The sequence below is a fragment of the Ixodes scapularis genome, unplaced genomic scaffold, assembly GCF_016920785.2.
Source record: "Ixodes scapularis isolate PalLabHiFi unplaced genomic scaffold, ASM1692078v2 PGA_scaffold2__306_contigs__length_199485367, whole genome shotgun sequence".
Taxonomy (NCBI): domain Eukaryota; kingdom Metazoa; phylum Arthropoda; class Arachnida; order Ixodida; family Ixodidae; genus Ixodes; species Ixodes scapularis.
Window position 1 is genome coordinate 95,330,843 of NW_024609857.1, and position 72,089 is coordinate 95,402,931.

General features: G+C 46.8%; 1 protein-coding gene across 1 annotated transcript; it reads right to left on the bottom strand.

The window, feature by feature from the left end:
* Window positions 1–5,347: 5,347 nt before the first annotated feature.
* LOC120837289 (ankyrin repeat domain-containing protein 6) lies at window positions 5,348–39,977 on the bottom strand. Its single transcript, XM_042291278.1, has 9 exons — window positions 39,918–39,977; window positions 19,518–19,619; window positions 17,450–17,548; window positions 17,108–17,206; window positions 13,808–13,906; window positions 13,193–13,291; window positions 11,230–11,439; window positions 8,220–8,411; window positions 5,348–7,744 (listed from the first exon to the last, which is right to left on the bottom strand). Exons 2-9 carry the CDS (start codon window positions 19,518–19,520, stop codon window positions 6,506–6,508), a joined length of 2,040 nt encoding a protein of 679 aa, XP_042147212.1. The 5' UTR covers window positions 19,521–19,619; window positions 39,918–39,977; the 3' UTR covers window positions 5,348–6,505.
* Window positions 39,978–72,089: the final 32,112 nt, after the last annotated feature.

Here is a 72,089-nt window from a genome sequence, read left to right on the forward strand (position 1 = left end):
AACCTCTACAACAGCGGAAACGGTTGCGATTCTTCTGGCACTTACGGTACTGCAGGAACGTCCTGCAATCGGTAAGGCTGTGATACTAACCGATTCCCGAAGTGCGCTAGTTCACATCGCCAACCCCGAGCATGCTCCCTTGATCGCCCAGGAGGCTGCACACATAGCAACAAAGCTAGAGGACAACGGTTGAAGACTGGTATTTCAGTGGGTGCCATCCCACAGCGGAATTCTTGGAAATGAACGTGCAGATACCCTAGCAACAAGGGCACACAGCATCTCGACTATTACTCACAACCTGTGATGCTTCCACGAGGCGCGCCTTCTCATCGCACGCGATCTCAGGAAAAGACACCCCGATCCCGGGACAGCCAATGGAGAAGGTCCTGTACCAGTCCCAACCTCTAAACTGACGCGGAAAGACGCTACGCTTTTGCATCGTCTCCGAACTAATAGCGCGTTCACGAGGAAGACATTGCATCGCTTTGGAAGGACGTCTCAGAGAAGCAGTGCTGACTGCACTGCGTGCGGGGACGTTGAAGACATCGATCACATACTATGGCACTGCCCGGAATACGAGAAAGCACGGAAAACATTACTAGCTTCGGTAAGGGCGACAGGGGCACAGGTGTCCACAACAAAGGAACTGCTATTTCCTACTGGTGGCAAGCAACGGGCGCGGGTCATATTCCGTGCAGTGCTTGAGTTTGCGCATGTGACTTGAGATTTCAGACCGCCTCTAACTGCCGCGCGCAATTCGGAAACCGGTAAAGATCTCGTCACACGTTTGCGACATGACAATGATGCAAAACTCCAGTGAACATAACTGTGTTGTGGCAGAACTGCGGAACTTCGGCTGTGAAACGTTACGCAGGTTCAGCTCGTCGCCGCGGAGCTGTACTTGTGCAATTGACCGAATGTTGGGAGCGATTGAGCGACTGTTGGCACTTGCGCGTTTTATCGAACGTTTACTTAGAACCATGTTTTAGCCGTGTGTTAGCAACGCTTTGCCCTCCCCCCCCCCTCCCTTCCCTCTACCCTACAAGTGATTTGATTGGCGCTTTCCCCTAGTAACTGCTAAAATATTTTATTCAACCCATCTCAATCCACATCTTTCCCTCCCTCTCCCCTTTGGCTATGCGAGTCTTTTCCCTGCCTGGAGAATAACATTTCGCATAGCCATTCAACCCCCTTTCCCGTTTTATACACCACATCCCCCCCCCCTTCCCCCCCCCCCCCTTGGCGCGCGTATTGATAGATGGCGTCGGAAGCAGCGTCCGAAGATGGAGCCGACCAGCGAAAGAAAGCGGACGACACGCAGACGAAATCCGTTGGCAGCAAAAGCGCCGTTGTTATGCAAACGCGTTTTTTTTTGTTCCTTTATGTTTTGCTTTTATTGTCCGCATTTATTTTTTAACCGAAGGTGCATTACAAAAAGATAACGTTTATTTTAATAAACCACGGTGGTCGCCAGCAGTCTCGGTTAGTCTCGATAATGAGGTATAGCGCCACCTATCAATACGAGCGCCAAAACCGCCACGCTACTTGACTTTGTCGTCTGCGTCACCGCCCGCCGTTAACCCTGGCAAGTTTCTTGGCCCTATTTTTTTTTTTTTTTTTACAGAAAGGGAGCTACGCTCTGTAATTTTACAAGGAAAAACCGATCTGTGAAATACACCTTTGACGAAAAGTTCAGATTGCATCGTGCAGGCGTCGACTTTTACGGTCCATTTTATATCGAGCCTGCAGTGACTTGGGACCAACGTTACTAAACAGCTCAGTTACGAAACTGCCGTAGAGACTGCTCTGAAAAAGTGTCCCCGATCTGTCCACGAGCACCGACCTAATGGCGATCACGACGCCGCCATTTACCCACAGCGGCCGCTCGAGGAACTGCACGTTACGTCTATTTTGGCTTTAATTGGCCATTTTGGCGCCGAAACAGATACAGCGGAAGAGGTTACAGGGGTGCCACCCCCGCCTCCCCAGCGGACGGGCCGCATCTTGCTACCCATAGAGTTATTACAATAAACGCTAGAGGCACAGCTGGCGCTAGTGTGCTGTTGCATTTTGAAGCAGACAGCATGCAGTCAGGAATTGACTTCCGGTAATGCATTTCTATGGGAAAAAGCGAGCGCATTTTCTCTCTGCGCTCGATTATAAGAGCAAATATCACGAATAATTTGTACGTACTAGGCACATTGGAACAGTTCTCAGTCACGCAGATGAAATAATTGGTCAGTTACAGCATTTTTATTTGAAATTCGCGGCATTAAAAACTGTTAAAACCGCTTCGTACGTGTATTTATGTGCACTGTCGGACACTGTTAGCGCGAACACGGCGTCGACGCTTTCCAGCATGGGGGATATACGTGCCAAACGAACGAAGGACATGTGGAAAACCAAGAGACGGCAAGAACTACGCAGTAACACTGGTTAAGTAACTCCTTGTGCTTGCAGACGACCAAAATAAATTGAAAGTCGCGTAATATAGTCCGATTTGCAATAAATAAGTACTGCTTTATTCTTTCTGCTCATGAATATGTGCGAAAATTCTTGTTGTGTTCAAATCATTACCCGCACGCTCCAAATCTTTGCAATTAGGGGGAAGCCAGAGGACAGGTGCACGATAAAAACTGCCCAACATAGGAAATAACAAGAAAACAAACCTTTCGCATCCTACGTACTTTATTCTTTCCGTTTCGAACGTTTTCTTTTAACCACTCGTAAAGATGCACGCCGACGGGGTCATTTTCACATAGTGAGAGAAGAGGCATATTAGCAATTTATAAGCACCAACGGAATGCTGGCAAACTTTGAACACACTCTACATTATTTTCGATCTGTATTTTGCTTTGAATCGTCGCTCGTTTCTACATACCTGCCATGGAACAGAGGTTTGGGCCTGAAATATAGCGAAGTTTAGCATCGCTCAGTGGTAAAGGAAAAATGCTGTAACTAAAGCAATTACACTTTCACAATATTAATAAAGGTACATACTACCCGGTACAACCAAAATAACAAAAGTTATTCATGTTAATTCCGGCGACGAGACAAAATTCACGCGTTTTCCCATACGAATATAAAGGAAGACCGGAAAAGTAGACTGCATGCTGTCTGCTTCAATTTGCAACCGGAAGTCCCGTAGACACTGGCGCCAGCTGTGCCTCTAGCGTTTATTGTAATAACTCTATGTTGCTACCGAAGTTAAAATGCACCTAGGTCGGGACGCACTACCTGAAAGCACCGCTGAGGCATGGTTGTATAAAAACAATATTAATTGTGCCGCAAATCCTTGCAAACTAAAGATTTTAAAAACATTACCCGCCCTTCATTTTGTACTAAACTCCAATAAATTTCATACAAAGAGAGTCTTTTCCGTTTGTCTTTACGCAAAAACATGCTTTCTAAAAGCATGTTTTTGCGTGCTTTTAGACAAATGGTAAAGAGTGGCGCTGTTGTCGCATTTAGCTCGGTCTCGGTGGACGCCAGCGGCCCAGGTTTCGACGGCGACTTTCCCAACTGTGTGTCTTAGTAACGTTGCTTGGGACCAACGTTGCTTGGGACGCATCTGCAACGCGAGTTCTGACGTCATCGAGTAAGCGCGAGTAAGTTTTGAAACGCCACGGTACGAAACCTTTACTCCGGCGTCGGATCGAATAAATGCTGGAACACAGCCAAACGCATACACATCGAGGGGCTTCTCTAGACGAGCTAGTGTTTGTGAACTCGTTGTAAAACACTGTGCTAGAGCAACAGATTGTAAGCGCGTTGCCTCCCACCCTCGTTGTCTGAGGGAGCAAAGAGAGAATAACCGCCGAATTCAGAAACCTCCCTCAAACTACACTCAAACTGAAGGGCCCCTCCACTTCCTCGAGGAAGGCGCGAGGGCCGGCGCTGGCCAATCGCGAGGACGGATCCGCCGTGGCCATTGGCCAGCGCCGGCCCTCGCGGCTTTCTCGAGGAAGTGGGGGGGCTCTTCAGTCTGAGTGTAGTTTGAGTGAGGTTTCTGAATTCGGCGGTAAACGTCTTCGAGCGTGCACGCGGAGTCAAAGCACGAAGGAAGGCAACGAGCGCGTGCAGGAGGCCGGGCGCCCGAAAAAGGTGCCCCGACGTTTTCATCGTCCTTGACTATACTTTTAACTATATTTTCCCGACGCCACTACGCGCCGTTGCACTATCAAGAAAAAGTAGAAAAAAAATTTGCGCATAATTTATGCGTTGCGCGAAGTATAGTTCCTACAAGATTCGGTTGTCGAAGGAAGAAACAATGCTTTCGGCGTTTGAATCGAGTACGTCTGTATTAAATTAACAAGAATCTAAACGAAAGACGGAATTGTTTAGCGTCACGCGAGCAGCCGGATTTTTTTACTACGGTTCTTGAGATCCGCGTGTGTTCGCAGCGCAAGTTCGTCTGCTTCTTGAACAGGGGTTGGGATGATGTCAGAACGCCGAACTCTTGTTGGTTGATTAAAAAACAAAATAGTGGGTAGACCTCAAGGCATTGAGGTCTACGCACCATCCTTTCAATCGAAGCCAGTCAGAGCTCGGCGTCGTTGTGACGTCACTGCAACTCCTGCGCAAAAAGCAGACGACTTGCTCTCCGCATAGGCAAGGGAGTGACCGCACCCATTAAAATACACGTTAGTGTGGGAGGGAGAGAGAGATAGGGGGCATAAATTGTTATTGTATAGATATGGTAGCTTTAAAAACGGCGCCGGCCTTACACTTTCATGGTATCGTGACTATATGTGGTTACTGACAGCCTAGCAAACGCCAGGGCGTGGCCTATTATAATAATCACGCTTCTTGCGTCATGATTGGCTCTCCGGCGTTCTTATCGGCTGATGCGGCGATCTCATTGGCTGCCGAACGATAATCAGATGCTCAGGATTCGCCACGCCCTGCCTTTCTTCTGCTTTCGGCGACTAGAGATTCTTCCATTTCGTCGTGTGAGTCTTCCCCCCCTCCCCCCCCCCCCCCCCCTATTAGCGGCGAGATGTTTTAGTGGCGCTCTCCTGCGGTTCCCCTTTGTGACGTCATTACCTTGCAAACAACAAGTTCGATTGTGTTTGTAAATAGCATGGTGGAAGCTTGAAATCATTGCGCTCTCAAAGGAACACTGCCAACACCGTCAAAATTAAAGTTCTTTCATTCCTCTTATTTCCGTCGATGATAAATCCTTTTCTGACGTCATAGTCAGCGTTCGGCCAATCGTGGAAGGCCGACCACAGCGACGCTTTCAGTCGCGCACGTCGCCAATAAGGATGGATAATAATTCACCCGCTTTTCAGTACCCTCTTTATCGCGCAACTAAAAAAAAAAAAAAAAAAAAAGACTTGTACAATTTGACAGCTGTTGGACATATTTCTTTATTGACGATATTCACTTCAATACATTTTCAGTTTCTAAAAAGAAAAAGCAGTATTTTGGATATTTTTGTACACTTTTATAAACATTACTTAACGTCGTCGCCGCGTCTTGTGAATGTTCCGTACATCACGCCAAGTTTGCCTGGCCAGTATCGGGTTACACTGCCAGGCATTACATTTGTATATACTGTACCGTGTTAATTATTTTAAGGTTTCCTTTCTGCGTTGTTCATCTGTTTACCCTCGCATAGATTTCGAATCTACAGGTGCATAACCGCGAATACGTTCGATAACGCGAAAAGCTGCCGACGCCTTGTTTCCCGGGCATTTCCCGTTTTCGAACGCGCTGTGGCATGGTTATTCATCCGTACATTTGGACTGCGTGACTTCGGAAACCTCATTATGAGGAACATATATTCTTGCGCTGTACAACCAGTCATGATATGGAGGTAACCTTTGAACCTTCCTCGACTTCCTAAACATCGAAAAATCTATGTGGGACGTGCCAGTTTGTCTGACAGAGGGTTGTAATTGGTGCGTCGAGAATTTAGGCGCAGCGACAGACAGGAAACGAACACAGCTAGCAAAGCGGTGTCCCGCGTGGGACTCCGCCAGAGCTCTACTGTCACTCGCTTGGAACTACAGAACGAAACTTTCCAAAAGAAAAGTTGTACTGTAGCCTATCATCATGTAAACATGTAAGCTCTCTTCCGCCACGCGAAAAAAAAAAAAAAAATCATCGGATATCTGCATTTCCTTGATTTCCAATTATCAGCGCACTATTTTTCTTCATGAAATGAAACTTCCTGCAAACATCACTGTACAGCATAAGGCACTTTGATGACGAACGGCATGATGACAGGATTCAAGAAAGACATGTGCCAGTTCGAATGTGTGCAGACATCTTAAAAAAAAAAAAAAAAAAAAAAAAACTATGGCAAAAAAAATATGTCACGTTTGTATTCACTTTATGTCAGTTTCGAATGCTGAATGTTGTTCGCGAGCGAATCACAAGCACAGCACCGGACTCGATTGTCACTTTGGAGTCCACAAATAAGGCACATGTAAACACAGTGAAACTCTGCGTGTCTCTGTGTTGAGGGGTGCGTGACGCCGCCGATGGCTGGCACTTTTCACACCTCACTGGAGGGACATCCGTTCTCGGCGTCCAGCGTCAAGCCCTCGTTGAGTTTGCAGAGTTGGTCCTCGACAGCACCGTTGCCGTTCTCGAACCCGCCCTGGTACGTCGGCTGCAGCCCGTCGGCCACATCGTTAGGAGAGGCGTAGCTGACACGGAGCGGTCTCGCTTGACTGCTCGGCGGCACGAAGCGGTGCACGTGGCTCGAGTACGGAGGCGGATGAAGAGGTCGCGGCAGCAGCGCCGGTTTCGTGGGCTTCGGTTGTCCCGGCGTCGGCGCCAAGTCGCCACCGTTCTCTATCGGAGACTTGCGAAGCCCGCCAGTGCCGTTGGCGATGGGAGACTGCGAGGACGTCGAGTTGAGCTCCTCTTTTTCCTTTTCCTCGTCCTGAAAGTCTTCCTTGTTGTAAGAGGTCAGGTCTCCGTCGCTCTTGAAGCCCCTGGCTATCCTGGGCGACGAACCCTGCGCAGCTGGACTCCACCGGGCGGGGTCTTTGTTGGCACGCTGGCCGTCGGGATCGGTCGCCTGTTCCCAGAGCGGGTACTTTGGCTTGGCACCGAGCTTCTCGAAGTCCGGCCTGTTTCCCGCCCTGTTTGCGAGGTGCGGCGGCGGCGGAGGCAGCCCGACCTCGTTGCCGAACAGCCCCGGCGGTGGAGGACCATTTGTCGCCGTCATTGGCAGAATCCGCGCTGCCCGACGATTCGACTCGAACACTTCTTCATCAAAACCGTCCATCCCGTTCATGTCGTGGAGCACCTCTTCGGATTTGGCCTTAGTGACCCCGTACACACCATTGGGCCGTGGTCTCCTGAGCACCTGGGACCAGTGGGGTGCCTCGGTGAACTTGGTCTTAGAATTCGAGTCGGAGCTCTGGCCCTGAGGGCTGCACCGGTAGTCTGCCACCCTTTCGCGGACGTAGGTCTCGAGCTCGGTCTTGAGGGCGTCTTGCTGGGCGGCTTGCCGTCGCTCTCGGTCTACGCGCTCCCGGAGTGCGGCCCTCTCCACGCGGTCCAGGCACTCGGTCTTCTCTGCAGCCAGCTTCTCCCGCACAGACTGGTTCAGGTTAAACAGCTGGTTGCGGGTCTTGCGCTCCAAGTGCGCGATCTTCGCATTGAGGTCTTCGTGCGCGTGGTCGATGTGGTCGATGAGTTCCTGTTTGTCGGCCTCCAGTTTTTTCTCCACGTTGTGGAAAAATGGAGCACAGTAGCAGGTGTAGCCCTTGCCCACAGGACCCTGGGCAAGAGACATCTGGTTCAACGAATAAAATTCCCGCTCTAGAAGACGCTCTTATCTGGGTGATGGTTAGGTGGAGGAAAGTATATCGCACGAGGGGAACTGTCTTCACAGACTTTCAGTATGATTTCATTTTGTAAGCATTTAGTAAATTTAGATAAAGCTTAACTAGTTCTGCGATCAGCACTGGAACGTGGTTTAACGGATGAAATTTTCCCTGTAGAAAGCACCGTTATCTGGACGATGGTTAGGTAGATGAAAGTATATCGTATGATGTTAACTTTCCTTCGAGGACTTCTTGTCTGATTTAGCTGTAACTTATTATTAACCGGCTCTACGCACGATCGGAACCGAGGCGTGGCGAACGTTCAGCTCATGTTCGAGTACTTAAAAAATCAAATTAATATCTTCTCGAATATACGTGTCATATGCCGTGTTCCGTAATGACGGGGAATAAGGGAAAAACGAGACCTACCTTTCGAATGTTTCCGGCCAGGTCGAGGAAGTACTGCTCCCCTTTTCCCAGCGGTTCCGGGGGAAGCGTGTCCAACTTCGGCGGCGGAAACGCGTTGAGGTTTGGCGTCAGGTGACACCCGTAGGGACTCCACTTCTTGCCTTTCTTGTCCGGTTTCTCATCATCGAAATGTACCTTGTGGCCGTGTTTCGACTGCGCAAAGACAGTAGAGTCGTGATCAGCGTCTCGGAATTCGAGCTTTTTTTTAGTATGGCGGTTTAAAGGGGTACAGAAACGAAATGGTTGCTAATATTTCATTCTTTAGATATGGTCTATGTTGTGGCAGAAGCCCAGAAACACTAGTCTAGACTATTGTTTCTAGGCTTCCGGCAAAAAAGTCAAAGGAACTAATTTTAAAACGAATAAACATATTTCAAGATTGTTTCTGGTGGCGGTCTGTGAAGCTCTGTTGAAATGCCACCACGTCATCGGCTTCTAAGAAGCAGAGCCGATTCGCGGCAGTATGGCTCTCTCGTGGAGTTACTTTGTCCTGAATGTGACTTGGCGGAAAACGCTGACGCGTTTACTACGTTGTATGTGTTACCTGCCACAGTGCTTCCGCAACATGCATTCCACACCATCAAGATAGCCGTTCTTTGCGGACGTTACGTAGAGCTTTATCCGAGGATGCGAGAACCTCGCCTGTTACATTTAGCCTCCTCCACCTACCCTTCCCATAATCCCCTTCCCCCGTCACGATTGGTTGACTTTATCAAGAAATCGTGATGTATCCCATTCCTTTAATAAATACGTTTTCTCACTCACTCTGCCAGACCAATCGTACCCCCCTCCCCCCTGCCCCACCGTGCACCCCCGGGTATGCGCTGTGAACAACGCGCTCAAACATGACACCCTGTGAATACCTTAATATACGTAGATTGCAGGTGTCCCCATTGCTGGGTACTGACGGTTCTTTCTAGTAACTGTTTCCCTCGAAAGCCGGTGTGAAACTAACACGGTGAACCGAACGCTCGCGGCACATAAAATACCGGCATGGCCGCGAATGACGTTAGGGGCAAGCTATGTATAGGTCATAGGGCGTGCAGCCCTCAGATATTACCAGGGTTGTAAAAGTTACTTCAAAAATGTACCTAAGATACAGTTACAGTTACTCATACGAAAATGTACCTAGGTGCATATCTAGCTACTCGCTTAAAAATGTACCTAGGTACAGGTACAGTTACTTCAAAGATACTTTTTATTTTTACGTCAAGTATTTTTCTCAAATTTGTCACATTATTATTGGAAGTAAATCCTTTGTATGCTGGGATGTACACAAAAACAAGTTTGATAAACGTGCTTTATTGATGTCAATGTTTTAAGGAAGGAAGAGAATATTTTAACGCGAGCACGTTTAGGAGCTTGTGTCACAGAAAATCCGTCGTATGCCGGTGGCGTCGGTGGCGTGACGGGAAATTCCTGAATGGTCGATAGGGTTTTGACGTCACAGCCACTTGACTTCGCGCGGGAATTTCAAACAACCCACAACGCTCATGTGAAACGTGACGTCATGCGTGGAATGAAGGTGGTTAAAGACGCGCGAATTAATAGTCGCCGCATGTTCCAAATGATCCCACTTCATAAACTAATCCATTTGCCTTAAAGAAAAATTTTAAGAATTTACGCAGGATCGCACCCACGACCCTTCGGTTGCGAGCCAGACATGCTAACGACTAGGCAACGGAGGGCTTGGGAATGGCACTGCGATCCTGCCGTCATTGGAGTGCCTCGATGTCTGTCTGTGTCAGGGTAAAGGCATTATGGCATCGAGTGTTGTCTGTGCGTACCGAGCAAACACATAAATATACCTTGCGGGGTAAATTGGCACCAAAGCACTGGCAAAAGCTCCTCGATCGCACCGGGAGTGTTGTATCATAAGAACTAGGTCGTTGTGTGACTCAAGAGCATGAGAAGCGATTGAGAAGGCCATGCGAACGGGGCCCGACAACTCTATCGCGTTCAACTCTTAAAGGCGAAGATTAATCGTCCTCCCAGTTTTTTTTCTTCACAAACATTTTCAGTTTTGTAAAGTGCAAAATTTGAGTTCGATTTATTGCATGGAAAAACTACATGATGTTAAATTGCTTTACGACTGTAATTATAATTTATTTTCAGTTACATGTTATATTGTATTTCTATGATTTTGACGAAGTGAATAGAAAAGTACCTGTAAAAAGTAACTTCACCTAGTTTCAAGTTACTGGAAAATGTACCTAAGATACAGATACAGATACTGAGAAATGAAAGTACCTAGGTTTGTACCTCAGGTACAACAAAAGTACCTAGATACCGATTTACAGTTACTTGTACCTAGGTACTTTACAACCCTGGATATTACTACCACATTATTACTAGGCGAGATAGTTACGTGTTGACGCCACCAAGCGGCAACGCTTGAAACTACAGTACCCTTGCTCGTGCAGGAGCCATTGACGTCGCGAGCGCGATATGCATTGCGCTTCTGGCTAGTCGATTTTGAACCGAGAGGTAGATAGCTCGCGGCCACGTCATATCCTTTCCGTACCTCTTTGATGAAAACATGATAAGCATTTGCCGTCAGGACCTGCAAAAATTTACGGTGAGCTGGCTTGTTTTACCGGCGCAATCTGCCTGATATCTGGTGGCCAATGGTTTATGAGACGACACGACTTTGAAGTCAAACGAAGCCTTATATTGGTTCTGATCGAAGTCCATTCCGTCACACCTGATGTTTTTTCTGATGAACCCTTGGACACAGGTTTTGTCGGTTAATGTCTCAGAGCCCTGACAGTGGTTAGAGGTTTCCATGGTAGGGTCTACTCTGAGTGACGATGTTGTTGAGAAAAAGCTGGCCTACGTAATGGCGACGAGCGCAGCAGCGTGAAGTCGCAGTTACTTATGGCATGAACACAAAGAAGCATATTGACTGATCTTGTTAACGAACATATTTTCTGCATGGTTATATTGCTTTGCACATTTGTTGCGCATTTACCTTTTTGTGCTTATCCTTCTTGTGCTTCTGTGAGCTTTCCTTGCTGCCCTGTGACGTGCCGCTCTCTTTCTCTCGCTTCTTGCTCTTGCACTTGTTCTCGGGCGTGGGAGTGTCTTGTACCTCGATCACGCGAGGCGGCGGATTTTCGATGAGCTCGACCACTTCGTTGAACTCTTTCCGTCGGGCGATGTCCAGCGCCGTCTCACCTTGCTGCAGGGACGAAGTATTTGTATATCCAATGTAGAATGGATAATAAGCCCCTTTCGAAAGTGTGCCCTCTATTGGAAGCTGTTGAGTCCCTGCACAATGGAAGCACAAGCGCGAGCTTCTTGCGTTCGCTTGCGCCCGGCAGCCGCACGAGCCCTCGTACAGCGGGAGCACAGGTCGAAGCCACCCACTCGCGCTACTGGCACGTTCTGATGTATCGGTTGTTCCACCATTGTGCAGTCATAGCCTTTTCTATAATGACAAAGCCTGGCAGATCGCCACGAGAAGTGGCCGCCGAAATTGAAAAGTAGAGCGGCAGACAACGGATGAGAGGATGGATGGATGGATGGATGAATCTGGCTGAGCCCTTTGGATTGGGCGGTAGCTTACACCACCTAGCCATTTTGATTTACCATTTAAGCTTAAAATATTTAAATGTGAAAACTATAGTCACTCCGCACTGCAAAGAAAGTGAGGCTGTAAAACCCCCTTGCCATTTGTTAATAAGAAAATACCTAGTTTTCTCTTGCTTTCTGCCACCATTCACTTAATCTTTGCTTGGTAATCTCTACTGTCTTGAAATACACTTTTCCTTCGCTGTCTCTAAAACCCAATGACTTTATTAAAACTATGTTGTCTTCGGTAGACATAGGGTGAAGCCTGTGCTCAGCCGTCTCGTCCTCCTTTCCACAAGCAGTGCACACTCTATCTATTTCCTGGTACTTCGCTCTGTATGTTCTAATTCGCAAAACACCTGTCCTTGCCTCAAACAACAATGAGCTTCCCCTAGAATTGTCATAAATGCTTTCTTTGGCAATAACTGTTTTGTTTAATCTATAGCTTTCCAGAGCCGTGTTTGTCTGCATTCCCTCTAGCCACTGATCTCATTCTGTGGCCTTGACTTTCTTCTTAACTGAGACCTGCTCTTCCGTAACTCCACTATAACCTAAAAACTTTCCTCTTAATTTCTTTGTGTCTATACTCCTCATGTATAAATCGCTGAAAACCTTTCGTGCCCGTTGCTCCACATCCATTTGCCTCAACCGATCCTCAAATTCTATCTTGCTCACACCTTCCCTGCCTTGTACTCCCTGGTTTGGCGTTTTGCAATGTGCCCCCAAAGCCAGCCTACCTACTCCGCGCTGTTTTATTTCTAGTCTTGCATGCACTTCGGATTTCATGCATAGCACTGCGTTTCCAAAAGTCAAGCCAGGCACCATGATCCCTTTCCAAATCTCTCTCACCATCTCATACCTGTTGTAATTCCAAAGTGCTCTATTTTTCATTACAGCTGCCTTTCTGTTGCCCTTACGTATTATATACTTTGCATGCTCACTGAAATATTCTGCACCACGTGACAAGCGCCCCGCTGCGGCGAGACGCCGAAACACACTTCTCCCAAGCGATGGAATGTCCGCTCGTGCTCCTCGCGTTCCTCGCGTTACCGCTTCTTTTCTCGTCGGGTTAGAAAACCATGTTTCGGGTCCTCGCCGCTGCAAAGGTTGTGCACTGACGTCCAGGTTCCCCGAGAAATCCTCTGTGCTACCAGATCCTCGCGCTCCAAATCTGCGACCGGGCACTCATGGCTCCGTCGTCGAACTGCCAGGCTTTGTAAGTAGAGGCTACGATGCAGTGGATGAGATTTTTTTCTTTCAGTGGGTACGTGATTTTTGGAAGGGGTCTATTAAAATAGCATTTTTTTTCCTGCCGTACACTGTCAGTACTACAGAGTAGCGTGATTGTTAGGATTGAGTACCTTGTTGGCGACATTGGCATCGCATCCGGCTTCCAGGAGGATTCGGGTCAGCTTTCGTCGGCCCATCGCCGCCGTAATGTGCAGACCGCTGTCTCCATTCTGCACGAGTGAGAACAGCCATATCGTCACCAACATCATCGCCGCTATTTTAAACGTTGACAATGTACCACACGATTGCGGTCTGATGTAGCGAGGAAAACGAGTTGAAAGCGTGATGTATGGTTTGAGCGCAGGGACGATCGCCCGATAATTATGCACGAATATCCGTAATAGGCTGTGGAAAACCTAGTCACAAATAGAGCATAGTATGGAGGTATACAAGCTCAATCTCAATTTGCCTGCGCTCTGTTAGCTTAAGACGAATTCAAGTGGATGGTTCGGGCCCTTCGATTCGAATGAAGCTCGCGATAGAACGTTCCCTGAACAGAACGCCTCAGAGACGTCAAACTCAAATATCGGTTGTTTTTGAAGGCAGGAGAAATGAAAAGAACCAAGTATAGAAAAATACACAGCACCTTGCAATATAATCCCGGGAGGGTTTCCGATCCAAACAAGTAGGACAGAATAAACTGAGAATCCTATATATATGCCCTCGGTTTCGAGGCGTTGTCGTACCTTGTTGACTTCACTGGCGTTGCAGTAGGCGCTGATCAGTATCCGAAGCACCCCTGCGTGACCGTAGCGGGATGCCGTGTGCAACGGCGTATCTCCGTACTGCAACGTAGAAAGAAACCGAAGCAGCACTCTGTGAGACCACTGTCGCGAACTGCCGACGTTAAGTCGACGAGCGTTACTTAGTTTTTATCGAGTATGGTAATCAATATCTGCTATATAAGCTAAGCCCATGCTTTTTGCCTCATCCCCTTCAAAGAACGAGCATGGAACACTGCTCTCGAACACATCCGTTATGCATTGTTATCATCTTGGAATACATTTTAGCGCTCAAAACACAAGGACACGAAGGCGAGAATCAGACACCACAGAGCGCTGTGGTGTCTGATTCTCGTCTTCGTGTCCTTGTGTTTTGAGCGCTAAAATGTATTCCAAGTTCCAAAACCAACTAGCCCAACAATCTACTCTATTGTTATTGTCAACATGGTTTACTCTCGAAAAGATATTCAACTCCCTAAGAACATTTTTTTAAGTAACTGGATGGAATGCCACAAAATACCCCCCCCCCCCCCCCCTCTTTCCTTCCCAACTCAAAAAAAAAGAAAAAAAAAAGCTTGCCATATATGTTTCGAGGCTCATTTGAGCGAATCCGAAACATTATTTTATTAACGGACGGGCGGATTAGAAACTGAAGCGTTTCGGGAACCCCCTGACCAGTGTTATAGGCGTTACCGAAGAAAAGTTGCGAAATGCGTTATTTGAAAATTAAAGGGAACGCGTTTCCGACTTACATTGCCTCAAACTTGAAGGGAAGGGAATGTGTTACTGTTACAGATAAAAAGTAACACTCTACTTTTGCGTTCCTTTTTATTTAGGAAATAAAACGCTTTACTGCTTTGATGTCACAGGTATGCATAAACGCCATATTAAAAAAAAAAACAAAAAACATTACGTTTTTTTTTTTTTTAAATTTTGAAGGTATATAGGGATGAGTGCAAGAATTCACATGACTTTCCGCATAGAGACAAAAAAAAGTAAACTGCAGTTTTTTGTTTTAAGTACTGGGAAAAAAAAGATGTAACGAGTAACGTAACTACATTACCCATTACTCGAAATAATAACGTAAGTACGCTCTAAAAAACTGAAAAGCGAAAAAAAAAAAAAAAAACACGGACGTCGGAGAGGAGGCACATACAACACGGACTGGCGCTACCTTTCAACTGATTTAATCGAGGTAAACCACCCAACACACGCGTGAACACTCTTTCTTATCACGCCAACCACATACGCTTTCCGCTACTGTTGTGAACTTGTGACGAGTACGTTACTACGTCATCGAAAAAAAAAAAGTGAGGCATTGCCGGAGACGCCGTTACCTGTCACTCTTTATCGCCACCACTGCCCCTAACTCAAAATCAGTATCGGGAAAGGCACCCCGTTTGAACCTTCGCTTCATAAAACTTACAAATTAAAAATAATAATAATAAATAATAAGAGTGCATTAGTTGGACACGCATTCGCGCGAATGAAGCACCAGCGAATGTCAGACTCGTGCCTGCTCGCACTTGTATTTCATTATTGTTGCCTCCCATCGGTAAAGCATAATTTTTTAATGAACCGGAAGTCGCCAAACTCTGATCGGGTATCCGCAACTTCAACACCCTCAACACTTTTTCCACAAGCGCGCAGCGATCTTGAATATCGTGAGTTCTGGTATGCGTTAAAACAACGTTTTGATCTCTCCACGCCGCTTGAAGGTGTTCACAAAAAATGCCTGATTGTCACACATTCCTGTTTTGTCTCACCTATATTTTCTCGCATATTCCATGTTGAAATATGTTATTATTATTTTTTTTTGTCCCGCATACCAGATACAAAACCCACGTAACTGAGGACGAAATAGAAACGAAAAACGCCTATAGATGGCGGTGCGGTACACTTCTAAGAGGGCGGAAGAGACGAGAATACATTCTCCAGGATTTCCCGTGCTCCTGCTCGCTGACGCTGGTAGGCGAAGCGGTCGGGCCAGGAGCGTATCACGGGTGACGGAGATGTTGACGGCCGTTAGGAAAACGATCCAGCTATATTTAGAAGTTGCTGAAACCTCACAGAACTTGCGAAGCTTTTGTTGAAGGCGAACGGGAGTTGGGCACCGGTCACGTCACTGTACGTGGCAAAAGATTTTCGAGGGTGACGAAGATATCGTGGTGTTTGCGTCGTGCCATGGCCACAAGGGCTCTAATATGTGCAGGGTTATACCGTCAAGCTTCGAAAGAGAAGCGTTCACAGTATATATTAACGTGTCTGTGTAAGGGGCTCACAACTCACTGCACACCGTCGCGGTTTTACTGCATTGCAACACGTGATCAACCTGCGCCATGATTATTAATAGGCAGTTTTGGCATAACGTGAACGCAGGCTGTCGTACGGTGCGGCGTTGCAACCGAAGGCTCGCGTTGCACATTTGAAACCTTATTTTCAGCGCGCGTCGATCAGGAGCGTCGTTGTACGTAGCCTGGCGGCAATTCTATGTTAAAACTGTTTGTTAACGACATAAGCGTTTTTTTTTTAAACTAGTTGCTTAATCAAACATAGATATTCGAATACAGTATACCACACATCTATGTTATTTTGCAGCGTTGCAACCCGTCTCGCCAAAAACAGTCCGTTCTAAGCACTCGTACGGATGGCTAACGCAGAAGCGCTTAAAAATGCTGCGAGCATTGTTTTATTTGTCTTTGAATTACCTGAAAGCGAGTGTGCGCAAGTGCGTACTTGGTTTAAAAGTGCTTGGAGCAAAAGCGGCAATGTTCCTTGTCACGGCCTTTCAGTACGTAGAACGCGAACCAATTCCCGGTGTCTATCGCTCGACAGACCGTTGCGCCAGTTTTCTCCTACTTTCAGGAAAGATGTAGACTTTCGTACAACGTGCGCAAGAGCTTTGCACTGCTAGCGAGAACACCTGCCGTCACGTTGAGCACAGATTGAGCTAGTGACCGCAGCACCCGATATCCGAAGCGTATGCGATCTACGAAAAGTTCCCAATGAAATTAAACGTCCCGGCTCCTTCTTGCGATGCTGTTGTGAAGAACACAGCAATTCATATTTTGACGCACTCGCTTTTTCTGTTAAAACTTCATGACGGACGAACACGCCGACCAGACAAGCGGTAGCAGCAGTATACGATGGCCGACAGTTCCTGCCATCGTCTCCGCCGCCGTCCCCGCTCCTCTGGTTCTTCGTTTGTCCGCGAGAGGGCGAGCGGCGGGCTGGAGCTGCGAATAGTATTTTGCGCGGTCTTACGTTGTTTTTAATGTCGGGCTTGCATCCGGCCAACAGAAGAATCCTCGTGCTCTGGTTGTGGCCGTTCTGGCAGGCTAGGTGCAGGGGAGAGAATCCGCCCTGAAATAAGAAAGTTCAACGTGAACGTACGAAAGAAACACGAAATAACAGCTTTCACGTTGAGGTAGGCGAACGGTAACAACTTAGAGCATCATCGCTCCAGGTTACTTTCGAGGTCTGAATTAAAGAGTTTGTCTAGCACACCCTGGGACGTCGAGACGCCCACACACGACACAAAAAGGGTGCGTAAACAAACTTTTCAAAACGCCCCAGCGAAAAAAAAAAGCAACAAAAACAACTCACCTTATTTTTAATATATACATTAGCCTTGTGTTTGCACAGAATCTCGATGGTCCGGCTGTAGCCTTTCCAAGCCGCCTCGTGCAGTGCCGTGTTGGCGTGCTGTTGCGAAGACACAAAGATCGCGCTTTAGTTCATTTACATTACAGACGGGGGGAAGACCTAGCCCACAGCGACGAGGGAGCTTATACCGAGGGGGCGTTCTCATCAAGGCGTTCATACGAAACCCGGAGTGCAGAGATCAGCCAAGCTCTGCGGCTTCACATTGTCGGCAAGATGATCTCATCGAGCATTTTTGAGCAGAAACTCGCTCGCCAGCGTGCCTCCTAGTCCTTGCCTACCTCAGTGGGCGCATGCAACGTTACCATATCCGGGTGCACGATCCTCGAGGCGACTCTGTTAACCTTTCGAGTTCTTCTTAATTCGCCGTAAACGAAGGAGCGGAAAGAAGCAAGACGTGGCTACGCTCGGTCTTCTTTTGCGGAGACGTAGGCGTTCTCGAGCAGAGTCCAAATGACCTACGCTTCATATGTTTATTTCTTCTCGCTTTTTTTGGCTGCAGCTGTTTCGTGCTTGGCGCACCGAAACGACAAGTCGGACCTCCGTCCGCGTTTCTACCCCCGCCGAAGTCGACGTGGCAATGGATGCAGCTTATCCAGAGGTCTCCCCACTGCGATCTGACCTCGGTAACTTAACCTTTCGTGATGCATCGGCTAGGGGCTCGGTTCGACTCTATAGCTTCGCCCACCCGGAGATTCGCCCATCAACGCGAGACACCATGTGCGAGGCTTCGTGGTTCTTGTTGTTTATGGCTGCGGCGGTGTTGTCTCGTAGCGCGCGTGTGTAAAAACGTTGAATCTAAAACGTCAATAGGGGCCAAGAGAAAAAGAAAAGATCCATTGTGCGGGTGCAGGAACTGTCCCCCCTTACCCACTCACGTTTATAAAGCATACTTGGGCGGTTCACACAGTCGAGTGAAGTCGGGTTCGGGGAACGCGCCACGCTGATTGTTTTTTGTCGGGTGCGCTCCTCTGCGTTGGCGTTTCTTTAACGCGGTTAACGAACTTCCTCAATTTGTTTTGCGGGGTCTTAACGGGTTGTGGGTGTGTGCTTCTGGCTGGCAGGAAAGGCTTGGCTCTTCGAAGTCGCTTCCTTTTCTTACGGTGTGCATGGTAATACATATGCGCATAACGAAATCTCCAGAGTGGGGGAGGGCAGTCCTTTTTTCTTAGGGCCGGGGGAGGGGGTGTGGGGGGGGGGGGGTAGGGAAGGAGGGAGGGAGGGGAGCAAACAAACAGGTTTCTTTTGGGAGACTCATCAGAATTGTCTTTTGTTTCTATAGGCGGCAGGATGCGCTCGTAACCAGAGCGGTCGCTTCTGAAAGGAGCTTGGAGCTTCGGGGAGTCGAAGAGTTACGGTCAACTCCTCCGGGACAACTTTTTCGGCTGACAGCTCGTTTGTTTCTCGAAACAAATTGTCACTGATGAAGCCGAATGCTATGCACTGTAACGCATATGCTTGGCCTCACCCGATGAAAATCAAAGGCCGTTTGTCACGAACCACTTAACTGAAATCGCTTGAGTGTAGTTCCATCTTCAGAGCATGCGTGCATAGACACCCTAACATGTCCGCACATAGACCCGTAAGTGTAAGATGACCCAGATGTGACCGTGGGCCATTTCAGAGCGCCTCTCTCAAGTGATTAATGGTGTCGGGTTACAAGCGACCTCCCAAAGGTGTAGCCACAACGCCCTTTTGCAAAATTCAAGCTCGGCGTTGGTTACCCTACTATTCTTGCAATATGGGAAGCCCACCTTTAAAGACAAGCGAGTGTCCTACAAGATGGGAAGCGGCTAGACCGTATAACCCTATGTACGAACAGTTGAAGACGAAGGAAAAAAAATGGTGGAAGGGGATTCTTTTTTTACATATGTAAACCTAAGTGCGGCTCGTCCTGTTTTCAAAGAGGGTCACTCGATTAGGAGGCGTGCCGGTGTTTATAAACGCTAGGGCACGCCTCATCTTGCCTGCTGTTGTACGCGACAGAGAGTGTGCAGCAACGAATGCGTACCATTTCGTCCTGGATGTCGACGAGGACGTTGTGCTTGACCAGAAGCCTCACCACCTCCTCATGTCCTTCCGTCGCGGCTTGGTGCAGTGGCGAGTAGCCGCACTGTAACACAGAATACAGTGTCGGTAAGAGACAGGTGGCGTGACGTCATGAGATCAGTGACAGATTTTTGTTTTTATCTCACGCAGCTCTGCAGAATACTTCACACCTAAGGACGTTAACAGAACTGCGCAGTGGTTCTTTCAAATTTTCTTCAAATTAAGTTGAATTTACAGGGAGAGATCGCTGAAAAAAGAGTGTCATGGAACTTCTCAAGTTCTTCCTTATCGTCGTCGATAATGTTTGTAGTTTGTTTGATGTATAAATTACTCCACGTTAATTTCACGCCATTGGCTCTTCCGTACGTGTGTTCTTCTAACACCTTGAATATATCGTGAAAACCCAAGTTTGATTAATGCAAAAGGGGACAACGCTCACAAAGGTCTCAGACATTTGTTGTTGTTGTTTTTTTCCCTCGGTTTGGGGTTACACACAAAGATGCACCCATGAAGCGCGTATCTTTTTTGTTATTTTTATTCTTGAAACACTTTATATCAGATAAAAGTTAAGTCAGTTAAATAAAAACGAATATTCTTTTTATTAACAAAATGTTTAATATTTTGACTACCAGTGCCTCAAGCAAAATAGAAGTGCGACGGTTGATTCCTAACGCTTTGCTAGGAATCAACTTCGTCTGCTACTTGCACAGGAATTGCGATGATGTCAGAACGCCTATCTCTTATTGAGTGATTAAAAAACAAAATACTGGGTAGACCTCAAGGCATCTAGCATTGAGCTTTACCCACTATCCTTTCAATCATAACCAATCAGAGTTCGACATCGTTCTGACGTCACCGCCACTCTTGCGCAAGAAGCAGACGACTTGCTCTCCGTATTGTTCGGCTGTGGTCCGCGCTCCTGCTCTGAAAACAGTAATTAAGATCGTTCTAAAATTGAACGATTGTTTATTAAACGACTCGTGGTCTTGCCATACCACAAAACTTTTTTTTCTCAGGTGGTCAGACCACCAGGTGGTCTTGCCTGACGACGAATGCAGAGAAGGAATATCCGCTTTGCCCAGCACTCGTCAAATGGACAACACCACCTCCGTTCGACAGCAAATCACACGCTGAAGCTGTTCCTGATGTGAACGCCATCAATTGGTTTCGAAATCAAAGCACGCGGTGCTTCGCTCTCGTACATCCGGAAATCAGGAAGTTTCTGACCGCACTTCTCCCGTGTACGAGACCATGAGTGGTGTGCACGTATTATCAGACTTCCCCGTAAAACGCAATGCCGGAATCGGACGTACTTCAGTCGGACATTAAACGCGCTGTAAATCAATCAGCTTCTACTATACACGGTCGAATTTATTTGCTTTTAGAACGCGACAGGTTCGTGCAGCATGGAACACGACGCGAAGTACTACTTAAAGTCAGCTGTTTTAGAATTCAATACGCGCGTCAGCGTATACTGTGCTAGCGACGGCAATGGCGTTTGCTGAGACGCCGCTTTCAAAGGGATTTGACGCCAGCTTGGAGGAAGAGATCACTGGTAGATTGGGTCACCGCGATAACGGTACGAGACCTTAAAACCAGCGAAGCGCGACTGGGGTGTAATGAACGCGTACGTTTTACGATAGCCGCTTGCACTGCACACGAACCGACAGAGCAGCGAGCGAAGGGCAGGTTGCGGATGCAATAAGAGAGCCGGGAGGGAGATGTTAGTCGGTGTACCCGAAGAGCGAGTTTAGATGCATCAGGCACGGCTTAGTAACGAGCACATATGTGCCCGAATTAAAATGAAACTTCAAAGAGCGTGCTCGCCTTGTGTGGGCCATTCTAATTTCGAACTCAAAGATTATAAAACCCGGATGAGAAAGAAAGAAAAAAAAAGGCGAAAGCTGGGGATTCATGTTTACCGTAAACTATGCGAAGGTGTGATGAACCACCTGTTCAAAAGTCGGAGAAAAAGAAGCACGGACTTGTACGCGTATTAAATAAGAACAGCAGCACCTAGAAACAGAATAAATAAAATAATGTTTTGGTTCAAATATTTATTGTTTTTTCTCTGACTAGGGTTTTAGAGCTGACCATCTGCTCGCGACGCCGGTCTTCCCCTGCTCCTCTCGACCTAAACACGCAGACACACAGACACACGCACGCACGCACGCACGCACACGCACACACACGCACACATACACACAGAAGAAAAAGATGTGTCTTTGTGTACGACGTGTCGATAGAAGACCAGTCGTGCGTTCGATAAATCTCATGTCGCTGTGCGTGCATAGCAATCCGCACGTCATAAATATATCAGGGGCCGGGTTCATATACTCCCTCGCAGCGAATTCTCTTCCGGTGGGACGGCAGGCTCCAGCGACGGTAAGATTCGGGGCCCCTCCCAAAGCCCGCTCTCAGCTCTCGGAATGGAACGAGAGCGACTGTAGGATGAGATACAGCTCAGGGGCCTCCGGAACATTCGTCTGGGCTGGCGGCAGGTGTAAGAGAAGCGAATACGTGTAACGTCGGCAAGACATACGCGCAGGGATTTATATACTGGTACGGCGAGCCGCAGGCGGGTGTCTATCGAACGATCCATTGTTGCACTGTGGGCCTCAGTCGCTCCGACCTGCAGGTGGGCGACAGAGAGCACTCGCAGGGAGTGGCCAGTGCCGGCTCTTCACCAGCGGCCTCACACTCTCGCGTCGTGCCCCGAGAATAGTGCTAGGTCCTGTATTTTCCCCATGGTACCACTGTGCCGCATTTGATGCCTTTGCCGAGGCTGTTCATTAGGGCAAAGCGATTAATTGTAGCTGGGACATTGTTAAGATTTCTAACGATGTTTGAGTAAGGTGAGTGATGGGTTTAAAGCAACTGCGGCCTAGCAGCAGTTAGATTTTGTTTGACCGAGTTTGTGACATTGGGAAGTGCCGTCCGGTCTAAGATGGCGTCTAAAAGCACTGTAGAGATGCAATATCGCCAGTGCAGTACGACTGCTAACGTGTGAGATCTTTAACGTGCGTCATGCAGAAATGGCTCTCGACCGCACACGGGTATCATGCGTGTGGGGATTCGAGCCCGTAAGGGAGGGCAGGAGCTTGCTCCCCGTATTTCAAGCGGTGGCGCACTTACACAGTCGGCCACCGTGGCTAATGTTGGCCAGCGCTGGCTACTCCTAAACAGGAGAGTAATTTCGTTTGTCTCGCCTTGTTTTCTGAGTGATCTGGTATTAGGTAAGCACCTAGCGTCCACGTGCGGTCAAGAAGGCACAAAAAGACAGCGAGCACGTGCTGGAGGAAGGCAAGAAAACTTTAAGTCATCCTTGTGATTCTCCTGCTATTCCGGTCAAGCGAATGTCATCGGTCGCACGGCATACACAGATTCCCACTGCAGAGAAACGAGATAGTTGGCCCTTCTGAAACTAAATCTTTTGTTGCTTTGCTAATAAAACACGAAGGTGTCAGGTGAGAACTTGAAAACGTGTGGCTCCGAGTCGTTGGGCATGGGAAGTGTTAGCGTGCGGGTGTGCTTTCGTGCAGGCATGTTCGAACGCGCGCCAGAGGGACTGGGATGGCAGACGTTGGCCTTAAGGCGCACCTAAGCTGGAATCTCTTCCGTGACACTTCCGCACGCTCAGGCACATTTGGTTGTGGTCACTGCTGTTTTCCATTTTTATTGCTTCTCCCGCTCGTTGCGTGAAGTGACTCTGGGGTGCCCCGCCTATCCTTGCGGGCGGCACGACGATTTTAATAGCGGAAGCAGAAGAAGGCGATACACGGTATCATTTTTCATGCCAATTGCCCGTCGCTCTGGCACTAATCGACACGTGAAAGCGGAGACGCAGTTGGGGGGTCTGGTACCGAAGCGAACATGGCACGAACGGAGATACACGCTAATGGTGATCCCCCCTCGAAACTCTCCGAGCCGGAAGACTCCGAGGGCTTACGGAAGCCTCTCATTAGAATCTGCCCGTTTATTGCCGGCTCCTATAATGATAGATGACTTACAGATGAGGGGCCCCCCCACTGCTCGGGCACGGAGAAATTAAAGTGACACGGCTGCCATTTTCGTAATCAATGATACTGGCTAAGCGTGGACGATTGCCGAAGCTACTGTGTGCGGTCATCGTTCGGGACTGACTCGTCGGTGACCGTGAAAAACGTTTATGAGAGTGCCTTTGGAACCTTTAACGAGCGAAATGGTACCGGAGGTCGGCGGTGTACGTGGTTAACCATTCCCGTTAATGGGTATAAACGGTCGGTTAGCAGAAACCTGTATGTATACCGGATTATTTCTTGCAAACAAGTATACGAGAAGAAAATCGACGCCAAGGTCCAGACGCAAGATTATGCGCAAGTTCCCCGGCACTTTTTTTGAAGCTCCCAGTTTCTGAAACGTTCGGGTTCGCGTTCATGAATATACTTTCCTTGTATTCGATCTAGTTCTTGTACGGAGAACAGCGGTGTTTGGTTGGTTAAGTGACTTGGTCCTTTGTATACCCGAACCGCGGGGGGGGGGGGGGGGGGGGGGGGTCACATGACAGATAGTTTATAACCATATTTGCGACGATGAAACGCTGTCATGTTCGAAAAAATGCTTAGATGCCGGTTCACACATACAGCGCACCGCGAAGATGTCGAAAAGTCAGCGTTGCATCAGCATATAGGGCATCTTCGAGTTAGCGCCGCATTGTCTACGTAAACTGGGAAAACGTTTGATGAATGATGTAGGGGAGCGGCTGATATACAGCATGGTGTTGCGCGAAGTCAGCGCTGTGTTTGTATCGATATGTTAGCGCTGCGCTGTATATGTGAAAAGGTCTTTAGGAATTAGCCTCTTCCAAATTACGAATTATTTTAATGGATATAATACTATAGACGCTTTGCGGGAGCTGTGCATGGGCGCCGCCTTAACCGACCTTCAGTTTTTGTTTCCTCATACTACATTTACTTCACTTCATCATTACAATAGCAGGGCAGGTTATTGCCATTTTAGATTCTATGGTACTGTGTCCTTTTCCACAGGATTGGCCTTTGTAGAGGCTCCTCAACGCCCGCTTTAGTGGCTCGGCATCTGGGAAGGACAAGAGAGGGTCAGCAATGGCGGCTGTAATTTGACGTGTGCGTAAAGCGTGTATAGTGTCATCGCAGGAAATAAAGAGATCTTAAGGTAAACGTAAGAGAGGTTGCAATTTTATCCTAATGTCTAAAAATACCTGGCATGTTACAATTTACAAAGTTAATTTCACAATCGGCGCCAACATCAATGGAGGGTTAAATGCGCATGCGAAGCAATATCATAATATGCGGGAACAGGACTCGCAAAGGCCAAAGGGAAGTCAACGTGTGAATGAAAGAAACATGGAGCAGGCATTTACCCTCCGCAGCCGCGGGTGCGGGAAAGTCCCATCCGCAAAGAGAGCACCCGGGCAGTTTTCTGCGCTACTCTACGAGCTCAAATCAGCGCCGCGGCCGCTAGTTTATATATTTCGCGTAGGCATCTGGAAGGTGTTTCTTGAAAACAGGGCACTTGGTGGGAAGGATTCTACGTATTTATCCAGCATATAGCCGTGGGCGAGTCCTCGAGGTGTCAAGACCCCAAAGCTGCCGTCTCGAAATATTCACGTGAGAAGGCTACGGATAAGTGCGTGGTTCTGCAGTAGAGGGCACTCTTTGCCGACCCGTAGTCGCACTAGTAGCGCTTTTTTTTTTTTATATGTATATGTATAAGGAACTGCCAGAGGCACGATTTTGTGGTTCGTAACGTTCCGAGCGGGCATACGTTGGCGTCAAAATTTATCGCCATATACAATAGTATAATGGAGGGCAACGGTTCCCTCTAGGCTACGCAATTATCCATCATTTCCTCAACTAACAAATAACAAAAATGAATTAATTGAATAGTTAATTAGGACGCTCTCGACGGTGCCATAGAAAACGCGCCACCGGCTAGCTGTCTCGCTTCGCCCTCCCCGAATATTCAATAAGTGGTGCAGACTTCCCCCTCGTGCAAATCGAGGTGTTGCTGCTCCAGTTACATGAGAGGCCCGAAGAGACGATTTACGTGGTTAAGACGTCTCAGTTAATGCGCACGTTAGCTATAACTCGTCTTCTCCGTTCGGAAAATACGGCAGTAACAAGACGGGTAGGAATCACAAACGGCAAATGAATGCGGCAATGAGGTGCTTCGAGCTCGGTTTGGAATCAGTGCCGATTGCAGGGTTCGAGGGAAGACGTCAAAGTACGGGGAAAAAAAAAAAAAGAAAAGAGGATTTAGGTGTTGGTGAGCTTTCGTGGTCCGATATAATGGCGTCGTAATTGCTCGCGAAACGACTACTTCTCTCGGGCTGACTCGCCGTGCAGCGCTTATTGGCGACTGCGAATCGGGCAGCGCCACCCAGCGGAAACAACGCGAAGAGAAACAGGGAGCTGCCGCCTGTCCAGGTGAGCGCCAAAAACTGGTGTACGGCCTGGCGGCGGAAATGTGAGACAGGGGATAGAGGATGAAAGGCAAGTTCCTAGTTTCCTAAGTTGTCAGGGTCCCTAATTTGCTGTAAAAAGAAACACACGCAGATGGAGGGTAGATTGGAAAGGGGTAAATACCTGCGATCAGCAACAAAGAACCTTAATATCGCGCTTATTACCGTCACGTGAGGCGGCTGGCAATTTGGCCGCTTTAATGTTACCAACGGAAAGAATCGGTCTTCGGAGCGACGCGACCGGTGCGAATGACCCCATCCCCAGCCTTTTCTGCCCGGGAGCCACGGAGCAGAAATGTACGCTGCGAGAAACCCTTTTCGCACGGACAGGACATCGACGCTTTCTCGCATTTTGCTTCGAAGGGGTGCTGGCGGGCACAAAAATTTGCCACTTATGTCACGGACAACTTAAGAAACAAAGGGCGTGGCTTTATCGATTAATCGGTTTCGTTCTTTACCACGCGCAGCATTTTTAAAGGGTCAAAATGAAAAATTTCGTCTTCGCTAAAGAATGTTATAAACGGCGCAATGTAACAATTTCGAATGTAAAATCAGCCTTAATGTGTAGTTGAGAACAGACAAAAGATACCAACGGTCCCAAATTATTGCTTCAGCCCAGCTGCAGAGGCAAAGAGGTTCGTTCGTTGATACCGTCCGGCAATATCGAACTCCTCTGATTGTTCACAACAGCCTCTGCTGCGCTAAACGGTCGCTCGCACGGCGTTAAGGTGGCTGGGACACGTATAACGTTCTCGGATCGTTTGGAGTTACAAATCTCGCCCTTACAGTTTACTTTAGGTTAATATTTCACCTAAAGTTTGTTTTCACAGAAGTGTACTCGGCCACGTCTGCGATGGGAAAGCGTTGGATTTTCAGTTTTTCGTTTGTTTTGTTTGACAAAATGTAACCGCGATTAACCTGTTAAAAAAATGTATCGCAATGAAAGCATACATAAAATTGAGAGAATAAAACGCAGAGGACAAGCACAGGACAACCACTTTCTGAAAGAAAGTGGTTGTCTTGTGCTTGTCCTCTGAACCACTTTCTGAAAGAAAGTGGTTGTCCTGTGCTTGTCCCTCTGTGTTTTACTCTTTCAATTTTATGTATTCATGATCAACCCGCTCGCCTTCACCAGATGAAAGCATTAATTGATTAATTGGTAGGTTAATCGATAAAGTGCCCAGCCCTACTTTTCATTACATTGGTAATTTGATGACAGTTGAGTATAGAAGAGTACAGGCCGGTAGACGGCCTGCTCGCGCTAACAGTGCCGCGTCGCGTGCGTCTCAAGCTTGTTGCTGCTGAGAAAAACGAGCTAGTAGCGCCGAAACGTTTCGGTGGCGCCCCCTTATGGTTTCCGTTCGTGACGTCAGAAACAAAATTTTCCTCGCCGTGACGTCAGCAGTTGTACTCTTTGACTACTTATCATCAGTTGCGAACTACAAGTGTGGTGGGTTATGCCTAAATAACAATGCAAAGTTTGGAGTCATCGTAATCTTAAACCAACATCGTCACAGTTGACACTGACATTGCACTGATTTCCGTCAATGAACGAAACATCAAGTCAGATAAAGACGTCACAGTGAGCATTTGGCCAATCGCGAGTTGCGACCACAGCGACCCTTTTGGTCGCGGTTAAAAATACCAGGACAAGCGCCTCTCACAAATCTCTCTGTACGGAAGAATTGGTGGTTTCCTTCTCTACACTCCCCTTCTCTCCAGGGTTCGCTCTGGTGCGAGAGAGTGGAAGGCTTTGTGGGAGCATCATGGTCCTGCTATCCGTAACCTGCAACAATCTGTACAGATACGGCAAGAATACATCCCCTACGTGAGGGGTCGTGCATGTGGCGTGTATTTATCAACTTTTTTGCTTATAAAAGAAGGCGTTTTTTCAGATAAACTGTGGCCAAATTTTTCGTGAGCCGGAGCCAATTTAGGAATAGTCAGACATTTCACCCTCATATTCATGCAGTACAACGGGCGAAGAGGTTTTTAACCCCGTTTGCGACCGTGACTGCGTGACCACTGGTAGGCTGCATGTCCTCAACACGGGCTTAGCTGATTAGAGGAAGGTCAATGACTGGTGACGAGCACATCGCGGAGCAGTATGTTTTGCAGGCACTTCTGGCAGTGTAAAATGTCGGCTGCCAGGAGCCGTATGTTATGGTGTGACCGGTATAGCCTGAGCTATGGCTATGCGGAGAGCAAGTCGTCTGCTTCTTGTGCTGGAGTTGCGGTGACGTCAGAATGATGTCGAGCTCTGATTGGCTTTGACTGAAGGGATGGTGGTTAGACCTCAAACTCCAGATGCCTTAAGCCTCTTCCCACATTTTTTTTTCATCAGCCGATAAGTGCTTGGCTCTCTAACATCATCGCAACGCCTGCGCAAGAACCAGACGAACTTGCCTTTCGCATAGGTTCCGTATTCACGGATAAATTCGATAAAATCCGCAAAAACACTGGCCGGTAAAATATTCGTCAATTCGAATTTATCCGAAAAACTCCAAATGTCACAGTTACAAAAGGAAAAAAGAGAAAAAAAGTGACGATGAGTATTTTTAAGACCACAAGGTCCCGGCAAAAGGGGGGTCGGTAAGCGATTGACGCCATTTTTACATTGCTTTACCTTTTGGTTGCACTATGTCAATGTCGGCAATAAAGAAGAAAACAAATTAGTGGCCGAGTGGGTTACCGGACACTAGAGCCACTAAATGAGCTGCGCTTAGAGTATCGGCACCCCGTTCCCCGACATTGTTGTGGGCGCCGCCATTTTGGCTCGTATGCAGAGCAGACGCAAATGCCGATCGTCATGATTCAAAAGTGCGACTTCCTCAGCATTAGATTCGGTGTTAGGAAGGTCACGTAATATTGCTTTGCTCTGTCGCGAACTGTTTAAACATTTCTGGAGGGCGGAAAAGCGTTTCCTGTGGTTTCAGATAAAGCTTCAGATAACTGGCAACCATGATTTTAAGACACAATATGGCCAAGTGTCGCTACTCTGAAGCATAGCTTATCTAGTGGCACTACCGGACACAAGCTCCGAGCACGTGGAGCGAAAGCTCGCGCTGCAGGACCCAGTATCCTCAGTTCGATCCCGACCCCTGCCCGTTTCGATCTGGATGAGCATCGTACAGGTGTGCGGTCGTGTATCACTACTGCCTGGTGCACGTTGAAGTCCCCAGGCTAGCGGTGGTACTGCACTGGCTAAATTGCTCATCTACAGCGAGTGATTCGTCACAACTTTGAAATGGCTGACCAACTACACGCTGCATAAATATCCACTCAACTCAATTATTTAGTTCCGACAAAAGGCCGCATCAGTTTCCTTTCATAGGTCGCACCTTTCACCATATATCTCGTCGCAATGTAACAGTATACCTCGTCAAGGTTCGCTTAGGACAGCGAATCACTTACTTCTGAATCACGGCAAAAGCCACTCTTCTGGTTTCCAGTTTGGACCAAACTATTTGCGCTTCCTGAAGGAGAAGGTCTGGTGTTTTTATAACTGGGAAAAAATATGAACCCATTCATTTCATGGGCGGTGAAGTTTCTACGCTTCCCAGAAACTACGTCCGCGTGTTTAGTGGTTTTAAAGCAACACTTATTCGGGTGTTTTGCCACGGGGCAGTTAGCATTGTAATGGCATGGGTGCCAATGCCAAACCCGACTGAAGAAATATTATTCGATGCCAGTGAATATAGGATACTTTTGCGTTTGCATATTATTAATTTTCCTTTTAATCTCCTTAAACATTTTGAATGCAGCAAAATGAAACTCCGAATTTCGGAAAACTGGGAACTAGCAAACATAATCTCCGATAAACCCCGCGCTCTCTCCTTTCCTCCTCTCCCTTATTTTCGCGGCGCGTAGCTTTGATGCCACGAAATGAACGGCTGAGAGTCGCTGTTAAAACGGTATTCATACGAAGAAGAGATCCCGGGAGATTTCGCACGTCACACGACGAAAACGTCAGGCTCTTGCTATGCGGCGCTATGACGTCAGCTACGCGGCGGAGGAAAGGAGGATTCTCGGGCGGTCACAAGCAACCCTAAATTAACAGCAAATCAGTTTTGTTAAAAAAAAAAAATTATATACTTTGTCGGTAAACTATTGGGTGTCAAATGTCGAGCTCGCTCAATTCGTCTGCGGTGGTGTCAAGAGTGGAAACCTCCGAATTGGCACTGCAAACGTTGACATCCCTCTCCCCGGCACCTCGACGGAGTGAACAGCAAATCTTAGGTGAAAGTTGTGAAAACACACATCCCTCCGCGGATTTCTCCCCCGTGTAAATGCCGCTTAAAAGAAAAAAAAAAAAAAAGTCGTTTTTTTTTGTTTTTTTTTAGCAGTCTGGTTGGGACAGTGTCAATAAATTAATTTTACGGGGAAACAAATTTTTAGAGCAATATTGACGGCGAGAGATTTATTTGAAATTATTGAGCGCAAAGTCTATGGCGTCACGGAATGGTCATTCGTTCTTTCCACCCCAACGTGATGGACACGCGGACCCACTCTCTCCTCCACGCACCCGAAATGCCCAGAGAGAAAACAAGTGGAAAGGAGCTGACTACAGACTACATCGCGTCTCGCGCCGTCAATATTGCTTTTAAAGATAAATGTTTTATTTTTCGCGTAAAATTAAGTTTTTTGACACGCGTGTCCCAACCAAACTAAACCAAACTAACCAAAAATATTTTTTTTTCTTTTTCGTATAAGAGGCTTTTGAAAATGGAGTCAACAGCAAGGCGCACAGATAAGGCACACACCGTTTACTGTGATCATTTTTCGTCTTTTTTTTATTTCTATCTGTGTAGAGTAGTAGAGTTCGCGTAGCGTGGACTGTATACTTGGTGCTACATTTGGAATCATTATCTACTACGCTGCTGGGTTGGGTCGCACACTTCGGGGTGTTTGCCCCTAAAAAAAACGAGAGAGAAAACTGAAGGTGCCGACGACCTTGCAAGAAGCCTTCTGTTACATATTCCCACACTTTAATGCGCGCAACTAAAACAAACAAACAAAAAAAGAAAAAGCCGGCGGAAGATTGTGGGAGTCGCGCATGGAGTACGTACGAGTCATTACATATTCACCACGTCTTTCGAGGGAAGGCTCCCCCCCAGAAGTTCCGAGTAAGCAAGAAGGTCTCCATGCTTGGAGTTAGTGTGCCTAGGTTTCAGAGTGTTTCCAACTGATCGATCAAAGTCACGTGGTTTACGAACCGCGTTTTGCCACCTCTTCACCCGCTCTCGTGGTCGCCACGCGGCGCGCGTGCGCGCTTACGACCGATCTGCGCAGGAAGCGTCCGCCATGAAATTGCAAACGCGCATCGTGGTTGGCGTTCGCTCAAATCACGAACCTCTCTGAAAACCTAAATGTACGCGCCGTCAAATGCCGCGTAGCGACTCGGGGAATTCCTTCCTCGTGGGGGTCTGACCCGTGAGAGGCTCTCAGCGGAAGAGGGTCGCTCGCTGCCACGACCCGCCTAATCTGCGCCCCTCGCGGTGGCGGCGGCGAGGGCGTGTGGGCTGGGCGCCGTGAAGAATCTTCCGATGCCGCAGATATACACGCCGCTGCGCGTAATTGATTTCTTTCTCTACGTTTCTTTCTCGAACGAGGTCAAGTTGCTTCTTCTCGCTTCAGGATGGATGAGCCACGCGCGTTGTTTAGAATGCTGACGAGGTTACGAAACCCCGAGAGAGACACACGCTCCTCAAGGTAAGTTACGAAGGGAACAACAAAGATACGAAGAGGAGTTCAGAGCGGTTTTTGACTTATGAAAGACGTCCTTCCGTTCATCCGTGATAAAAGCGCTTATAAATGATAATGCGAACTGCATCGGCCCACGTGAGGCAATAACGGAAACGCCGCTACGCAAATGGCCCCCTCCGAGCGGTTCTTACGAGGGGCCTGGTCTCCGATCAGAAGACATGTTGCGACGGTCGAACGGATCTTGTGCTCACCATCCTTTGATGTAAATCGTTGTTTATTACTTGTTTTCTGATCTGAGAATGTATAGACAAGTTGTCCTCGAAAATGAACGCATAAGTAAAAAAAATCTACACGGTATAGGGATTGAGATTGCATCCGCGGCGTTTGCCTCCATCTGTTTTGTGTCCGCGTGCGTGTATATCTGATAAGGCGAGGTGAGCTTATGGAACCATCTAGCCTTTGATATAAATCGTTCGATATTTGTTTTGGATTTGAGTACGTATGGGCAAGCTTTCCAAGATTGCCTCAATGCTTTTGCGTGTGTCTGTGTTTTCCTCGCGGGCGCGTAGGGTAAGACGAGCAAGCTTGGCGCGGTGACCCGAGGGGTACTTGATAGAGTTTACCTCACAGATACATAAATATATAAATAAATTCGCCTGAGATGCCGTATGGTTGTCTTAAGTTGCTCGTGCATTTTGGAGCCATGCGCTATACCTATTTTAAGCTCTAGAAATGATACGTTGGTCGGTGTCCTTTTGCTTGCTCAAACTTTGGCTCGTGGCTCGTTGCAAGCCTCCTCAGCCCGTTCATACATCGTCGTTCTCAGTTCAGATCAAATACAATGTAACGGGTTCGCCAATGGAGGAACCTCTGGCGAAGAAGAAACGCCGGCGGTGCCCTCTCATCTCGCGGATCCGAGGAGATGGATGGTGCAAACGAAGGCGGACAAAGAAAGCCACCTTCGCAAGAAAACATTCGCTTGCCAACTGTGTGGATGCCCGAGCGTGTGGATGTCTAAATTACGACAACGAAAGAGGGACACGAAAGGGGAACATGCATTGTCTTCCATGTCTCTCTTTTGTTATGGTAACGTCGCGACTCCGACTGTCCATGGGTGGTGCCACTCGTTTTTCAAAATGGCGGTTAGAGTTAGAGTCGCAGATGCGGGCTGGTATAACAGTTGCCGAGCTTGCCTAATGTGCTGGCTTCACTGAGCGACACAAAATTATTTCCGTCTATAAGAAGAAGAAAAAAAAAAGGTGTTATGCGCTTAGGTTAGATGGTTATCCTGAAAACAAAAACTGTGTTTAGCGTAATGTTTGCGCTAGGAGGCACGTTTCAATTTAGAAACGAAACGAAACTATCTTCGATTTGGGACATAATTTCTCGATATAGGTGTTAATTTCGATTTCTCTCCTAGCTCAAGGTGTGCCTCACAGCTTGAGCTAAAAAATTTAGCGCGGAAACTTTATATTGTAACGAACGTGTCCGATCCAGGCATCTCAGAATATTTTGGCGAGTTCAGTGTCCTTTTAAAGACGAGGTCTTTCATACACCTTAGACGTTGAATATTGTATTTGTTGAAAAAATCTGCTTATTTGTGTGTTTTTGCTGCTTTTTCCCACTCAGATAATTGTTACGCGAAATAATGGACTTTAGGCCCTTTAATGGGTTTTGGGGCATTTAGGAGATTAATTGCTTTAGCATTACTCCCATAACAAAAATAACAGAATCAATTTCAATTTTACAAAATAAAGCCACCAGTGTTGAGTTTAGAATATGTTCACAAAACGTATAAACTAAAATAAAACTGTCTCATTACAAAAAAAAAAAATGAAATACGAGTCAGACGGCAGAAGTGTGTGTGTGTTTTAACTTATATTACATCCAGGGTTTATGTCCATCTTGATAACGATGTCAGAGGTTTTCATATTATAAAAAGAAAACAAACTGAGACCTTTCTGTAAAGAAAATTATGGTTGAGCGCCGTATTTTTGTTATTGTGGAATTTATTGATAGCCTACATTACCGCGATTTGCATTATTAATAATACAATGAAGATATTTTATTAGTTTTTCAAGCTCTGATGTAATTTGTTGCTTATGATCTAATTTAAAACGCCCGAACAACTATAGTAATCCAAAGCTGGCAAATTATCATCACTGATGCCAGTTGCAGCATGTTTAATTAATAGGTCATAACATAAAAATGATATAAAATCAAGAAAAAGCTTCAAGCTGGTCTGAACAAACCCATGTAAAATGACATAAATTGTGGGTAAAACGGTGGTATCAAAGCCGCGACTTTTGACAATCGGCCAAACTTCCAAATTTGCCGCCAGTCCTTTCCAACAAAATGCCCCGAAACACACACGCACACACACACGAAAAAAAAAGAAGGAAAAGATTTGTTATATATTAATTACAAAAGTTCCTAGAACATTTATTTTCTTGAATTTTTACGCGCCGTCATTTTGCCCACCTCAGGCTTTCCAGTTCGAAGGAACGCCCACACACTTGCACGTCTGCTCACGCTTGCTTGCATGCACGCGTCGCTGGGAAACCGGTGAAACAGTATTGAGTTTTAGTAATGCGTACGCGATCGGACGCAAGCAGTGTGTTTTTTTGCGTTAGCGTTGCGTGTTCTACACTCCGCATGCGCGGAGAATGGCGACGACGCACAAGCGCAGCGCGGAGCACGCAACTCTAACGCAGACGCACAGCGCTTGCGTTGGCTTCTATGCGCGATACTAAAACTCTCTAGTAGGGTACAAACCAATACCGGCTGCAGCATTACATTGGAACAATGAAGAGCGTTCTTTGCATTCAGAAATTACTTTTGGCGAGCCATGATCGCGAGCAGTTCCGCCAGGCCCGTTGAGCAGGAGAAATCGGGGGACCCTCACTAGAGCGCTTCCCGTTTCCGCCGCGAGAGGGGGAGCAACTTGCTGGAGACGCGAATAGTTCGTCGGAGCATAAAAAACTGCACGAAAAACTCCGCCCACGAGGAACAGCGCTCCACTCGATGCCAAGTGCTCTGAGGCGCATTGGGCATTAGGTCTTCTTTCCTGTGCGCCAATCTTAAAAAAAAAAAAAGGTGCTGACGGATGTTATTTTTTCTCTGTGACGTCAGAAAGACCGTGGAAATACGGGGGCGGTTGTTATCATATTCAATTGCTGCAATTTAATTGCTTGTCAAAGTAAGTTGTCAGTGTTATTGGTTTCTTTGGACTGAAACTTCAGTTCAAGGGCAGAAAGCGCGAGCTTTCTGCCCCTGTTAACAAAAGTGTGAACGGGCAGGCACGCGCAACCGAAGCACTGCGGAAGCCAGCGAGCTCGAACTAAAGGCGGAGCTTCTAGTCTCAGCTTAAGGGTGAACGGAGTATAATTGTATTTGTAAGTTAACTACTTTTCGACCTCATTAATTGCAATGTTTCAATTACAATTACAGCTACCTTTTTTTTTAACAGCAACAACCATTATTAGCGGGGTTTCGCAATGGATTCGGCGTGTGTACGGTGTATCGTACGGCCCTCTAAATTCAGCGGGAAAATAACACGTCACGTGACAATGACGTCACGCGAAAATTTGCCTCGTTAAATGCAGCGGATAAATTCGTCCGCTAAATTTAGCGGGAAAACTGCAACGTCAAGTCGCGTGAAGTTCCGTCATGGGACGTCTCCTCGCGCGTGCAACCGCTCCAGAGGGGTGCGTTTCTTCTGAACACGCGGCTGCAATGCGGCGAAGCGAGACACGCAAGATTGTCGTCGCGCCACCACCCTTGGGGTGTAGCTTCTCCGCAGCGCACGAGTGTGCGGAAAAAAGCGCACTCAACGGATTTGATACCTGCGCGTGTTCGATGCAGACATCGACTCGAAAACAATACGTTTTTTTCGAAACGATAACCGAGAGTTCCGAAAGTTCGACATCTTTCAGAACGCAGCCTCGAGACACGTTTCGGAGCACACATATACGTATAAAGCCAACATGATTCGAAGATACTTGGGGCGTGTTCGCAAATCAATGACGATGATGACAATTCTGTCATCATCGTCAATTAGTTGCGTTGTTGACAGGGCGAAACTGAAGCGTCGCGCAATCTTGCGTAGATTTCTCGCATGTTAGGTGAAATGCAGCGGGATTCATGAGAACGACTACTCTGGCGCAGTTCGGCACAAAATCGCGTAGCGATCATATCACTTGTTCGATATACATGCGCTGCACGGAAAGCAGGAATACAATCAAATACCGGAAGCCACACGAGAGACACGGGGCGGGCGTTTTCCTTGTTAACACACACACAAACACACACACACTCACGCACACGTACACTCACACACACACACGCACGCGCGCACACATACACACACACACGCACACACGTGCAGCACAAAAGGGATGAGCTGTATCAACCTGCGATGAAGCACAGCGACAGGAGCCTCTACGCAAGACGTGTCGCTAAGGGTATATACCCCCTCCTCCGGGAAGTGGCGATCATCTCCCACCAAGCGAACCGATTTTTTTTTTTTTGGTCTCGTTTTCTTATTTGTTGTCTTCGTTCGTTTCTTGCGGACCTGACAACCGAAGAAAAGTGATGTGGACGACGAGGAGGCGCTCCCGAAAATTACAAGGCGTCACACGCTCGCTGTTGTCGCATCGGTCAGCTGGCTCTTTCCTCGTGTGCGGGTTACGTGATTGCGTCGCCCCAGACAAACAAAACGATCCAAAAAGTCGTTCCTCTGCGGTGCCCCTTTTATATATAAAGAAACCGTCCGGCCGATCGCGAAGAAATGAGGGTTCTGTGGGGCGTTCGCGTGCAGCCCGCGATGAATAGTCGTTATTATGGATCTCCAGCATCGGAGGTACGCCATACTGCGACGGCTGATTTGGTCCTTGTTCTTCGTCTCAGCTTCTCCTTGATTCTGTTGCCTTTGGCTTTGTTCTTGTTTGGCTAGCCTCGTCTATTTATTTATTTAGTTGGCCTCGTTGGCGCATCGGAGGGGCGATTAATGCCTAGATTTTGACGTACGCGCTCGGGGGAATTTCTTTGCCGATACATTCGCGGAACGCAACGGTAGCGCGAAACCCTATTTAAAAAGAGAGAGAGAGAGAAAAAACAACAACATCGACCGATGATTACCCGTTTATTTCCGGACTTTTCCAATTATGCCTACGCACCCCGCTGAAAAAGCGAGTGAGTGAAAAAAAGGCAAGCAAATGACAAAATAAAAAACCCGCAATAAATATGGCACCCCAATCTCGCCAGGTATTCCTTTATATACGACCACTGTCTACACGCGGGCGCGCCCCTCAGGAACGCCAGGCGGGAATTGATGCGTCGACACTGGTGTGTGGATACAAGGGGAGCGGATGAATTATATTCCCCGTTCGACCTGAGAAATGCTAGCGCGTTTTGGGCGGTTCCACGGGAAGGAGTGGATTCTGACAAGGCGCAAGGTGGTACCGCGAGATTGTCGTCTCGGAGGCGTCCGTCTTCATTATCCCCCATCGAGACGAAACATATTGCCGTGACCTTAATGTATACAAAGCATTATCATGAGGCTTTTGGATGACCTGCAGACTATAGTGCACGGAATGCATTGTAGGTCATGCCGGAAGCATTTTCCCGTTACATTTAGCGGGAAATGATAACGTCGCGTGACTTTATTGGTGAGGCGGCAAATTTTGCCTCAATGTAGGTGGGTAGATCACGAATCACCATGGGTTACGTGACCATGACGGAAGACCCTCAGACTCGGGCGAGCTGAGCTTGAAACGATGCATGACTCCCTCCCTTTTTTTTTTCTATCTTCTCTTTCTCTTTTATTAGTATTACTTTCTTACCGCCTGCGCCCTCAGGGTTTGCCATATCATGTTCCAAGTGCACGACCTCACCTGTCATAATCGTAGTCACGTGACCTATAGTCGCAACCACCCACGTGACTCATAGTCAGATAAACCCCATGATCAAGCAACTCGTAGCAATAGACACATTTACATTTCCCCGCTAAATACGACGAGAAAACTTATGCGCAGGCCCACGGGCGCACGGACGGGCCAATTCCTGGGATGATTACGTTAAAAATCATTCCGTGCTTTGGAAAGAAAAGACAACGATGGCGCTGTTTGTAATTCTATGGCGCCAAGGTGGACTAAACAGCGCTGAAAGAAAGTTATATTATTGTTTCGCGCGAAGAGACGAGAAAAAGCGTTATACGATCACAGAAATACCAGTGTTTAGACAAAGGGTCAATTCAGATGTCATCCAATAGTAGCGCACACCGGAGGGCTTTACCGACAGAAATCTACAGGGGTTATAGGTGAGATCGGCAGTATCCGAATACCGCGGTTTGACACGCTCGTAAGCAAAATTGATCTGAACGTTAGGCTGCTGCGCTCTCCGAATGCCACAGTAGAGTGTTTATGCTCTTTTTGCTTCTCGGCCAGTGTCGAGTGAGGTAGTCATAGTCATGTGACCTAAGCTGAGAACTACACCGAGGCTTGTTTTCTGGATTCGAAATGAAAAGAGCCAGTTAAAGCTATCCCCGTCTTTTGATTCTGCAGGCAGCGCCGGATGTATCCCAAGCATGTTAGCTTCATGCGCATGCATGCTTCGAAGATGTCCGCACACACTTTTTGTGTGATGTCATACAAGGAAGACCTCAGACGGTGCCAGCACACTGTCTTCTGTAAGATGTGTATTACGGCGTCTGTACGATGTGTATTACTGCCCCCGAAATTCCTAGAGAGAAATTGCGTCACTACGCCACTCTATACGAACGCACCAATTGGCTGACGTCACGAAAGAAAAGCAGTATTCGTCAGCTCCCTTTTTTCGAGATTGGCGCCCGCAAAAATAAAGCCTCCGCCTAGCGCCCAACGCACCTCGGCGCATTTAAACACTAAAATGACTTTTTTTTTTTTTTTTTTTTTTGTAAGCGAAGCTTTTTTTGCAATTTTTATGCTTCAACCGACTACAAACCGAATTTCTCTACAGCCCGCGTTTAATCGCAGCTTGAAAGTAAATGGCCCGGCCGTCTCTGCTGCACAGGAAGCAGTGGCAAAAAGGTGGCGGCGGCCGGTGCGGCCAGCGTGCCTTCGGGGCGTAGGCAGTAAGCCCTGGAGGGGGACACTAAGGTAGAAGGATGCCGCGAGGGAGAGGGGGGAAGGGGGAGATGGTCCGAGGTCAGCGGCCTGCCGCTGGTCCGAAGAAGCGTCTCGCCGAAATGCGGGCGTTTCTCGAAACCGGTTCGTGAACCGGCCTCCTCGCAGCAGCCAGACCGGTGGCAGCGACTGCGCGACGGCGGCAGAGTACCACCGCCGCCACCACCGCCACACCACCACCACCGCCACCTGACGTGGGTCGGTCCAGCGGAGCAACGCGAGCGGCGGTAGCCTCTCGTCTAGACAGACGCGCCGAGAGGAGGCTCACGAGAGCGAACTACTCGAAGCCACGCCTTTGGAAGTCCGTGTCGTTGTCAAAAGTAGAGCAACGTAAAAAAGAAAAGAAAAAAAAAAGTGATGCTCGATTGATTAGTTTTTCCGTAGACGGCAAAACTTTGGTGATTAGTTTGGGAACAACACTTGGAAATTTGATGGAAACTATCCCATCGCAACGCTGTATTCACTGCGCGACACTGTTAATGCAAACGAGCGATCGCCGTGTATTTTCTCTCTCTCTCCTTCTCTTAATATTTGAAGGCTGTCATAAAGATAACTAGTGTGGGTGAAGATGCTGATTTGTGGAATTAATCTGAGAGTCAAAGTGTGGCGCCCGCCAAGTTAATAAATACAGTCCAAAAGGGCGCCAATGTCGTGTTTGCACTAACGGTGTCGCGCACCGTACTTCCCCATGAACTAATAAATCCAACACCCTATATCGCTTGTCGTATTGATTATACATTTTTGGTATTCCAAGTTTTAAAGCATCATCTTTTCAGAGAAATTTTGATATATCAAATGTCCATTGATTGCAACCGTCTTCTCACTTTGATCGCTAACATTACTGATTTTTTCTTTTAATATTCTTACTAATATGCGCACTTTCTAATTGTCTTTCTAACCTCGAGAATTCTACTCTTCAATGTATTATCTTGACGGTATTTTAAATATATAAATGAACAGGTAAATAAAAGGGAGAGGTACTTGGCTCTTTTAGAGAGAAGGAAGCATGCACCTGGTGTTAGTCGCTCCTCAAAGTGATGGTGGAACTCTTGTTTTTTGTCGGTTTTGAAACAATCTAGATTAGTAGGCAAAGGTGCACGTGGGCATCTTTGCCAATTATATTGTTTGTTTGTTTTCCTTTACCATTCCTGAAATTAATTTATATCCTTTTAGATTGAATATGCTTCCTTGATCATTATATATACCACTCGCTAGGTGTCATCGACAGGCATTATAAACGTGAACACACGTGCTCGCTGATATCTAAATGCGCAGGAGTTTTAGAGATGCTACTGGAAACGCAGCGCATTAAAGTCCCAGGTGACTTGATAATCTCCGAGTCGCCGCAAAGATTACAAGTCACTCGATAAGCACGACGAACCGACCGCGTGAAGCAAAACAAACTATACCGACATTGCACATTTCTTACGTCTGCCAGTGACACGTGTACCGCTTGCGGTCGTGAAGGTGAGAACCCTGAAAATATAGTCACCGTCAACTTAAGCAACGCAAAGCGTGGCGACTTCCGAGCATCTCATTACCACTCCGCGGCCAATGAGATTGCGGTATTATCAGATGAGAATGCCCAAGAACCAATCACGAAGCAGGAAACATGACAATAATAAGCCACACCCTACGCTTAAGACGTCAGTTACTCTAAATTGAGTATTCGCGGAGGTCCGGCGGTTTACCTAAAATTAATCCACCCGGGGTTTAGGGTGTGGACGAGTTCGCCACATGTCGACAGTTTTTTTATCATTGGCTTTCGTTTATCGATGCTCATCGGAAGAAAATTGAAGCGTCAAGCTTCGCGTGCATGCTTCGCCGAAGGGCGTCTTATCAGCCGTGCCTCTTTTACTTCCTTGGGTTGTAGCTTAAGGGATTTACGTCTAATTACGTCGTTGCGTGATATCTCCCTCTAATCTACGCGAGGAAGCATGCCATTAAGTATCGGAAGGGACCTTTTCGAGACGAACTGGCGACTAACCACACCTAACCAAATTGGCGCTAAACGGTTTGCTCCAAATAAGGCTAATAGGTGTTTGTGGAAGAGCCCGATAGAGGGGATTCGGGGGCGACCTTTTTTCTGGCCTCAGAAGGGCGATTGCCGTTTCACTGAAGGAGTTCGGACCTTCGAGGTTTCCATCTCTTGTTTAGTTTCTGTTAGAGAAACGTCCTTCATCTTTCCAAACTTACAAGAGGTCATTTCTGGTTGTATTGTCGCTGTCTTAGATATATACTCGGTTTAAACTCAAAATTACCCATTATCTGCTCAACAAGTCATGAACACGAGTGTATAAGGTCCTCGGAGACGCTATACTATTGTCGTGCACGCTCAATGTTTTATTCGAGCTTCTTTCGCAAGGGGCGACTTGCATTGGTGCCGCAAGATTTGAGGGTCGCCAATCGCTGATGTTTGTGAAAACCCTGACTAGTAAAGTAAGAGCGTTGGAGTTACTATTTGACATTGGCAAGTAAGAGTGTTAGTTCTACACGGCTGCGAAGTTGAGAAACACAAAAACATCAGCACATGAAGAGCACCTGTAATAGAAGTAAGGGTTGCAGAACGATGGTCTGGTTCTCGGCGCGAATGGTGAACGGCCTTGCGGCGTTTGCCAACTTATGAAATGGTATCCACTGCTGCGCGATACATGCTAAAGGCCTTTGGTTACTTGTCAAAGTGTCCCTCAACAATGCAAGCATCGGATGCCATTTTACGGCAGACTATAACATCCCCACTGACAAGCAACTTTTCATCAATTTAGTAGGACATCGAGCGTTATATGCCTGGTTCGATACACTTTTACTTTTGATTTCGCAATTGCAACGTCGATTTCGCGACAAAAGAAAAAGAAAATGATGGAAGCTGCAGTGTTTGACGCCGCAACTGCGAGGTCGTAAGGAAAATCGCACCATGTGAATCGGGGACTACTGAACTGATCAGAAACAGCGATGGTGAGAAGGAACAGCGAGCATGCTCATTTTAGGGCAAGTATGCTCCTGGCCATTTTGATTGTAAAAGACGTAGGATGACAAGTTTAAACGGTTGGGAGATCAGCCTGGCGACCCTGACCCGTTGGCCCCGATATTCACCCGCGCGGAACGCACCGAAGAGCGAGACTGCTTCGTTTTAGTTCCGCATAAAGCACAGCTAAGACTGGGCGGGCGTGAGATGAAAAGCCTCGAATGGTGATGATCAAGCGCTGTAATTCGTCTTGTAGCAACTATTTTTGAAGTGTCTAATACTTTAGTTACAATAGCGCTTTCAACTGTCATTAAGCCAACGATCATTGGCACCTCCCAACTTCCCCTGAGCTCAACTAAATTGTGCGGTGTTACACGGTACACGTAGGCCTAACAATCCCAGTTTAGATGCGCCTCAAAGGACACAGTTGAAACCGAAATGAAACCAGAACTGATGTCACATTACCTTTTTTTTTTAAGTGATGCTAATGAATTGTATGCATACTTTTCATTCATTATAAACGCCTAAAACAAAACTAAATGAACTTTTTTGTTTTGTTTTAAGAGTAAAGAAACGATAATCAGAACGTTTAACGCGAATTGAAGCAAGATAAACATAGCGAAGGTCTTACGGGCACCGACATCACAATGGCCGCCCTCGCCGAACTTTGGCTTCCGCGACTTGCCGTGATCGTTCTAGTGGCAGCTATGGCCCTGAATCAAACCTTTTCCGGCAATATTTGCTGCTATGATACTTTCTAGATGCCTCCCCTAATCTTCCGCAATACTAAGTGATTCGCTGGCGCAGTCCATGAGCGGCGATACTGAATCAACTGTCCTTGGCTTAATGGAAGTTAAGAGCGCTAGTGTAACTAGGGCATAAGAAGCATACCTTTCGGTGGTGTTCAAGAAATGTGGTTTATCCTGTCCGGCTAGAAGCTACCCTTACCAAAATATTTATCCACTTTCTACATAACTTATAGAAAAAATAGTACAAAATAAAATGTATTCACTTTTCTACCACTGTCCCTAGCTTTTTGGTCGCTTTTTTTATGTAGACTTCTTATAGAACTTAGTGTACAGAGTTTGGATAGAAATTGCATAGAAAACCTAGAGAGAGTTTAATAGCGTTTCTATCCCCTTTCTAACCACAATAAATCAATTTTTCGAAAAGCGTATTTTTAATTGTGATTATTAATTTTAGGTTTGTCACGATACATTCATGGAGTCATGCACTCGCCACTTGCCGTGTGCACATACGCAGACATCACAAATACATACGCCACGGAGCACTCATAACACTAGTAATTCAGTAGTGCTCACTGCTGCATCGCTAGATACTCTAAAAAAAGCCCGTGCGTCTACTTTCCCTCACAACACCCGGAAAGCCAATCACCGTAACTTACGGAGGCCGCTCAGCGAATGACTATGCCGAAACATATGTTTAAATAAAAAACAAAACAAAAAAACGCAGTCCGAGTTGTGACATTAATGGAACACTGACCCCCCCCCCCCCCCCCACACACACACACACACAGTTTTTTTTTTTCGTTTTTTGCCAGGCGATTCATTATAATGTCGGAATACTACCCAATTAATATTTTGATACAGAGTCACGTATTTTTTTTTAATAAAGCCAAAAAACACAACTGCTCGAAACCGAAACCCCTGCACCGCACGGAGAAGTGGAGAGGAGAGAGTGAGTGGCGGAAGTTACGTAACTACACCTTACCGTGCGATTTCTTTTTTTTTTTTTTTCGCTTGCAGCAGACGAAATGCGTTGCGAAATCCGTTCGCCGTGCTTTGCAGTTATATTTGTTCCGCTCGCTATTCTGTACTTCAAGATGAGTTGTTTTGTACGTTTAAGTGTTGGCAATTAGTAATGAGCGGCCGTGGTGAATTCCCGGGATCGGCTCCGAATAGAATACTCCCAAGATGTTGCGTGAAGAGCTGCCTCGCATGTCCTGCATCTGAAAGTGGCATTGTGCGGCAGAGGTGTCAAAAACGGAATCCCATACCATTTAGTTCAGTGACGTATCGTACACAACAATTAGATTTTTTAGTGATAATAGTAAAAAAAAAAAAAAAAGAAATGTAAACATCGCCAAATGTTTGAAATGGTAGCCCACACTAGGGATTGAACCCGTGCCCGCTGCGTTTGGTGGTCGTGTCTAAATCTTAGAAAGCGGCCCGCCACGGAAAAGAGAGTGAGCGCGACTCAAACCGGTCAGTTCTCGGTCGGCGGTTTTCGGGCGGAAAGAAACCGAATTTCGAGCCGCAAATTCTGTTCTGGGTAGTTGGGCTCTCGAATGTCAAGTACAACTAAAAACTTCGGCGAGCATAAATACCTTGTGTCAGTGTCCGTTTAAGCAATGCAAAACGTCACGCTTGCATTGCTTAATGTCACAGCTCAGTCTGCGTGTTTTGGTCTAAACATATGTTTCGGCATCTTCATTCGCTGAGCTGCCTCCGTAAGTTGCGGTGATTGGCTCTCCGGGTGTTGTGCGGGAAAGTAAACAACGGGCTTTTTTTTTTTCAGAGTGATACCCTACAATTGAAAGGCAATTGCTTGAACGAGGACTATCCCAGAAGGTGAAAAGATTACTAGTATGTTGCTTTTTCTTCGCACATAGTTTAGACTGAATGTGATTTATTCGGGTTGGTTAACTGCATCTCCATCTTAGCATTGCAAGAGGCGCTAATTATTTGACAGTCGAAAAAAGCAGACTCGTAAGGAGGCTCCGACTGGCTGTGATATCGCTTCTCCGCACTGCATCTTATTATTTTATCAATTCTACCGTATAGAAATTCTATAGAAGTACTGTGGGAGAAAGTTTATTGGCACGAGGTGTTAGAAATCAGAAAGTGCATTGAAAATTGTTGATACCAGGTGAGTGGGTAGGAAGTTGAGAGGGTCGTTGACCGTGAATAGGATTTGTATAGACTGCCTGAAATATTTTTTTTGTAAGGGTTCTACATGTGTTTTCGCTCGAAGTTCGCTCAGAATAAAAAAAGCAATGCCAACTTGCGTGCTGGTCATGCTTCGGCAAATTTGCAGCTGGAGTGATCTATATTGAGAATCGGAATTAGCCAGGATGACAGTCCGGTGCAAATAATCTGAGCAATTCTGTAACTATATTAAAACTTAAAAAAAAAAGAAGAAAAAAAAAAGAACACATTGATACCCGATGTAGATTTAACAACTACGCAAAGCATCGGCCGTCAACTATAAGTAGTTTTCGAGAACGTTGTGTGTAGAAGCCTGATTTGCTACTAATTTCTGTGCATTAACTTCCACATTGCACATCAACGGGTAGATTGATTGCTTACTGCATTCCTAAAGCGAATGGCCTGCAATCTGTTTTGACATTATAAGTAAACCACGCAGGAATGCAATAAAAGAGCCCTGGTAGCGTCTAGACTAGTTTTCAGGAATATTGTATCTGGGAACAGATAACCAGCTACCCAGATAAGACAAAAGCGAAGAAGCAAATTTAACACAAAAGCGATCCTATGTAACACAACGTAGCGAAATATAGTCCATATCTAAAGCATAGAAACCAAAGTTCATAGGAAGTCAACCACATACGACGTATCCCCCCCCCCCCCCCACTCAAAAAAAAAAAGACCCCCCAAAAAGAAGAAAAAAAAAAGAAAGAAACGTGTAGTGATACGCATTCACCAATAAAGTATCAAGTCAGAATCTACCTCTTCGTGCATAATTACAAGAGGCCCAGCGAATGACTATAATCGTCCTGTCGCATTATTAGTCTCCATATATTTATAAAGCATAGATAATTTCGAAAGCTTCCAAATAAACGCGCGCGTTTAATATTTTATTGCTTCAGTATGAGGCATATGTTTACGCATCGGCCGCACTTTGCGTCCAGCTTTCCTATAGCGCACGCGAGCACACCGAGATAAGCCGTATCCGGCCGAGGTTTGTTCATTGCCCCGTGCCCTGTTATTAATGAGTAAGTGTCATACGGCGGCCTTGAATCTCCCAAGATAGCCTTGAAGAGTATATCGTCCATCCAGTCCCTCTTCGTGACCTATGAATTATCGCCACAGGAACTAAGCACTTCAAATTAAAAATAAATAAATAAATAAATAAATAAAACATCAATACTTGGGTATCTTGGCTCCGCAGCCGAAAAAGACCAATATGAAATAAACAAGTAACGCAAACACACGAGAAATAAAAAATAAAATTTCTTGCGAAATTGCGGCGAAGACACGGCGAATCCAGTAGATCCGGCGTAACGGGCGAGAGCCTATAGAGGGCTTCGTCTTTTTTAATTCTCGTAGCTGTAGACACCGCGAAGTAAACACCCACCCATCATCCAGTTTCCTCTGACGATTAGTACGAAAAATGCCGTTTTTGTTTCCATGTTTCATCGCGAAGGAGAGCGAGAAATGACGGAACCTCGACCTCCTCGGTTCGATAACAACGTTCGCCGCGGACCTGCATTTCTTGCCGATTCCCCGCACGACTTATAACTGTCGGAGAGACCTGATATTTTGTTTTTGATGTCTAGCATTTTATCACTAAGACAAGACAAGAAAAAATAAAGGAGACTAAAGAGGCGGTCGCGCTGGTAGTATACTTCATACAGAAGGCAGTCTGCAAACACTAGGGAGTTTTAGGGGACCATTTTGACGCATCCAATACGGTGCGATGGGCCCTCCAGTACGAATTACGCACGCGTTACAGCAGAAGGCTCTCACGTGCTTTGCTCGTACCGAATTAACCCATCGTACCGTACCGGATGTGCAAAAATGGTTCCCTAAAACTCCCTAGTAGGGAGTTTCAGGGAACCGTTTTTGCACATCCGATACGGTACGATGGCCCCTCCGGTACGAACTGCGCATGCGCTACCGCAGAACACTCGCACATGCGCAGTGCGTACCGGAGCGGCCATCGTACCGTACCGGATGTGGAGAAACGGTTCCCTGAAACACCCTACTGTTTGAAGCGATTTTCTTCCTTGTACTCTGACTGTTGTCACACTGATCGTACAAAAACTGTCTGCTGACACCTTCGAAGCTACGAAGCAAACGTGCTTTGAAGGCGTTTGAAGCGTGTCCGCAGGTAGTTCTGTCATCGTGTCTGCGGCAAACATGGCGTCTTTTCTATCATGTACGAGCAGTGCAACTCCGGATTAAAATGCTCTACTGCAGCTACTTTCCCGCAGAGCACCTGGAAACGCAATTACCGCATGCAGTCTACGGAAGGAACTTGGCGAACAACGAGCCGGAAAGAGGACAAAAACAGCATTTTCGCCGAAAAACGATGTCTGCGCTGTGACAATTATCGGGACGCTTTCGGCGAACACGTCATGTTCAGTCTCGCATTGCAGACGCTGCTTTTAAGTCGAAAATGTTCCTTACATTGAGACACTCTATTTGTGACAGTCAGCGGAAAAAATACACGGCCAAATTTATTATTATTATTGTTTTTTTTTTGTGTGTGTGTGTGTGTGTTTTTTTTTTTTTTGTTTTGTTTTTTTGTGCAAAGCGCAACGCAGTGTGGAGCACGTGGGGCGAAAGCTCGCGCTCCAGGTTATCTCGGGTTGGTATCCTGGTATCACTCCTCAACCCTATCCGTTTCGATTTCGATACGCATCGTACCGGCGTGCGGTCGTGTATCACTACTGAGCAATGTATGTCAAACACTATGCTTTCACCTAAAAAAAAAAAAAGTTTTGCGCATTGTTGATGCGCGACGCGAAGTAGTTCTTACGAGATTTGGTTGTCGGAGGAAAACGCGATGCTGTTGGCGCTTGGAACATGTACGTCTTGATAAGATAACGTATATGTAATCTGGAATTTACCTACATATATCTAAATTCTCCACATAAAGGGGGTAATGGCCCGCGTGCAGTCTCACTTTTTTTTACTATCGTTCTCGACGTAAAAACGGGTATAGCCTCTCAGTCGTACTGCACGGACTAAGTCCCTCATCCACAGCCGAGACACCAGACGTTTATTGGTGCTGACTAACTCCCTCTCCCACCCCCGTCTAACCAAACATACAGCTCAATTACCAATCAAACGGCAAATGACCGTGCTACATTTGTTCCTCTTGAAATCCATATTAATGAAGTACGTTGCCCACTCACTTGAATTCAGTATTATGGGAAGGGGGGAGGGGGTGGGGGCAGTGTTCTGTTCACGTTAACCGATTGACAACACGTGGAGTAGAACCCCGTGTTAAAGGCCGACGACCAGACTCGAGATTCTGCAAGGCAGAAGATCCTCCTCACCCTGGGGGAGGAGGAAACAGGCAACGGTGGACAGGGTAGGAGGGAAGAGAGGAGGAAGCGGGGGAAAAGTGGGAAGCGCGAACTGGTCGTCGGCCTTTAAGGGGTATGCAAACTGGCAGCGTGGTCCGTGAACGGCTCACCGCTTCGTCAGAACAGTTTGAGTCCCTTTCTGTTTTTCTATTTGAACACGACAGTGAGCCGTTGCCAGCCTTGGTGAGTCGGAGAGAGGGAAGCGATATGACTGGCCCACCCCCTGTCCACAAGCTCGGTGCGTTTCGTTGCATCCGGGAGTCAGGTCGGTCGCCTTGCCGCGACGCCCGACTCCGCGCAAGCAATTGCCGAACAAAGCCCCGACCTCCTCTCCACCCCACCCGGGAACGTGATTGGTAGCATCCAGTGGTTTCGTCATGGAACACGTCACGGGGCGGGACGCCGTTGCTTGCCGGGACGTTCGTGAAGAGGGTGAGGTCTCTCCGGCTTTGGAGTGAACTTTCTCCGGCTCTCCACGGCAGCGGTGCCAGTTTGCGTACCGTTTTACGCTCGCTGCGCCAGACTGCAATTGTGTAAGCGCTACGGCGTGATGCAAACTAAAACGCGAGGCTAGGAGTTTGTCAGCGCTAACCAAACCGCCCCTTGACACCGAAGGCATAAGACGCCATCATAGGGCTCATTGATCTGCGGCTGTCTTTGCGAAAAATCCGACTCGTGACGTCCTGTCCAGATTGGAAAAAAGCTGACCTTCAAGAACGTCGCAACTCCTGTTTGCAACGCATCCTAAGGCCACCGCAGCCTCGTTGAGCTTACATCCACACCGGCGTAGCGTGCTCGAGCCTCATTCCAGGGGACATTTAGGACAGGTTGTTTCGGCTGGACGTATACTTATGCCCTGCCGTGAATACCTAATCACGAAAATACGCAATTTCGTGGCTTATGCGCGGTTCAAGAAACTCCTCCAGAGGACAATCACCTCCTGGTAAAAAAACAAAAAAACAAAAACAAGTCACATTTGGCAGGTGAACTCCAAAAAGACATCCCGAACGTAAAGAAAAGGAAGCTATTTCGTAACGCTTAAGAACGAGTTCAAAATTAATTTATTCCACGTTTAGTTTGAGAGGACAGCGAGTCGTGTATTCGACATTGGATTTAGTCGCTGAAAGACAGATATCATACATGCTACAGAAAAGTTTCACTACTCTACTAGTTTATTCAGACGACTGAATAAACTAGTACAGTAAAGCTAGCACCTTTATAATTACCGGCGCACGGGAAGAGCCAAAACAGCATTATGACGCCTAGGGGAAAAAAAAAACGGTCTATAGGCTTTTTTCGAAAGACTGCCCTCTGTTGTGGAATCCCTGCACAATGGCGGACTAAAACCGCAACGTCACGGCACACTTTATGCGTTTGGTCGCATAAGAAGGCAAAACACACCCACAGATAAAAAACGTGGTGAGCGCAGTGACGTGGCAAGTTCAACTCTGTTTGATGGGCTCGTCGCCTCCAAGGGTTGGCCGCGCTCCGACGCTCGCTATCTTGGTGAATTACTCGCACGTTCCAGGATGTCAGACATTACACCATTTTTCAGTGAGTCCAACCTTCTAATAATCGGCACGTGACATTCGAAAGGGTCACGTGCCGATTATTAGGCGCCCAAAAGTCGAGCTGCTACGTAACGTGCTTGTGAAGTCGTAAAATAGTGCAAATGTTTTTAATACTTACAACGAAGATAAAAACAAGGCTAGCGACTACAAAAATATTTTTTTCATCAGATAATTTTGGAAACGTTATATAGTCCTAAATATTGTAAAAGCTTGGTCTGCTGGTCAAGTTGGTACTGGACATTCATATTAAAAAAAAAGCGCAAAAAAGACGGGGCAAAAAAACAACCGCATCTCCACGTGGTGAATGATGTTGATTGGGGCGAAGCTCTGGTGGTGCCTGTCCGCGTAGACGCTGAGTCGAAGCATGCCGAGCCTTTCGTTCGTTTTCATCCATGTCACGCTGCGGTCAAATGCTCAAATGCGTATATAACCACGTTCCATACCCCACATTCTCTTTCTGACTTGGATGAAAACAAACGAAAGGCTCGGCATGCTGCGGCTCAGCGTCTACGCAGACAAGCACCACCAGAGCTTCGCCCCAATCAACATCATTCACCACGTGGAGATGCAGTTTTTTTTTTGCCCTACACGAGCACGGGAGCACGTGAGCGCGTGAGCTCACGAGCAGGAGCACGTGCACCCGACAGCGGACAGACATACGGACATGGCTAGCCCCTAAGGAGCTTCGCCCCTAAACGAAAGAAGGATTAGAAGGAATCTCGCGTGAGATTGCTTAGTGTAAAGAGGAGGGTCGTCTAAGCGGTTAGCATGCGTTTCATATTCTTATTCTTACGGTTGGTTCACACATTAGCGTTCAAGTGTGATTGACTGCATTGCAACCGCTTGCAGCCGTTTACGATGGGGCAGCACACTGGCGCCATCTATCCGGAAGCGTCAGAACACTTCAGATTTGGGAATATTTCCTAACTTATTTTTACACAGTATTTTTCATTTTATTATGGGCTTGAAATAATTTTGAAAATGTTATAAGCGACACTTTCGCATAGATAGCCCGTCTACTTTTTGATCTCGCAAGCACTGGAAAACCTCCAGTCAGTTATGTGCTGTTCCTGTGCTATTACATGGATGTCGCCAGTTTGCCAGTCTGTTCTCTCGTCCTATAAACGCAAATGCGTGAATCATTTTTATTCTTGAAAAGGCTCCCTGACACCGATAGGAAGGCAGCCGACGCATTGCCAAGTTTCTTAACGAGACGTTAGCTGCAACGCTGCAACAAAACCAGAAGGTTTCTTTCAAGCTCCCTCTACCAGCTTCACTCCCTTCGAACCTCGATTGCTCTTCGTATTTGTCGATGATCTAAATATGGTAGTGGCAGCCCTCGTTGGCGCGAGTTCTGTGTTTCGGAAACAACACACGTGTCGAAAACCTCTACCAAAGTTACTAGAGACACAGAGATGAGGGAAAATGTTGTTCTTCTCCCAAAATCTAAAACTCTGTTTCTCTGTTCGTTTTCCAGTGCACTCGAACGAATCTATATGCTTATCGTAAATGCCAGACGTCGTTTGAAGCAAGTTTAGATGGTGATTACAACCAATCTATATCCATATTGATTTTAGTGTTTTGTAATTAGCCCTGTCTTCCAACTGCCAACACGTACTACCTATTACACGCACACACGAAACCAACGATCGACTGGCAGACGCTCGTCGACAGTTTGCGGAGCACCCACCTAAAAAAAAAACCGACAGGTACGGCGGTCACAGCCTTCCAACGGTTGCTAATGAAGCAGATGCATTTGTAATTTGAAGTGTAGCTCCTCTACATACGGGTAGAAACTGAGGTTCGAACGCCGTTCGAACGCGAGCGCCGGACGCCGCCGTTCCGCTTTTAAACAGGTTCGACGAGTGCAGTGGAGACAAAGGCAGCTATAGCTTTAGGTCTACCCACTAATCACTCCAACCAGAGCCCGTCGTTCCGTCGTTCTCGCGCCCACCCTCCTCCTCCTCTCCCTCAGTTTCTGCCCGCATATTTGAAGCGCTGGAATTTTAGGGCTCCGAGCATGAACACTTTTCTAGCATTCATTACCTACGCAAAAGAAATGCTGAGTCACTGAGCTGTGGACGTGCGCGTGGTGTCTGCTATTCCCCAGAAGACAGCTATCGCGCATGCTCAGGTCGGGTTCTACTTAACCGTAGACAAAGATGGCGGCGTTCAGAAGGCGGTTATTGGAATGGACGCGCCCGAGGAGGCTGCTCTCGCGAAAGAACTACCCCTCCGAGCCTGCCTGCCTAGAAGAATTAAAAACGGCGCAAAACAAAAACGAGCTGATGTACGGCCGTATCTTAATTGAAATCTGGTCCCCGGAAAATCTTGCTAAGAAGAAGATCGAGACCGATATGACTCAATCAACCATTCCTCGGATCTGTCTTTCGACTCCACCCATTGACACTTTTCCCACGTGCGCTGCATGTGCATACGCAACCGTGCGCGCTCACCCCAAGAGATACGAGCGCTCGTTAGTTTGTTGATACACGAGAGGGATTAAGATGTTCGCGCCCCTTGCAGCGGGGTTCGGCCTCTGATTTCATCTCATTTTATCAATAAGGAAAGAAAAAAAAAAAAAGGCCGGTGCCTCGCCCTGGAGTTTCTTATTATACGTGGCTCATGCATGCACACAGGCAAAAACTAAAAATTCCCAGTTTAAAAAAAAAAAAAAAAAAAAAAAGAACGCATAAATATGAGTGGTTTGCAAACCGAATATCCGGTTTCGTCTCAGAACATGTCATTCCCTTTATAGATCGCAAAGCATTAACAAAATGTTAAAAAAAAAGTACAGCGATCCTAATGAAGCAGTTGTCAGTGAGCCTGACAAGAATAAGCGCGTGCGAAAAAAGAAGTAGGTAATCGAGTAAGATGTAGGTATCTTGACCGACTGTGTTTCTTTGTCATCGCGAATTTATAACTTAGCCTTTAACTGCCGGAGTTGTAGTACTTATCTTGTTGTCCAGTATAAAGTTTTCTGAAGCACCGTTTCAATATATTTCTTGAGCTTTTAGTTCCGTTTTAGTGTCGCTCCCGTGTTTCTTATGTCGTTATTCGGGTCCGAGTTAGATTTCCATAATTGATACGGACACGGAATATAAAATAGCTCCATAGCACTATGGGTCCAGCCAAAGTGCACCAATAAGCACATAACTAAACATGTGACACGACACGTCTTCCGAAAAACAAAACTTGATAGGACAGGAAGTCGACCCATATTTCCCGTCTTTCAAGGATGACGAAAACCCTCTTTGCGACTCGAAACAGCAGACAGGTCGTACTGTTTCTGCGTTCCTTCTTCTTGTGTCTGTGAGCGCGCGTGTGTGGTTGGGTGTGTGGCTGTCGGTAGTTGATGTACGAGCAACGGTGAAAGGCTGACGAGACGGGAAGTCTAGACGTATCCGTTTCCTTTTTCTTTTTTTTCCCTCCCAGACAGGTGTGCGTCCGTCCAGTTGGCTTGACGTGGCCCACTGACCGACCGGAGAGAACTCTTCCTGAGCTCGGCTCGAGGTTAACGTCCAAGGCGTGCCTTGATGAGACGTTCCGACCCCCCACAGTGCACCTATCCCGTCGTCCGAGGATTGGTTACGTTATTGGTAAAGAAAGGCTTGAAGCCCGGTTTCAGATCAGTGTAAACCGCGGCAAAGTTATAAAAGCCAGCAAAACTGACTTTATGTTCGCTTGTCCCCCTTTGCTTATCTGACATAAAAAGAAACGAAACTGATCTGTTTGAATTTCTAGTCGCTGCTGCAGAAGGTACACTGTCTGAAACGAAAACCACGCCATTCTGAGTAAGAGGGTCAGTTGATAGTCATGGTGCAATAATTCAAACATATATTGGCCGGTAAATGGCATATGTCTGTCCGACCACAAGCGAAATCATTTAGAACACTGCATGTCCGGTAAAGTACTGAAGTTCAATAATCTGGCGGATTCAACACCGACTGTCGATATTGGAGCGCATTGTCCAAAGAATTTAAAATCTATGATGGAGACCGTGGTCACACACAGCTGACCTTTTCGCTAGCGTGTATATATATGTTGAACTGTACAACAACAACAGAAACCGGCACAGCTGCACCGAAGACTGGTTTTCAACGTTTTTCGTGAAGCAAAGCGGCCTGTCCTCTTAGTGTTAACACATAAGCCTGTACAAAACAAAAAGCTACGATGTAGACAAGAAGCTTTTACAGTGTAGTACGAAGATGGTGCATGAAAAATTCACCTTTGTGGAAATATGACGGTTTTGTAAAACGAAGTTCGGTTGATTTCGGTCTGCAACCTCATTTACGCTCGCACAAATGTCCCAGCGTGCAACATTTACCTCTAAGAGCTGTCGAAGTTCGTCTCCGACCGTCTATAAGTTTTAGGTCGGCGGAAGTAACATTGCATCGGAGAACCAAGTTGGTCGAGAAAGAGACAATGACTACCGTATTCAGCTCAGACATCCGACACGTACAAAAGTTCCAAAACAACATTCGTAGAGCGTGATAAAGAATCGACTGACCATTAACAAATAAATAAATAAAAAAGGCAGCCAGCAACACAACACAACGTCAAGTACGGAACGGGCCGCTTGCAGTCAGATTCTTCCCCTCGATAGGCTGTCGGTCCTTTTGAAGATCATCGACACGAATCGTGAGCTCGTATCTTGATGGACTGCGATGACCCCGAGGGCGACCTTTAGCAGACCACCGCGAGATGCCCGTTCCCCTCACTCTGTCAACGTTGCAGCTCCGGTGTACCAGTTGCAACGGTGTTGCAAACACACGCCGCCCGACGACCTACGTTCGATTTGAAACGGTGTCGCGAACGGCGTGTTCCACTGCGAAGCGATTGGATAATGAAAATAAAGTGGAGGAACAAAAGGCTAAATCGTAAAACAATACCCTGCAGCTCCATAATCGTGTTGCGCGTTAATCCGAATGAGTCCTCGGCGAAATATTGTTTGTAGCGTTGTCGTTTTAGTAACAGTGACGCATAAAGACAGAACTGCTACCCACGCGATAGCTGGTTCACACAGTGTTTCCGACATCCAGTAGCGCATTCTCGATCACGATTTAAAGAATATAAAGCTGGGAGAACATCCGGCAGACACAATCGGAGAATAAATATGCTCTCCTCAACGTACACGAACGAAGGAAAGAATATAAAAGTTATTCCTGTCATTCAAACGTCAGAGTGAATGATAGGAATTAACTTTGCATTCATACGTCTTTGCCGGTTTCAAGGTAAGCGTTACCGATTATATACAGTGCCAACCGAACCCTACCACATTCACTTTTCTCGCCAACATGAGCGGACATCGCAATCAGACTCTCGTGAAACTCCCACGAATCGTCGGTTTCCAGACAGTTGATAACATTAGCGAACTAAAGTTTTTACATTTGCTAGATAGCCTGTCTTAAAATAAGAAGTGTACACAACGGAAACTCAAGCTCATGTTATTTTCGTCGCGCAATTTATTGTTTGGACACAAATATGACGCATGACATAAAAAAACTAAAAAGGTTTTTGAAGGAAAAAAAAAAAAAAAAAACTAGTTAGGGGTGAATTCTAGAATATTTTTATCCCCTGAATCTGAATTCCCAACGATGCAACCAAACGCGAGAAAACACGGGAACCCTCCGATCCGTCCTGACCATAGAGTTATTACAATAAACGCTAGAGGCTCAGCTGGCGCTAGTGTCTATGGGACTTCCGGTTGCAAATTGAAGCAGACAGCATGCAGTCTACTTTTCCAGTCTTCCTGTGTATTCCTATGGGAAAACGCGCGTGAATTTTGTTTCGTCGCCGGAAAATGACATGAATAACTTTTGTTATTTCGGTTGTACCGGGTAATATGTACCTTTATTAATATTGTGAAAGTGTAATTGCCTTAGTTACAGCATTTTTCCTTTACCACTGAACGATGCTAAACTTCGCTATATTTCAGGCCCAAACCTCTGTTCCATGGAAGGTATGTACACTCTCAGAAAAAAAAGGTGTATTATTACACCCCTTGTCCCATATAATACACCCCAAAACTTCAATTCCACGTACAGCGCCCCAAAATCGAACAGGCGGCCCCAAAGTTTACGAGGGGCTTGATAGCTGTGTGGTACAACTTATTAAGATAGCTGATGTACGGATTATTGACCACAAAAAAGATTATCGGAGTTTTCTTGGCCGTACTGCAAAAGTTCCGTGTTTTCTTTCTTTGCTCCTTGATACATACTTTAGCAATTTAACAAGTTATATCGCACCGTTATCAAGCCCCTGGTAAAATGTGGGGCCGTTCGTTCGACTATAGGGCGCTGTAAGTCGAAATGAAGTTTTGGGGTGTATTATATGGGACAAAAGGGTGTAAGGTGATACCCTTTTTTTTTAGAGTGTAGCAACGAGCGACGATTTTAAGCAAAATAACGATCGAAAGGAATGTGGAGCGTGTTCAAAGTTCGCCAGCATTCCGTTGGTGCTTATATATTGCTAATATGCCTGTCCTCTCACTTAATGAAAACGACCCCGTCGTGCATCTTTACGAGTGGTTAAAAAAAAAAAAAAAACGTTCGAAACGTAAAGAATAAAGTACGTGAACTACGAAAGGTGTGTTTTTTTTATTATTTCCTATGTTGGGCAGTTTGTATCGCGCAGCTGTCCTCTGGCTTCCCCCTATTTGCAAAGATTTGGAGCGTGCGGGTGATGATTTGAACACAGAACAAGCATCTTCGCACATATTCATGAGCAGAAAGAATAAAGCAGTACTTTTTTATTGCAAACCGGACTATATTACGTGACTTTCAACTTATCGTCTGCAAGCACAAGGAGTTACTTACCCAGTGTTACTGCGTAGTTTTTGCCGTCTCTCTGTTTTCTACATGTCGTTCGTTCGCTGGAAAGCGTCGACGCCGTGTTCGCGCTAACAGTGTCCGACAGTGCACATACAAAGTTGTAAGAGACACCCTAACAGCGGCAGGAGCCGTAATCTGGACGACCTCAGACAGCAGTTGAAAGAAAGCATTGAAGCGGCTAAACAGAAATACCATTCTGAAACACTGCCAAATTTTATGCTGACATCACCAGATAAATTTTGGAGGTATCTCTCGCCTCGTAAACTGACAATCAGTAGTCTTAAAGTGAGCGGGGAGCATGTGAGTGACAAAGCAAAACTGGCAAACTGTTTCAATCTCTTTTTTAAATCTACCTTCACAATAGATGATAACACGCACCCCACTTTTGAGGCGCCGACGAATACCCCTCCGTTGAACGACTTGACAATCTGTGAAGATGGAATCTTTTCTTTGTTGCTCGATCTCGACGTTAAAAATCTACCGGAATAGACAACGTTCCGAACGCTTTTCTACGCCGTTATGCCGAATGGTGTGCAAAATATCTTACAGTTATTTTTCGGAGGTTTCTAGATAGCGGCAGGGTACCCAAAGAGTGGAAGTACGCAAAAGTTATCCCTGTTTTTAAGGCCTAAGATCGTGAGCTTGTGACAAATTACCGACCAATTTCACTGTTGTGTACTGCGGGGAAAGTATTGGAACATGTAATATTTACGCATATTTCTCAATTTTTAGAATCGAGTAACTTACTGCATCCTCGGCAACACGGTTTCCGCAAAGCTTTGTCTACTTCCACTCAGTTGGTTGAAACCACGCATTATTTTTCGGAAGTCTTAAACCGTCGTGGCCAGGTAGACGTGGTCTTCTTGGACTTCTCAAAAGCTTTCGATCAAGTATCCCACCCGAAGTTATTAATAAAACTGAAAGCAATCTTGAGGAACGACATGATTACAAACTGGATTAGTGACTACTTAACCCTTCGTCGACAGGGGGTTGTCATAGATGGTTCGATTTCCGAACCTGTTATCGTTGACTCTGGAGTGCCTCAGGGATCCGTTCTTGGACCGTTACTTTTTTCTATATTCATTAATGACATCTTAGATGATATACCAGTCCAGATTAACATTTTCGCCGACGACTGTGTTCTTTACACTGAAATTTCTAGCCCTGACGACCACCTTCTCATCGATGCCTCCCTGGCAAAAATTAACTTATGGTGCGCGAAGTGGCAAATGACTCTTAACGCAAAAAAAAAACAGTATTTATGAACATCACACGAAAAAAAACTATTTCACATTTTTCTTACTCAATAGGCGGCGTACCTCTGCAAAAAGTTGAATCATTTAAGTACCTAGGAGTGATCATTACATCGTATCTACGATGGAACGATCACATTGACTACATCTCTAGACGTGCTTTCCAAAAGCTAGGCTACCTGAGACGATCCCTGGGGCGCTCCAGTGTATCAGCGAAGCTGACTGCATTCCAGACCTACGTGCGACCCATTCTGGAATATGCAGGAGTGGTTTGGGATCTGCACACCGAAGTAAACAAAAATAAACTGGAAAAAATACAAAAGAGGGCGGTAAGGTTTATCTACAACTCCTATAGCTGGTCTGTGTCTCCCAGCCAGCTCCTGCGAAATGCCAACCTCGAGAGTCTTGAAAATAGACGACGGAAAGATCGATTAAAATTCTTCTATCTAATTATTAATGACCAGCTAAAGATTAACAAAAACGAGTATATCTCATTTTTCGAGCCACGATTAACAAGACGATCACATCAACTGTCAATAAGGGAATTTTCTGCTAAAAACAATGTATTTCATTATTCATTTTTTCCACGCACTGTTAGAGAATGGAATTCCCTGCCAGCCGACGTTGTGAACAGTTCAACCTTGTCTTCATTCCTCTCCCAAATCGGTTAGAAAAGTAAATAGTTGTTGTGCGTGTGAGTTGCATCTTGATTGTATATTAAGCATTCTATATTCGCGAGTGTTTTCCGATGGGATTGGATGGGCCAGTCATTTTGCTTGTCTGTGTCGCGTTGCAGCAAGGCGCTGCCGAGATTTTGAACTCTGTATAACGGCACTTTTTTTCTTTTTTTCAAATATGTAGAGTTTCACTCCTGCTATCGCCTCCATGAGGTGAGCAGTATTAATAAATAAATAAATAAATAAAATAAATACACGTACGAAGCGGTTTTAACACCGTTTTTAATGCCGCGAATTTCAAATAAAAATGCTGTATCTGACCAATTATTTTGTCTGCGTGACTGAGAAATGTTGCAATGTGCCTAGTGCGTACAAATTATTCGTGATATTTGCTCTTATAATCGAGCGCAGAGAGAAAATGCACTCGCTTTTTCCTATAGAAATGCATTACCGGAAGTCAATTTCTGACTGCTTGCTGTCTGCTTTAAAATGCAACAGCACACTAGCGGCCGCTGAGCCTCTAGTGTTTATTGGAATCTCTATGGTTTTGACGTCATAAGCAGATCTTTCGGCCGCCAAGGGCGTGTCGCTCGTGGGGGACAGCGCGTGCCATCGCAAGCTTGCCAGGGATATTCCCTCGCACAATCACCAGTCGGGACGTCTTTCCCTGACCTTTTCTGAAAATAGCAAGAGTGCGCGTACATAGCTTTAACAGGCGCTGAAGATGCGCAAGAGCGGATCCGATTTCGAAAACTCTGTACATGACGTCACGCTCCGTAAAAAAAAAAGAAAAAAAAAAGGGGGGGGGGGGGGCTTCAACGGTACTTACAAGATATTTTCTGCAACCTTCGTGCACCTAACTGAAAAAAAAAAATTTGATATTCCTGATCCTGGAGACCAAATGAAGACGATTTAAGTGTTTTATTTATTTTTTCCTCTTAATTACAGAACAGTTTCAGTTTCCCTTTAAGCCCGCTTGACACGGAGCGATTTTTGTCGAGTTGCATTCAGACATGTATGTAACGCATTACTAGTAACTTGTTACTTCTAACTAGTTACGTTTTCTCAGTAACGAGTAACCTATTTAGTTACTTTTTAGAAAATGAACGAGTGGCGTGCTTAGTTACTTTTAAGGCCAAGTAACGAGTAACGGTGTTTCGTTACTTTTGAGGAGTAACATGTACAACCTCGTTGTAATTCTAGCCTGGGCATAGGCGGAAAGTTCTGAATTTCCTGCCCCCCCCCCCCCCCTCCCCCGTAAAACGTATGAGACGTTTCTTGCAAGAGACGTCCCAAACATGTCTAATCCCCTAGATACCGTAGGATAAGCATGCTTCCTAAACAATGATACCTAAACAAATGTCTGCTTCTGGCATTGCAGTTGTGATCAGTGAATTCCGTGGTTCAAGCGCACTGACCGTAATGATTGGTTTCAACGTTTGGGAAAACAAAGTGGGGCTTACAAAACATATTATGTCGTTTACTTCCGTAGGTTGCCGGTCCGCTAGAGGTGCCACTGTCGTCTTTCGCAACCACTTCCAATGTCTTTCGAAGGAATTGCCAGCACTAGCCTTTATCGTATTTACTACTACTACGTAGGGTCTTCGAACAGGACTGCGCGAATAGTTTGAAAAATGTATCCACTCACCAGCTAGGGTCACTTAGTGACCACAGCTGGTGAGTGCATACATTTTCATTTATCCACTGGGCGCCAGCCATCGATATGTGCGGGCACCAGGGCGCGCAGATGAGATTAATGAGGTGCACTCAGAGGTTCCGGAGGCGATGGTACTTGCTTTTCCGAAGAGCTCGGGAAGGGGGGGGGGGGGGGGGGGGGGGTGTTTGAGCCCCCTTTATAATCGGCGCCTATGAGCCTGGGTGTGTTTTTGTTGCGACAAAGGCAGATGGACACCCCGAAAAAACTACTAAACAATGTTCAATGTTACAGTATAGCAACGTTTATCGCTATACACATCAGTCGAACTCTACAGCCGCGAATGTCCTTCACCCAAAGAACACTCGAAGGTTCGTTTTTTGAACCTTCTAGAATCGTGTAGAGACCGAATGTAAACCCGGAGCTTGTCAAAGCTGGAAGGCACATAACCCATTGTGAACTTAGAACTTTAGAAGCGGAGAGCACGAAAGAGAAAGAGGAGAATCTTAAGATTCACCAGCTCTTCCTGAAGCACAACACTGCCGTTCCTTCGAACGCGACAGCAGAATGTCTCTTCAGCGTCGCCGAAGACGTCTTCTTAATGAAGCGGGGAAACATAACTAATAAAAATTTCCAGAGGCAGTTACTGCTTGAGTGCAATAATTACTGAAAAGAAAACAATAAGCCATGAAACAAAAGCAGTTGTGTATTTGGTCGTCGAAGTAACGAAAAAAGGAACTCGCTACTTTTGAGGTAAATTAACGCGTTCCTTTAGAGAATCTGTAAGAAGTAAAGTATTTACTCTTTGAGCGAGTAACAAGTAACAATATTTAGGTTTTTTTTCTTTTTTTTTGTGGGGGGCGGGGGGGGGGGGGGGGGTAACGTGTACATGTTTGCTTTCAGCGAGATTTCTGTAGTTCGGCAATTGCACGCTCGTGCAAAAAGAAAAAAAGAAAGAATATATATATATATACCGGGTGTTTTTGCGAAGACTTTCAGAAATCCTAAAAATTAGGGCGTTTGAAAAAAGAAGAAACTGTCTTCGGGAACAAACTACCAGCCACGGCGGACGTCAGGGATTGCGAAAAACATACTAATTAGCCAGCTAATTAATTAAAATTTGTTAATTAACTTTTTAATTAGGGGAAATAGACATATGGTTCCAATTAGAAAGTTGCTGAGCGCTATTGAAAACCACTAAATCAGTCGTTTTCAGAAAGACTTTGAGCGCGTGAGAAGCGTAGTAGTGCACTAAAGTTACCGCTCTTTGAGCAGGTACAAAGCTATAGTCGGTTACAAGTTAAGAAGGTAGTAGAAGCCCCTCCCCATAAGCGTGATGCGCCCGCTTCAGACGCCTCCGCAGTCGAGAAGATAGTTCGCTGAAAACGCCCCTTCTACTTCAATGGATGGATATTGACGTAGCGGGCGGCAGCTTGCGCCACCTAGCCGAGGCAAATTACTCGCTCCGGAAGGTTGCCGTAAAAAGAAGTCTTCAGTGCAACGAAAATTGTAACTTTTATAAGTAATGCATATATGGTTGTTGGTTTTAGCTTGATAACCTTCCTACTCGAATTAGGTACATTCCGTATATTTTCTGCGTTTGTTAAAAAACACCTGCGTTTCGGGTTTTGAAAGTTCCTGCGATTCGCGTTTTAACAATCCCGAAGTCGCCGTTTTCCGTTATGAATCCCAACGTGGAGACAGCGGAATGCGATTCCTCCGATTCTTCTTCGTCAAGAGAGTCTGGTGCAGCCTCGCCGCCTACGCCAAGGCGCCTCTACAAGAAGCATAAGAGCGGCGATGTCCTCAACCGAGCTGCACGGCAGCTGATAATGAACGCGTACGTTCAGGTGCGACACGAACCGCCCGCCAAGCCCGGCCAGCCCGGCCTCACTGTGGAGGAGTCCTGCATCAAAGTCAGCAAGCTGCTTGGCGTTGGTGTACGCACCGTCCTCGAGATTAGGAAGCAGGCGAAAGAAACCGAGGGACAAGTTGTGACACCTTCTCGGAAGCGCCCAGCAAGTGAAGGCAAGAGGCGGCGCAAAGTCAGGTACGGCGAGTTCACGTTGTGCGCGCTAAGATCGTGCGTCCACCGTTTCTTTCGACGGAACAAGGTCCCCACGGTCAAGAAGATAACGGCCGAATTTTGCGCGAGCACTGAACTTCCCTCGTTGAAGGCTTGGACTGTGCGTCGCCTTCTCCACGACATCGGATTCGAGCATGACAAGAGGGAACGAAACTCCCTGTTGATTGAACGAGAGGACATAGTCGCCTGGCAGCAGAAGTACCTGCATGAGATCGCACGTCACCGACAAGATGGTCGGAAGATCTTCTACTTGGACGAGACGTGGGTGACGGCAGGGCACACTGTCTCAAAGGTGTGGGTAGACACGACAGTGGCCTCGTCTCACGACGCCTTCATGTGTGGTCTCTCGACTGGCCTCAAGCAGCCATCGGGGAAGGGCCAGCGTCTTATTGTCACCCACATCGGCAGCGATGAAGGCTTCGTCGACGGCTGCCTGGACGTGTTCCGTGGACAAAAAACCGGTGATTACCACGAGGAGATGGATGGCGCCCGCTTCGAGAAGTGGTTCGACGGTGTCCTCGACAAACTGCCGACAGGAAGCGTTATCGTCATGGACAACGCTTCTTAGCATTCACGGCGGTTGGAAGCAGTGCCGACGACGAGTTCCCGGAAGGACGACATCCGACAGTGGCTGACGTCTAAGAAAATTTCATGGGACCCCAAGATGGTGAAGAAGCAGCTGCTCGATATTGTGGCCTTGGTGAAGCCACAGCACCTAAAGTATCGTGTGGACACTGCTGCCGAGACAGCTGGCTGCACTGTGGTCAGGCTCCCACCGTATCACTGCGAGTTCAACCCCATTGAACTGATATGGGCGCAGATCAAGAACGGCGTTGCTGCCCGAAACACGACGTTCAAGATTGTCGACGTGGGGAGACTCCTCAACGAAGAAGTTCACAAGGTCACCACTGACAACTGGATTAACGCTGTCAGGCACGTTATTGACATTGAAGCAACGTTCCGACGAGGCGGTGCCACAAGTGCCCACATCCAGCCCATCGTCATCCAGCTGGATGGAGAGGATACCCCATCCGAGAGTGACCTGTCTGGTGTCGAGCCCCTTGACGAAGCTTAAGGCCACCATTATGGAGAAAGCGTGGAACATCTCGGAACACAAAACGGTCCTTTTAAGGACCACTTATTTGCTTTAAGATCGGATTGTTGTTCTTGACCACCACTAACCTCCCGTGTCTCATGTTGTCATGCTTCTCTGCTCGTTGCCGAATAGCATTTCGATATGCAGCCACCAGACAAACTTTTTATTTTTGTTGCGATAATGTCTAAGCTGGTCTATACACCAACTCATGTTTACAAACAAACCGGAGCGCCCCTAGCGGACGCCACCGGCGCCGCGCATGCGCGGTGAGGGTGTGGGCAAGAAGTTCGCCGTCGCCCATAAACAAACCTTTGAAATGCGATGTTGTCGGCGTCGGTGTGAGTCCCCCTGCTCTTTTTCGCGTTCGAATTGTTGATTCTACATCTTCCTGGCGATGTCTGACTACCTGAGCGGCGTCAGCGAAATTACCGAGGCTAGTTACACCGCGAAACTTCGGGTGAAGAATGTGACATGTGGCGTTTCATTCCGCGTGGACGCCGCAGTATGTACGCTAAAACCTGATTTGCATGATGAGATTTCGCTCGCAATTTTCAGTCGCGACGCCACTCGGGCTGCAAAAGCGTGAACCGTAGCTGAGATAGTCGACGTCGATACTGAAAATCGCAAGCAGAATCGGACCAAGTCACTTAGTCATAGTAAGTCAGTGACGGTTACTCGTAGCAATGATCAACATCTCATTGTATTTACTGTTTACATCGAGCCTGCTTACCAACCTTCAAACTTAAGTCATTTGAGGTGTGCTTTTACTTCGTATAGCAAGTACCGGGCCAATATTTAATCTACGGGCCGGCGTCGTCTAAGAGAGCAGACGACAAGCAGAAACGTTTGAAAGAGCAGACGACAGTTCGAACGATCAGGCAGCTGTTTGAACTTGAAGACGCATTGAACGTAGTCCGCAGGTGGTCCGCACAACTTGATGGTTTTCTGGCGTTCATGTTGGAATAAAACAAATAAATCTGATGACCACAAGTATCCGTGAATTCAACTCAAACTGCTTCCCGCCCATGCAATCGTTGTCCGTCGGCGTCTGCTTTTTTCTTTTCACGGCACATATCCAGAGTCTCGGACGAACCGAGCACGTGAAAACTGACCTTCAAATCTTTCTCGACACATTAGGTACGGCCCCAGTCCCGGCGTTTTGACGAGAAGGCAGGTTTTTGTCTGGTTCCCTTCAAAACAACGCAGGAATACACGTCTGGCATGGGGACTTCTGCCCACAGCCCCAGACCGGAAGTGCGACCGACCCGCCACCACCGCGCCGTGACGTCACAGAGATGAGTTGGTGTATACATTGCACTGTGCCATAAATCACCAGTATAGATTTCAACTTCACGAAAACAAAAGTTTGCAGCCCATCTACGGCAAAGACATCAGATGCCATATTGACCCTTCCCGCTGTCTAAAGATCTTTGCTACGCAGCAAATGGAATTTTGATTGCAAATAAGCTCTTTTTTGTCTAAGAAAAACGACACAACATATCACTGCCAGTGCTCTGCTTTAAAGCATAAATGGGACGTCTGTGACCATTTACATGACTGAGGCTTCTGGGAATAAAAAAGCCGTGTGTTAGCACAGTGGAGAGCGAAATCGCAGTACCAGTACTCTGTTTCTAAGTCTAAAGGGAACGCCTATGGTCATTCACATGACCGAGGCCCCTCTGAAAACAACAATAATGTGAGTCAGCACAGTGGGAAGCTAACTCTTAATGCCAATGACCTGTTTCGAAGCATAAACCGGACGTCAGTGGCCATTCACATGACCGAGGCCACTCTGAGAATAACAATAACGTGCATCAGCGCTGCGGGGAGCTAACTCTAACTGCCAATGACCTGTTTCGAAGCATAAACTGGACGTCAGTGGCCATCCACACGACCGAGGCCACTCTGAGAATAACAATAACGTGCATCAGCGCTGCGGGCAGCTAACTCTAACTGCCAATGACCTGTTTCGAAGCATAAACTGGACGTCAGTGGCCATCCACACGACCGAGGCCACTCTGAGAATAACAATAACGTGCATCAGCGCTGCGGGCAGCTAACTCTAACTGCTAATGACCTGTTTCGGAGCACCAACTGGACGTCAGTGGCCATCCACACGACTGAGGCCACTCTGAGAATAACAATAACGTGCATCAGCGCTGCGGGCACCTAACTCTAACTGCCAGTGACCTGTTTCGAAGCATAAACTGGACGTCAGTGGCCATCCACACGTCCGAGGCCACTCTGAGAATAACAATAACGTGCATCAGTGCTGCGGGCAGCTAACTCTAACTGCCAGTGACCTGTTTCGAAGCATACACTGGACGTCAGTGGCCATCCACACGTCCGAGGCCACTCTGAGAATAACAATAACGTGCATCAGCGCTGCGGGCAGCTAACTCTAACTGCCAATGACCTGTTTCGAAGCATAAAGTGGACGCCAGTGGCCATCCACACGACTGAGGCCACTCTGAGAATAACAATAACGTGCATCAGCGCTGCTGGCAGCTAACTCTAACTACCAGTGACCTGTTTCGAAGCATAAACTGGACGTCAGTGGCCATCCACACGTCCGAGGCCACTCTGAGAATAACAATAACGTGCATCAGCGCTGCGGGCAGCTAACTCTAACTGCTAATGACCTGTTTCGAAGCATAAACTGGACGTCAGTGGCCATCCACACGACTGAGGCCACTCTGAGAATAACAATAACGTGCATCAGCGCTGCGGGCAGCTAACTCTAACTGCCAGTGACCTGTTTCGAAGCATAAACTGGATTCCAGTGGCCATCCACGCGTCCGAGGCCACTCTGAGAATAACAATAACGTGCATCAGCGCTGCGGGCAGCTAACTCTAACTGCCGATGACCTGTTTCGAAGCATAAACTGGACGTCGGTGGCCATTCACACGGCCGAGGCCCCTCTGAGAATAACAATAACGAGCATCAGCGCTGCGGGCAGCTAACTCCAACTGCCAATGACCTGTTTCGAAGCATAAACTGGACGTCAGTGGCCATTCACACGACCGAGGCCACACTGAGAATAACAATAACGTGCATCAGCGCTGCTGGCAGCTAACTCTAACTGCTAATGACCTGTTTCGAAGCATAAACTGGACGTCGGTGGCCATCCACACGACCGAGGCCACTCTGAGAATAACAATAACGTCTGTCAGCACTGTGTGCAGCTAACTCTAACTGCTAATGATCTCGTTTCAAAACATAAACAGGACGTCAGTGGCCATTCACACGACTGAGGCCACCCTGGGAATAACAATACCTTGTGTTAGCACAGTGGAGAGCAAAATGCCAGTGCTAGTGCTTCGTTTCGAAGCTGAGTAGACGCGTCGAAAGTTCCCTTGAAGTCGACGGCCATTATGACTCTTGGGTCGCACTTTGGCGAGTTGGCCAACACCTCGTGGTGGATGAGGAGCAGGCTGCCCTGTGCGCCGAAGTGCGGTCTGAAGTAGTGCGGCATAGATTTCCTGAATTTAAGAGGCGCCATTGTACTCGCTTGAAATATATCGTAAAAACAGCACTAATTGCTTGACATGAGAAAACGTCGGCTACAACATTGATGAAGGATTGGTGAGAGGACGGAGATCTGGGGAATGCCAATGCCAGTAACTGGGCCTAGCTCAAGCTTGATATTGTCCGTCTTGCAGAAACGCTGTGATGAAGTGAAGCGGTCTTCCATAGAGACCTCAGTTTTGAGCCTCCCGGACTAGTGCAATGTACAGGATTAAATCTAACGTTTTCAAAGCTGATAAGAACCACAATGCACAGATTGCAGCCAGACTTGTTGCCAAGGGCAGAGTTGTGAAGTACCGAAAGGTTGTCTTGTCCAGTCCAGAACCATATCAAATTTGCCTTATGGCCCCTTATCCGATTCCGGGTCGTGAACTTTAACAGCAGAGGGGCGCGAAATTAATTTTCTTCTTTGTTTAGAGTGCATTTGTTCTGGCAATGAGTATCTAAAAATGATGCCTGCGATAGTGTTTAAGTAACGCGGCTCGGGAACAGGCTTTTTTTTCGCTGCCACTCATTTCATCAAATGACATTTCCCCGACAGTTTGTTTCAACGCTGCGACGCTTTATCAACAGATTGTTTCATCGACACTCGCTCATCGACATATCTTGCTATGTTTCGTCGACAAGATCTTGGTTTGGTTAGGGGTGCGCTGCTTAGTTGGTGAGCAAGGGTACGGGTACATGCAGGGGGTAGGACCACCCTTACACGCTGCTGCGAAGCGGCATGTACGGGTGGGCTGGGTGGGTCCACATTTTTGTAATGAACTGCTGGAGACTGTCGCCGCAAAGCGTCGTGAACTGGGTCGGTCGGATAGTTTAATATGTGCTTCAGTGATAAACGCACAACAAAATGTTCCTACAGCGTGAAATTTTTGTGTCGATGAAACTTCACAGCACAGTGTGGCAGTATCAATGAAACGAGTCGTAAAAAGTTGATGAAACGTGTCGATGAAACAACAGGGACCCTTCTTTCCAATGGTTCCATGGAGGCTCTGACAATGAGGACTGCAAGGTTGCCTCCAAGAAGCGCAATGTTTTTACACGAGTCTGTCTTTGCCAAGGTAGACCAGAAAGACGATGGCAGATTCTGAAGAGCTCGTTCGCGGCTACGGCCTGGTATGATCCAGAGATAAACATACATCAGAAATGCAATTAGGCGGTTTGAGCTGTTGCTTGATTCAAACATTGTTGATTTTATTGTTATAAAGACAAATCATTCTGCCACCTGCATTCGGACCAAGATCAAGAGTATTCGGTATGTTTTCAATTCTTGATTTAAACAAATATTTCGCATATAAGAAAGCCACAATTCATGAAGCAGGAAACTGCCCTTACAATCAATTTTTATTGACCATACTTTTCATCTTTTACAAATTATTAAACCAACGCTGCGATCCAGTATTGTGGACACATTTTCCTTCTTAAGTAAAATGGAAAAATTGGTGCGTGTTTACCGGTAATACCTCAGGCCGCGACGCAAAGCGAGTGGAGGTACAGGCGTCACGTACCCGGGTTTCGAAGCATAAACATACGACTGACAGCGCCTCGAGAGCAAGCAGAATGTTCGGAAGCATTTGAGAGAACCGAATCTGCTTCCCTCAAATTCTCTGGTATTTCTTCCAAAAGAAGACATCAGCCTCTTAACGTCCAAAACAATATCAATTAAATGTTTGTAACATACGCATCACTGGCTTTATCATTTGTGTGCCACCTGTATGTAACAGCTCATTATTGCGAACGAGGGTGTACCCGCGGGTACTATCGCACTCATAGATTACCGTGCAGCCGATTGCGACACGGAAACTTGACAAGGACGCCACGTTTCACAGATGAATGCATGCTGCTTCGAAAGCGTCATTTCAGTAGACAGACTATTTATTAACGCCAGCAAAGGTACGGTCGAAATTGGGTAAAGACACTTACTGTGTTCGCGGTTCACTTATGCCCCTCCCGCGCAGCCCACTACACTTATAAAGAAGAGTTTGGTGACCGCTGCATTTTAACGTCGCTCCACGGAAACCACTGCGAAGAAAAGCCGATGCCTTCACGATGTTGAGGCGCAACCCGAGGCAGAGAAGCAGACGGCGTTCGACGTATGTATACGATGCTAGGCCTTACTCCCGCATCGAAATTTTCGATGGCAATGCTATCGCTGGATTCTCACGCTGTCGCGCAGAACCTATTGCGAATAAAAGTGGACGCGGTTACGACTTAGCGACGTATGCTCGGGTAAGTGAAAAACCGCATTAAAAACAGAATAATTGCTGCAAGATACTCGAGTCGTAGAAAATCTGCCCGGCAGCCATGTTGAAAATATTCATTTGCCAGAACAAGATTGGTTCGGGCAGGTCGTGACGTCACGGAAACAACGGGACGCGATTGGTGGCGGAGGAATACAAGATTCCCTTTGAGGGGCTTTTGCCGCTACCTTCTTGACTTGTAACCGACTATAGCGGTTGCGATAAGGCGCCCGCGCGATTTTTCCGTCTCTTATCTAGCCCCAGCCTTGTACCTGCTCCACGAGTGGTAACTTTAGTACAATACTACGCTTCTCACGCGCCGAAAGTCTTTTTGAAAATGACTGATTTAGTGGTTTTCGATAACGCTCAGCAACTTTCTAATTAGAACTATATGTCTATTTCCGCTAATTAAAAAGTTAATTAACAAATTTTAATTAATTAGTTGCCACATGCCACACGCCACATGAGCGCTCTTTCCAGCGCTCACGTGTATATGTGAACAAACCTTTAAAATCGCACCGCTTTGTCTTCGTACAGTCGTCTCAGGCATGGGCGTACCAACCGGGGGGGCAAGGGGGGCACTTGCCCCCCCCAGTTCTCAGAGTGGGGGGGCAAGGCATGCGTTTTGCCCCCCCTGAAACGGCCGCCACTGGGCAGAGCAGACACAGGCCGGCGGCGCCCAAGGAATACCAAGGGCACTGCCCCTCGACCCGCGCGGGCATATTTTTAACGCGCAGGCGATACAAACCCTAGCAACGGTGCTCACGCACGCCGGATTGGCTGGTTCGTAAAGCCTTGCTCCACGAACAAGGCTACACCGTAACCTTACGGAATCCATCCGCGAGACATGGGCCGGACGGGCCGTCCAGAACAGGACGTAGGCCCTTACACAATATAAAGCTTTGCTTGCTTGCTTGGAGATAGGCGCTGCCGCCGTCAACATGGGCAGCGGATGCAATGCGAGTTTCCGAAGAGGTAGCGTAACTTAGTGGTGAGATGTCTGCCTCATACGTGTCAGACCCGGGTTCTATTTATGGTGTGGGCCGGCTTACTTCTTTTTATTTTTTTTCTCGAACATTTTGTTTTGTCGAGGCATTTGGCGATATTTACATTTCTTTTTTACCATTAACACTAAAAAAACGAATGTTGTTGACGAAACATCGCTAAACTGAATCGTATCGACTCTATTTACGGAAGTGCATGGGGGGCAGCGGGGCTTGGGTTGCCGACCGGACGCCGCAAAGCGGCGTGTACGGGGGGTGGGGGGGCTAGGTGGGTTAATAGATTTGTAATTAGCAGCCGCACACCGTCACCGCGAAGCGGCGTGAACGCAGGCGCGGGGGTGGGTTAACGCGCTTCGAGTGATACACGAGCAGCCCATCCGGCGTGAGCGTCGTTGTTAGGGGTTCTATCGCCTGCACCGTAAAAGGAGCAGTGTGTGCACCTCCTGTAGTGGGCAAGAATTCCTACATTGGAGAGAAGCGGGGACAAGCCCTTTCTTCAAATGCGTCAAGTCTCCTTGAGCTTCGGAATACAAAGAAACGCCACTATTCGGAGCTAATCCCACAGTTACTCGACCTCTCTTGCGTTGTGTCTGTTCGCTCCCCGCGCCTCGTAGCAGTGTTGTTGCAGTGGGGGGGCTCGTTAAAATTTTAGGGTTTTTTGGACTATCTAAATCACTTTCTTCCTTCCCATCCCCCCCTTTTCTACTCCGCATGCTTCCCCCTCTGCAAATATCAGCTGACCTTCCGACCTCTGTTCTCTGTTGATAGGCAAAACAACCACTAAAATTAGAAAGTAATTTGTAATTTGAGTGGAAGTCACTCGGAAAAGTAGTTAAAGTAAACTACTGATTACTAGAATAGAAATGTAATTAAAAGTTACTAAACTACCCAGAAAAGTAGTTAAACTACAGTAACTTGAGTAAAGTAGTTGAACTACGTACAAGTCTGGCCTGGCAAGCGCTCTGCGTAAGTGTTTTCACTGATCTGCCTAGCCCCGCACACCATCACATGGGCCAAGAAAGGTGTAGTTTTACTGCAGAGGAGAAATCAGCAGGGTCCAAGATGGTGACAATGGAGGATGGGGGACTGTTCCAGTGGCTGATGGCTTGAGAAAGGAATGACCCATTGAAAGCGTTCGTAGAGCCAGAAGTGTGTTTGATGGTGCAGACGTTGTTGAGGCGAGAAGATGTTCGATCGAGGGGTAATAACAAAGTGGTTTTGAGGTCGGGAATGTGGTAGTAGATTTTGTGAATAAGGCACAACTGAGACTCTTTCCTGCGAAGCTGCAAAGAGGACATGGTTAGTTCAGTTTTTAGCGCCGAGACACTGAAAGAAAAGTCATAAGTGGATGAAATGAAGCGAGCAGGTCTGTTCTGAACTGCCTCTACAGCGTATTGATGAGGTACAGTCGATGGGTATTCCAGATGGTTGAAGCATATTCTATTTTTGGTCTGACGTACGTGTTAAAGGTTAGCTTAGGGACAAAGGGTGGAGCGATTTTTTAAGTTACGTCTGCTTAGTCCAAGAGTTCCAGATGAATCGGCGGTAATGACTTCAATGTGGTTATTCCAGGGAAGGTCAGATGTAAGTCTTACACCAAGGTATTTATACACAGTAGCGGTCTCAATCAGATCGGAGTCCAAGAAGTAATTAAATGACAGAGTGTTTTTTTTCTTGGTGAAGTGGATTAGTTTGCGTTTATACTTGTTTCGTGACATAATCCACTCTTTGCACCAATTGTTAATTTTATCTAGATCTTCCTGAAGCTGGTTATTATTTTGCACACAAGTTACTTTGTTATGGATGACGCAGTCGTCGGCGAAAAAGCGTTTTTTTTGAAGAAATCCCAATGGGAATGTCATTAATAAATATTAAAAAGAGTAAGGGCCCAAGTACGAACCCCAGGGGAACACCAGGAGATACATTTATTAAGGAAGATTCATGATCATCATGGACGTGACCTGTACACGGGAAAAAAGAA

Excerpts from the sequence above, each read along its gene's own strand:
- LOC120837289 (XM_042291278.1), bottom strand. Across the intron at positions 17,207-17,449 it reads ATGTATATATTAAAAATAAG|GGCGGATTCTCTCCCCTGCA; the intron begins GTGAGTTGTTTT and ends TTCTTATTTCAG. Across the intron at positions 8,412-11,229 it reads AGAAGGATAAGCACAAAAAG|TCGAAACACGGCCACAAGGT; the intron begins GTAAATGCGCAA and ends GTCTTTGCGCAG.